Source organism: Lupinus angustifolius, chromosome LG18 (genome assembly GCF_001865875.1).
Source record: "Lupinus angustifolius cultivar Tanjil chromosome LG18, LupAngTanjil_v1.0, whole genome shotgun sequence".
Lineage (NCBI taxonomy): Eukaryota > Viridiplantae > Streptophyta > Magnoliopsida > Fabales > Fabaceae > Lupinus > Lupinus angustifolius.
The window spans coordinates 1853691-1918660 of NC_032026.1; the positions used below are offsets into that span (position 1 = coordinate 1853691).

The following is a 64970-nucleotide window of genomic DNA, read 5'->3' on the forward strand; positions in this document are numbered from 1 at the left end:
AAAATGATTCCAAGTACCCAGTCACTATAAAACCAATATTCTCTCAATCTCTCTGGTTATTTTCCAACAAAATATGAAGTGGAAATAAGTACAATCATCTTCTTCCTGGCAAAACCATGAAAACATTGAGACAACTCTGCAGGTAAACTACCAGATTTTGACAGAAGATTTTAAATATCAAATAGGGATGAACAAGAGAATGTTAAAAAGGAGACACACCCATTAAATAGTTGCCAATTCTTCCAAAATGTAACAACCTGTATTCAAAGGTTCTCAAATGATGCAGTTGTAATTTGTAAATGTCTTGTCTGTTCTAACTCTCCATTCCGCTTCCAGAAAGCCCTTCTCCACCAAACTTCAAACCCTCTTTGAATATTTGGGCAATCTTCCCCAGAATTCAAGAAGCGGTTAAACCAAGCAAGCAAAATTTCTTGCTGGCAGGAGAGTGGCAAAGTGAGTATCGTGTTACTAAGACCCTCCTCGATTAGGTGCCTGTCAAGTCCGTTGGATGCCCTCCTCATCCAACCGAAGTCATCATAAAAGGGAACCAGCCATGTTTTCAGAAGTAAGCACCTAACATCTTTGGAAGCCAACAGTTGCCCTTTCCCGATCCCAACAAACAACCTAGCCGTAACTCTGCTAACCTCAAACCTGTGAACTGAAGGCACTTTAGAATGCACTTCAGATAAATCTGATTGGGATGCCCATGTTTTCAAGAAATCCTCAGCAATTTGTCTATCAACTAAAATATCCAAAATCCAGTGCAAATTATCTGCTTGGCGTGCAATTTGCTTCACATTCTGAAGGTCAGAAGTCGCAGCTGTCAAGAAGTGACAACGAAGTAATTGCAGACAATCGTCACATGCTGAGTATAATGACTCCTTCCTCACATCATTCTGGGATGAGTTTTCACGAAGCATCTTCAAAACTAACCCTTTCATCTCACGCCTGGCCTTCTCATCTTTACCTTCAAGGACCACACGGATAAGTTTTAGAAGAACTTCCTCATTATCATTCCCTTCCTCATCTCCATTGGTAACTTCAGTAGAAACCCTCTTCAAAACCTCACCAGCTCCAACGGCCTCAAGACGAAGCTCAGATAGAAGTGAGGCCACTTTCTCTTCTTCGTCCTCTGACCATGGTGCCGCTTCCAAGTACTCCAAACAAGACAAAACCCCAGCATCAAACCCAATAGCCGACGAAACCTGTTCGAAGAACAAAACAATAAGGAGAAAACTAGTTAAGGAACTAAGAAATGTAACTTTTTACTAGGATATGGTATATATTCAATAAGTTAAAAAGTAATACTTAGTTTCCCAAAAAAATAAATCAGAAATGGCTTTTACTGCTACACTGCCTACACATGCCATGAAGGAATAACCTGAACTATAGAATTTCAATCCTATATAGAATTTTTTGCATAAACCTGAAATATCAGAATAATAAATCACATCATTAATTAATAAATGACCATAATTACTAGTTCATAGATAATCCCAATTAGCTATAATAACTGATTAGTAGTACATAATTAGCTGCATCATTTTATATAAAAATATTTATCCAATCCTACAATAGTGTTAACACTCTATCTGTGTTCATCCATGTTTTAAATTGCACTCAGCAACCACAATTTCAGCCGAATCCGCCGCATTTTCAAATAGAAAAGAAACATAATCGCAATTTAAAACAGTGTTATTCACTAATCTATCAAATAATACAAAGCAAACATGTGATGAAACCCTAAACAAAACAAAAAACAATTAAGAAACCATTGTTACCTTCAAGATACCCAAAACTCTAGAAACATCTTCCTTCATGAGCCTCTTCTTAAGATCCTTACAATACATCAACCTCAACGTATCAATGTAAACCTCTACATCATCACACTCCGCGATTTCCACATCATACGGCAACGGTTGCTGCTTCATCCACCGCTCACAAAGCTTCACGGCGAAGAATCTACTATGCGCCACCAGAATCTGGCGGTGCACGTTCATGCAAACGCTGAATCCATCTTTGGAACTCAACGTTAGCTTTATATCGCTCGAAACGGCGTCGTTGAACTGGTTACCGGGGCTACGAGACCCTAACATTTCTGATATTCGCTGCATCATTAGGGTTTTCCGATCGGGTCTTTGAACCGAACCGGGAATTACGTTATTCGGTTCGATCTGGGTTCGGTGATGGATTTCCGGTTCAGTAGCCATTATTTCAGAGAGTGTTGGGCTGGACCGGGGTGGTGGAGACATTGGGTTCAAGAGACCCGCGGTTAATGCAGAATTGAATTTGGTGAAGCTTGAAGGAAACGGGTCATGTGAACCGGAACCCGAACCGGAGTAACCGTTTATGGTTGCGGTTGGGGAAGAGTGTGGGAAGTCCATTATTGGGGAATAATAGGTGTTAGGGGAGAACCGGGTTTTGTAGATTGATGGTGAACCGGGGAGTGAACCGGGTTCAAGTACCGGTTCTTGGTTTTTTGTGGTGGAGGAGGAGATAGTGGTTTCGCGATGGTTGCGATGTTTGGGTTTAGAGGGTTGGTTTTGAAGTTTGAGGGAAGTAGTGGTTGTAGTAGTTGTTGTTGCCATTGGAATGATAAATGTTGAGGGTGTTCTTGTCTTTTCAAGTGTATGGTTTTGGTATGAGAGCTCTCAGGGAAACAATAAATGGCGTTGGAAACGAGATGTGAGGTTGGAAGAGTATTAAATGGGTGAAAATGAAATCACTAAAATATCTACTCTTTCATCACATTATATCTTCTCTCCTGTAATATCTGTTATAAGTTATGGTTGGTCAGAAAAAATATTTAATAATTGGATTTTGAAAGTGGATTTACTTACTCCAAGAGTGTTAGTCATTAAATTTAGGAAAATCGAATAATTTAAATTAGTTAATATATCTAAATCATTAGATTTTTCTAGAATAAGTAACTAAAATGTAAACCATGTTTTTAAAACTTAATTTTGGACTAAATTGATCCTCTCCCTAAAACTTTTAAGTTAATTATATTTTTTATGAGGTGAGATACATTATGTGAGAGAGAAGATATAATATATGTGGTTGCTTATTTGGCGTAGCTTTCCTTTGGATGCCAAGAGGGAATGTGAGTGATTACTTGCTGGCTCATCATTTGCATTGTTTGGATAAAGTCACATGCGCAACACACAAGACAGATTAATAAAAAGTGATTTTTTAATAGATATGAAGAAAGTAGGAATTGATAATGGAGAGTGGGAGAACAGATGATGTGGATTTGGATCCTTTTATACAAGTAAACCCATTCAATGGTTCTATCTGTTCACTCTACGAGTACACAACTCATTCTTTTAATCTGTGTTGTTAGAACTGGATCGGACGGTCTGATCGGTCTGATCACTGACTGGACTTGAAAACAGTTCTGGTTTGCCGTCTTAACCGAATGAGAGTTGGACCACTTTGAACTGGAGAAAATTCTGTCCGACCATGTTAAACCCGGTTAAACCGGATTAACCCGGGAAGTAAACCGGACGACTCATTTAAAAATAAAAAAATGGGATAATGTTCTAATATTTTATTTTACTACGGTCCAAAAAAAAGATAGAGAAGTATTATTTCAATATAATTATACATAATTATTAATTATATAAAGTTTACATTTATATATAACTATATATTTATAAATAAAAATTATTAATTATGTACGAAATCACCCGATCAGACCGGATGGTTTTACCATTTAAACCGATTGAACCTAATATGGGACCTCTGCCAGTTTGACGTCCGGCTCGATGGTGTTTTTAATGTTGTTTGCTCTCATAAATCAAGTATTTGGCATTTAGCTTAATTTAATATTTGAGATTTAATGAAATTTTATAGTATTAGATTAATGTATAATTGACTATAGTAGAGATGTGCAATTAGAAGACAATTCAAATAGCATAAAAGTAATCTTCTTAACGAAATAAGAACATTTTTACTCTGTTTTTTATTGTGTTATTCTTATTTTCTAATTTTTGTTCTTAATTCTTGGATGTTTTTGGCCAAGAGAAAGTGATGAGAGATGTAGATGTTGTAGGAAAAAATAGATATTGTCAGACCCAAATAAGATTAAGAATAATGTGTGTCAATGTAAAAGTACACGTTATTCTTATTTCATTTAGAGTTGTAATAAATTATAAAAGAATGTGTGAGACCCAAATAAAAATGAAAATTTTATTTGCAGTTGGAAATGCTATAACCATTACTCCAAGAATAATGTAGTTTTCTATTAGAGGTGTCATTACTATTGTCATCCAAAGTCCACACATTTTCTAAATGCTAGACATTTTCGTCTCAATACAACTTTGACCATACTGGTTCTAATAGCAAAATAGTGTTTGGGGGATATATAAACTTAAGTTTGGGTTTCTTTCCTCAAATCTGCACCTTTAATAGCAATAGTAACAAATGTGAATGATGTAGGACTCTGGAAAAAAAATTAGATAAAAAGATGTATGAATCGATAGTGTAATATACTATATCATTCACCACTCTTAAATAAAAATAATATAAATGAATGGTATATGATACATAGACTAAATATAAATCTTTATATTGTCGATGCATAAATATAACGATTTAAACTATCATAGATATATACAGCAGATAAACCCAAATCAAACTTCTATATGTTCTCTTTCATAATGTCATTGTCTTGCTAACACTTTTAACAGTTGATGTTGTTCTCCTTAGGCTGTTACATTACTCTCATATCACATTTCAAGCACAAAATACTTTGCTTAATCGTTGTTGAATGATGGGTTCATATTCTATACGTCCATATATGGAAAATGTCCTTGTCCTATTCTTATCTCATTGGGGAAGCAATTAGATAAATCACCATCCAACTTTTCTGCAAGAAAGTTGTCTTCGTTTGTGGACCCCCAAAAAGAGAGGACGTGCTATTTTTCTTTTGTTTAAATAGTCAAACGATGAGTAATTGAACATGGCCCATATACTATTGATGGCCCAATAGCTCAATTATCACCGTGTTTGTGATTTATGTAGTACCAAACTGACCCAATTTTTTGTATGAACATGAGGGCTATTCCATTTTCATGTTTTTATGCTTGGGCTATGGTTTTCATAACCAAAAATTAAATTTCAATACCCATCATCATTTTGATAAAAATCTAGTAGAAAGGGTGAACAAGACCTGATCTTACCCGCTTATTCGATATGGTTTGATCATAATCAAATCCAAATAGGATTGGGTGTCATTGGGTCTACGTTCGGATTCAAAAATTAGACCCAATCAAATATTTAGGTTCGGTAAGGACCAAATATGACTCGACCCGACCCGTCCCATGGTCACTCACTCATCATATTGGTATGTGTCTTTATTCAATTATGTATAGAGTAATGACACATGTTTGGTCGAAAGTATCATTTACTCTTTGATTTTTTCATCATTATATACATGATTAATAATGTATATACATATATTATTTTATATATCAAATTATATATTCATAATAATAAGTAACATTGAGAAGACTTTATCTAAAATGGGTATGTATTATATTTAATTGGGTCTAGGGTCAGGTTCGAGTTTAAAGGCTGGCCATGTCGGTATTTATGGTCGGGTTAGCTTCAATTATAGATCTGGATTCAAAAAACCCGACCAACAGTTAGAGCCGAATAAGGGATAAACCTTAATCCGACCATGCTCACCCCTAGTTAGAAGATATGGAAAATAAAATTTGAGGGTAAAAATTCCCATCCTCATTTTGACTCCCCTAAAAAACTATAGGGTTTGTGGAGGGAAAATGAAAACATATTCCTTTGATAAATAATAAGTTGAGTTTCGAACAAATGTTAAGTTAATTTTATTCATTAGGAGTACTACTGATAATGAACAATGAGGTTTTAATTGCACAATTCTCCTAAAGCATATATCTTTGATTTTTTATAAAATGTTACCAGTTATATAAAAAATGCTTAATAAAGCAAAGTAGTAAGTCTTTATACTCAACTTAGTTGGTCAGAGCTTAGGATTATGAAATGGGAGTATGCTTGACTTCAAATCATGAGAGCAACATGCAATAATGTCCATGACATAGATTAATATCATGCAACAACAATTTTACATAATGTATATTTTATCCTTGACCTAAACCTTACACTCTTTCAACCAACAAATATTGAAATAAACCTTATGCTTTGGAATATTAGCACATTATGTCGGGTTGGAGTACTGATCTCACCAGTGAATTTGGGCAAGGATTGATCTAGAACCGCTTGAGTGATTAGCAGTAAAGTTACTCTAACGCTCAAGTTAGTATGAGTAAAGATTTGTAGAGAGAATATGAAGATATAAAAGTATAAGATAGAGTATTAAGTGTAAACTTCATTGTGATGGGTTTCCTCTATTTATATAGAGGGGGTGAATATTGTATTTTTCCTCGTAGATGCAGTAAGCATGGTAAACTGTCATTTCCTTGCCGCATGGTAGAGGATAACCTAGTATTAGACAATGTATTCAACTTTATAGTAGAGGTCTACGTTGTTCAGGTTGTGTAACAGTCTCATTGTAGATATTTGTGTTGTTCAGACAGCGTGACAATCCTATAGCAGAAGTCTGTGATCCCATAAGTGCTGACTAGGCTATGTCTTATTAATGTCCTCCTTTATCTAGTTAGATCGATTGCTCATACATAATTGATGACCGCATAATTCAAATCTTATTTGTCCAATATTTGATCGTAACCTTATAGATTAACCAACTTATTACCTGTCATGGAACAAGGATGGAATAATAATAGGAATAACTTCTAAGGTAGATCTAATATAAACACAGTAATTACTAATTAGTACAAGAACCCATAAGAATGCCCTGTTTTGACCCTATTGTTGTAGAAAATAGTTTGTAGACACAGGTATAACACATTATGTGTAAAGGAAAGTGTCAGCTAGGTAAAACCTAAAGATTTTATGTAATCATGTTGTTGGTGCAGCGGAAGCGATCGTTGCACATCGTTGGCCACAATCAATCAAGTAAAGGACATATGAGTAAATAGAAGAGAAGAAACAAGGAAATTTGTTAACGGGGTTCAGCCAATTGTGCCTACGTCCCCGGGAGCGTTGAGCGGCTACCAAGATATTATTAGAGAATAAGGATTACAAACCCTAGCACACTCATGGGCCCACCTGCCCATGAGGTGTTTCTATTAGGTACTTATATCTGGTGCACATTATAACAAGGGACTTGAGTCCAATATATAACATTGATATTCTACTCTATTAGGTGCTTATATCTGGTGCGAATATAATGAACTAAATGATTTGACAGATGAAGAATACAATAAAGAGCTGAGACCGTTTTGAAAAATGAAAGAGCTGAATGAATTAAATAATTCATTGATCTAGGTCTTTTTCTTCTACACAAATCTTGTATAACAATTCATTGATTTCCTTTTAAAATCTGGGTCCTTTTTCCATGAAGGAAATCAATAAACTTAAGGAATTGCTGCCGATGATGAAGAAAAATAATTCATTGATCCCCTTTTTCCTTTTATTTCGGTTCAATTGAAAGAGATCTAGGAACTAAATCTTCATCTCAAGCAAATCTTGTGTAATAGTCACTTTCCTTCTGAAATCTGAGACCGTTTTAAAAATTGAAAGAGCTTAATGAAGTAAATAATTCATTGATCCCTTTTTCCTTTTATTTTCTTTCAATCGCAAATGAAAGAGATCAATCAACTAAATCTTCATCTCATGCAAATCTTGTATAACAATCACATTCCTTCTGAAATCTGGGTCCTTTTGCAAAATCAAAAGTTGTTAAAGACCTCCTTGACATGAATCTGAAACAGAAACACAATTTTTTCCTCGACTACTTTATACAAATCTGGGTGCTTTTTCTCTTTTTCACTCTTTGCAGTATTGCTCTTTTTTTTTACTACTTTATGTTTTCTTCTTCCTATCTTCATGAACATACTCTTATAGAAATATATACTCTTAAGCTCTTAGCTTACTGATGAAATAGAATATTAAGTGAACCATATTTATAGATGAACAACCATTAATATTTTAACAAACAAACGAAGAGACGTATAACCACTCAACCATTAATATTTCAACAACCAAGAAACACATAATCACTCTATCATTAATATTTCAACTAACGAAGAGACGCATAACTACTCTACCATTAATTTCTCGGACGCTTAAAAAGTCGTAAAACTTCAACATCGTTAATTAAGCAAACGCAGTTACTATGTCATCTTCAACAGCGTTTCCTTACATATGCGATGTTGCATATATTCACATCAACAACACTTTCTATCAAATGCGTTGTTAAACATAAATCATTCAAGTCAGCTCTAACATGACTGATGTTCAACAACACATTGTCAAGAATGCGTTGTTGAAGTTACACAAATTGACACCACCTGCTTTATTATGCCATGTTGATATTCTTCCGTCTCATTTTCAACAACATTCATTGAAAATTACGCAGTTGAATGACAGTTGTTTATTACGATATCTGGCGTAGTGGAATTACAAAATAAATAGCAGCTAAGAGTACTAATTATGGAATTTAAATGCTAAAGTTTCAGACATCAAAAAAAGATGTTTTACCAAAAGTGAAGCAATTGACTGAAATATCCTACAATGCAATTTGCATTCGTAGCACTGCGATCATCCTTTGTCTCGGCAGAAGTTTTTGTTAAGAGTGTAAACATTGACGCAACTTAATATTGTTTATCTTTTAATTCGGAGGTTATGGGTTTAAATCATGAAAACAGATCAAATTCTTTGTTTTAATGTAGACCGGCTTTCTTTTAGTTTTTTTTATTTCGTTCTTTTAGAAGCAAGTCAAGCAACACATTAAATTCTGCTGATTTTAACTTAAGTTTTATATAATAAGTTAAAACCGTTTGATAACTGCACTTTTTTCATTAACAAAACATGTTTTTTCTCACAAAAATTCACAGAAATCAAAAGGAGTGTTACTCTGATAATTAATTGTTGATACCTTGACATCATTAGCAATATTGTGAGAACCAGACCATATTAGGTGGTCCAACCGGTTTGACCAGACTTGAAAGTGGTTTTAGTTTGCTGTCTTAACCGAATGAGAGTTTGACTGTTTTGAATTGGAAAAATTCTGGTCCGATCGTGTTAAAGCAGAATAACCCGGGAAGTAAATCGGACGGTTTACTTAAAATTAAAACAAACAGACAATACTCTAATATTTTGTTTTACTTCGGTCCAAAAAATATTGAGAGATGTTATTTCAATATAATTATACATTAGTAATAATATAAATTTTTTTATATTTATATATAATTATATACTTTTTGATATAAAATATTAATTATATATAAAATCACCCGCCCAACCAGACAATTTAACCTAATATGAGACCTCTTCCGGTTTGACTTCCGGCTCAGATTTCATAATATTGATCATTAGTTCTAAAGTGGATATAGAGGCACATAAGATATATTGTTTGTACAATCCCTTTAAACTTGTAATTTATACTTTAATCCACTTCTTTATATTTTTTATTTCATTCTATTGATTACATTACAAAGAAGAAGAAATTGTACACCATGTGATGTTTAATACCATATGCATACTGTTGATTTCAAAATAAAATTTTCGTAAGGCTTATCTTTATATTTACTATAAGGTAGATTCATTTCAGCAACCGAAGTATTGCTTCTTATTCTTAGGAAGGATAAAATTATTAAATTGTTTTAGGCAACTTTATCATTTTTTACTTCTAAAAAGTAATAATTAAATGCAATCATATGCAACTAACTATCACAGCTTGACACCCTAAATTTATCATAGACGTTTTGTCATAATAAATCTAAATTTATCATCATACTGTTAAACAAAATGCCATTATGATTTGATTTGACATTAAAGAACCGAAAGACACATGTTCAATAGATATAAATTAATCCAATAATCATTATCCACTATTACATTGTGTTTATGATAATTATAAGAAAATGAAATTAATGCAACCATAAATACAATAAGACTCCAAAACCGAGTATTACATTTGCAATTATAATTGCAAACATTGAATCAAACTGTGGACCATATTAGGTAATTTGTCTTTAATATTGTAGTTGTGGTGATCATTACAATGATATGACTAGACCATAGCGTAACCGCATCAAACCATATTTGAGTCGCATTAGACCATATCGAACTCAAAAATATTATTTTAATCACAAAATAATTCACATTGCAATAACTATAATTTGCATCGTAACAACCACAATGATCACAGTCACAATAACCACAACTAAAATTTAAAAAACAAAATCTAATTTAAAACCTTCAAATTATTATAATAGAATTAGTTCTTTATTTAAACATGGGTAGGCAAAGATTGTGACTCTATATGGCTGGAAAGATGTGTTGTAAAGATATCAGTTCTGAAATAAACATATAATTGATTAATTACTTAGTTCAACTCTAGCTCCTGTCTAGAAAATATTCCACTAATATTCACTAGGGTTTCAGTCCAACAAACAAAAGCTGCAGACACAGAAAGATTCTGCTTAATGTAAAGTGATTAAGAAGCAAAGCCATCCCGAACCAGACAACTATACAAGCACTTAAATTAATTTGTTTGAAAGCCACTTGGAAACAGCTTATTTCAATGTTAGATCATTTTCTTGGTTCCTTTTCTAAATGTAGTACATAAGATTAGTACACATATAGATATAGATTATTTTCTGCTTTTTAATTATACTAAGTTAAGATACAGTACAGATCATATCTGCGCTTGATCCAAATGAATACTTGTGCTGTTGTTCAAGCTAAAAAGATTAAAGAGCTAGCTCAACTTTTTAGGTTTTCTTTTTTTATACATAGCTATGCACATGTCTATATATAGTTCAGGTCTCATGCTCTTTTTTATTTATTTGGTGTTCTGTGCGTGTCCCTGTTAAAATAAGAGAATGATTAAATATATTTTCATACAAGTTTTTCTACTATGTATTTGACATGCATATGTAGTGTGTTAAATATGAAAAATTATATATTTACTTACTAAATACACCTACAAATCCTCATCATTACAAGAAAGTGATATATATTACAAAATGATATTTTATTTAGGAATACTAATTTACAAGTATCACATGTTACTTTTTTATCATGATGATTTAATAGGAGGATATATAATTACTTATTAACTATATCTTATACAAATTTCTCTATCACACAAATATAATATTCTCAATAGCATAAAGAGAGGAATATGATTTAATGAGATATATCTCCAAGTTTTTCTTGATTAAAAAATAAACTGTCTTGATGCTCTATTGTTGGTCAATTGCCTTTTAGATTGATTAATGTTTCTGAGATTCATCAATTGGCTCACCAATTTACCTCAAGTGCAAGATTGGTTAAAATCAATGAAGATTATTCAATGTTGTTGATGATTAATCATTTTTGTAATTAAGGCTAATATTGTATTAATTGATCAATATAGCACAAAATTGACTCATCCTAAGGTCAAATATATGATATGCAAATAGGATCAGATTGGATTGTGTGACCACTTACCAACCTTGCAAACAGTTATGTTTTACATGATTAATAAAACAATTTTTTGAGCCGTTTAAAATTCTGTTCAACCGAGTTTACCTAGAATAATATGGGTCAATGAATTAGATAGTATAGTTTATATATATATATATATATGATGTGATATGATTAGATCGATCAATTTAACTAATTAAATTGATTAAACCTTATACAAAATTTCTTATATAACAACTCCGGTAGATGGAGTGGAGCAAGAGAAGATCATGGAACAATGACTAGTAATTTAGTATTACAATATCCCAAGTAAAGAAAATGAGGACAAAGGGAAATTGGAGAATGAAGAAAGTGCAATACATGTATATACCCTTTTCTGTCTTGCATGTCTTTTTCCTTTTTTCTTACATCACCAATCATCAACGTGCTTTCACATGTAAATTACATGTATCACCACTCCACATGTTATTTTCTTGAGAGTGATACATCTACTTACTACACAGTAAATTAAAAAAACTTATTCTGCATCTTAATCATTCATTTTAGGTTAGTCTAATAGTTCAAATCCACTCATTAATTCAAATTATTAGAATTTCTTAAAATAAATAGACAAAATATAAAATAGATTTTTTTAACTTAATTTTGGAGTAAATGAAAAAATGTATATAGAATAATTTTATACAACTATTTACACCGTCATAAGGTATAAGGTATAGAAAATATCTGAGAAGCATATTTGTGATGAGTCATGATCTCTATTTTAAGTTTTATACTTTTTAACCTAATGGCAGGCAACTTCTGTCATTAGACTAAAGTAAAGGTTTTGGAACACATAGAGACAAGCTCTTTAAACTAAAGAATAACTAAATTGACTTTGCTTGTGTTATAGTTGGAAATTTAATATATTATCTCTCAAAATTAAATACATTATTTTCCCAATTTTGAAGTGTTATAATATTTCATAAAAAAGAAGTAATAACACAAGTGGGAAATAGATTAATTATGGTGTATTTAAAATTTATTTGCAAAACTGAGTTATAATGAACTGTGTTTATCAAACTTTATTTTAATAGAAGTGAAATTTTAAAAATAATTACATGAAAACACAAAAAAGAGATTAAGTATAGAGTGCAATACTATTTATAAATTGAGAGGGTAAAGATTTATACACAGTCATTATATTATCTATTATCCATCCGTATTACTTTTTAAAGAAATCATTAATGAGTAAACATTAATGGTGGATATATGAATTTTATACACTGTCATTTTATCATCATCATTAATTTTAAGTATTGTTGGCTTTTCAGAAAAAATATAATCTCAATGAATAGTGAATAATGAAATGCATGTGTATAAATCTTTACATAGTCAGTATATACATTTTACACACATACAAAAAAACCTTTGGTTATTAATTTTGTGTTGAATAACTGTAGTATTTGTTTTGTGATGTCCTTATTAATTTCTTTGTAAATCAAACTGACACTTAGGTTGCATATGAGTCATAATTTTACAAGTTTACATATGAAATAAAATAAGGAATAAGAATAATATTTGAAAATCCTTGTCAAACTAAAATATAGAAACAACTTCATTTTTTTTTTCTAACCATGATTTGGAATTCAAAGACAAGTATTTGAAGATGTCAACTTTGTTTCCAACCACTTAAATTTTAGTAATTAGGTGCTGAAGGAAGTCATATGTTTAAGCTTAAACTGAACTAATAATGATCTGGTATAATCTTATAAAGGTTAGGGGATAAATCCAATTACTCTCGTATATACGAGAGAATGGGGGGTGTCATTTCTTCGTATAATCCAACTGTTATAATAATACAATACAATATGTAAAGAGAAAATATATGCAAACTATATAAAAGGTTCCCGATGTAATTATATATTGATTCTCAGTAATACAAATGAATAGTAAATAATGTATTGTATATGTTTTAACCAATGTTGTGAAACCCGAGCCGGACGTCAAATCGGCAGATGTCCCGTATTAGGTTTAAATGGTTAAAACGTTTAGTTTGAAAATTCCATACATAATTAATATTTTTATCTATAAATACATAGTTATATATAAATGTAAAACTTTAGATAATTAATAATTATGTATAATTATATTAAAGTAATAACATCTTCATCTTTTTTTGGATGGTAGTAAAACAAAATATTAAAGCAGTGTTTCATTTTTTATTTTTAAGTGAACCCGGTTAACTTTCCGGGTTTAACACGGTCAGACCGAAATTTCTCAGGTTCAAAGTGGTTCAACTCTCATTCGACTAAGACTACAATACACAGTCATTTTGAAGTCCGATCAGCGGCCAGACCGGTCGGACCGTCCAGTCCGATCCAGTTCTCACAACACTCGTTTTAACTTTTACACTAATAGTTCAGATATAAAATACATAGAATTGTTAAGCATCCAATTTTTTTTGTATAACCAAGGATCTCATCACCCTATAGGTAATGAATTAATCTTTTTCGATGTATATGATTGTCTCTCCTAATAAGTGTCTTTCAAGGAATTAAATATTTAACTTTTGATCTATCTGGAGATCTAACGAGACATTACACTAACATGTGTTAAGCATCCAATTTAAAACCAATATAAGGCATCAATAATATTCTTTTTTTTTGCTACATAAGCAATAATAATTTAAGCTTAAACATGTTTTTAAAATATATTAGAATTGGGTTTTAGTTTCTATAATTTGTTTTTCTTCCTCTTATAATTCTAAAATTTTCATTTTAATATCTGGTAATGATATGACATGCACCCCAACATAGTAATGCCGATTGTGATATTTGACACATCATAGACAAGTATTAAAACCAAAAGAATAAGACAAAGTAGGAAAACTAAGGAAAAATTAATAAATAAAAATAAAAAATATCTAATATTTCCATATGGTAAATTATATTTAATCCAAAACTTAATTAAAGAGGCAAAAAAGTTTTATTAAAGATAAAATATAATTTACGAGTGAGATGTTGATTTAGTGGAGTAAAACCTCACTAAATCGTTAGATATCAAACTAAGTCAAATGTCAAAAATTCAACTCCTTAGAATAATATTTGTTAAGAAAAACAGTCACACATCTCGAAAAAATCAGCTACTCTGAATTATATCAAAATAAATGTTGAAATATAATCTAGTGATTGAGATACTCCTAACTCCACACATGGACACCAGACAAAGAATGAAACAAAGGACAAAGAATGAGACAAAGAGAAAGGAAAACGGTGGGTGGGGGCTTGGTGACTAGACCATATGTGTATTTATGAGTAGCATACCAATAATTTAGTATAGTAGTAATTGAGGAAATTAATAAAGATATGGGACTGGACCAATAATGTCTTGGCTTCATCAGACACAATATGTCAGAACAGATTATCAAAGGGGAAGGGCCTATGCAAGTGACTGTTGGCTGGTTCCTTGTGTGGTCAGTGGTGGCCTAACACAAGCTTATGCTTATATAGAACTAATATAGAAGTGCCCTTACTCCAATGTAACTACCCTGTCTTTTTGCCCAAATTTCAAGGGAGAGTGAGCTAAGGACATTCTTTATTCCTAAATGTTTATTTGTACTTTTGAAATAACTTTGATATATCAATGAGTCACTAAATAATATTAGATTTTTATGAAATCTTATAAATGTGAACTATATCATATAGACTACATGCATTAAAGTGGGATAGTCTCTGTTGTTCGCCCGAGCTCGGTCAATAAATAGGTTAGTTAAAAAGATGGTTCATCATCAGGTTTAGAATCGTAACTTTTGGCGAGAATGACATATAGGGTTTTTTGGTTTAGCCTGACCATCGCTAGATCTCAAAACCAACCATGTAGCTCGCATTGCCAGCTCTACTATGGACAATAATGTTTAACCGTGAAAATTGTAAATATTTCAATATAGAGTTATCACTATACAAAATGTTATTGAATGTATGACTTAAAAAATCAAAACACTTACTACAGAAAGCTTTGTAGAATAATGCACATTTTTTAATGTTCTTATTCAATAAAATCAATAATGGTTGAATGTGTGAATTATAATATCCCCATATTTTGTTATTTATAGCCAACATTTAATAGCATTTACACAAACAAATGTTGATTAATTTGTGTTGTTAAAACTCAAGTATCTGATTGTGAGGGTAGGAATGTTTATTGGATTATAAATAGATTTATGTAATGATATGTTTGTGAGTCGATTTTTAGAGGATATATAAATATTAATAAAGCAAATTCATCAATATTATATATGCTTCATGAAACTACCGGCTGAATCAGGTGAGGACTTTCCATTTTGTATTATGAGCATTTGAATTTGGAATGGAACATATCAAAAGGTTGCATGGACTCTTTGCAGTTAAATGAACAAATTTTGTATATAATTTTCTAATGCAAAATGAAATTTGATCGATCAATCTTATAGAAGTTTGTTTATCTTACTATGTTATGCCAAGTTGAGGTAAAAAGTCTACATATACACATTTTCTAAACATTTCTACACTCACCATCCGATACTTGAGTTTTAATAACACAAATTAATCAACATTTGTTTGTGTAAATGCTATTAAATGTTGGGTAGAGCTACGGGCTATAAATAATAAAATATGGGGTAATTCCATAACACTCTACGTACCAGTGTGGTTGATTTTATGAGTCACACGTTCAACGATTATTGATAATAATGTGTAGATTTTCATAATGCCAAAAATATGCACTTAATGTGAAAATCTACTCATCATTATGAATCACATTAGGTGAATATATTTGACATTATTTATGACTATTCTCCTAGTATGTTTTTTGTATTACCAATGGTATTTTTTTACTTTTTTGGTAAGGAATACGTGAGTGACTCTCCTAACGAGTGTCGCTCTCATGAATCAAACACTTGACCTTTTGATCATCCTGAGAATTTAACGAGACCTTAAACTACTAGACCAACATCTTGTTGTTCCATACTAAAATGTTTTAGCCACTGTTATTTCAGCTCTAAAAATCCAATCATGGCTTGACTAACAAAATAGATTGTAAAATTTCTCTTATAGTATGAATGCATATCTGTAATTCGGGTTGGCTACCATCACTCAAATCTATTCACATTCTTTGTATATTAATCATATTTTAAATTTCTATTTGATTAAAAACCTGTTTGTTAAGATTTTAAATGGACTATAAAATAGTCAATAGGTTTATTTAACTAAAAATAAGCTTGCAGTCCGGTTTGGTTGGAAGATATTTTCAGAAAAAACACCTTAAAGTAATTTATGTTTTATAATCTTGTGACTTATGAGTTCTTCTACATCATTTTACTACTTTTCAACCACTTAAAATAAAACTTTCCATGCGGCACGCAAGAACTATTCATGTGTGTGTGTTTTTTTTGTGAAGATTCATTGTGAGTTTTAATTGAGTTGTTATATAACATTAATAAAAGTATTAAACTTTTTATCAAAAAAAGAAAGTAAAAGAAGTACTCCACTTGTTTACAACAAAAGAAATAAGAACTCATTGTTACTTATTGAATAATTTTAATTATTTATAAAAATATAAAATACTTATAATATTCTTACACAAAATATTACTAACCAGATACTCAAGCATTTATATAATTTCAACAACTAAACACATTTATTATTTCCTCTCCCCAAAAATAAGTTAAAAGGTGTCCAAAAATGTGATAAATTAAAGTTAGGATGATAAACAATTAAAATTTGTAATAATTTTAAATGGCAAATGAGACTTGATGACAAGTGCCCAATACATATTTATATGCATTAATTATAATGTTAAAAGAATAAGTGATTTTATTAGACGGAATATTAATTTGATGTTTCTTTTTTATTTATTGGTCTAGGTATAGGTAATAAGCCACGTAAGCCAATGTTTTATTAGTCAGGAATAGGTAACTTTCATATTAGGAATTTTCTCCATAAACAATACCAAAATTTGGATCATCATATAATCAAACTTATATCACTTAACCAACTTTCCATTGATTTACTTTATTTTATTTTACTTTTCAAAGTTTTAATATCTTTTAAAATAGAAAGTCTTTTTTTAATATTTTCCAAATGAAAATACAATTTTTATTTAAAAGTAAATACATCATTTTCAATTTATTAAATATATAAACAATTTTATATTATTGTATTATATACAAAATCCTATTGTTTAATGTGTGTTCCATCCCGATTATCTAGGCGTCTTAACTAGCTAGGATAGTCGCATATACGACCGGTCAAAGAGCATCTCATAGCCGACCATGATGATTCACTCGACCAGCCATGCATTCCGTATTAGTCGAGCTACCTTGTTCACTAACCGATCAAGAATCGGGCATGGCTAGAGAATGAGCTTAACCGCAAACCTTATATTTGCTTGGACACAATGGGCAATTTCTGGGGACACTATCCTGACATCTCACCTATCACGCCACTTGCAAATCCCACCTACCCTTCTGTCACACGACAAGAACAAAGCGCAATACGACTTTCAGGCCTACTACAAGCTACAAGTCAACTATGTACAGAGTACAACCTTGTCAAAGCCGTTTGACATGGGAAAAGCAACCCCTGATAGGTCAGGATGGTCGGTCATGCCAATAGTACTCTCTAGAGCCACATCATCCACTATAAATAGGGACCTCCCCCGTGAGGAAGTAACACACATTGATGATCATTATCATTCATATATACTTGCTATCTCTATCTACTTATCTCATTTATTGCTCTCGAACATTACCTCTACAATCTTACTGACTTAATCTTTGAAAAACATTTTCAGATATCTCTACTGGCTGGTCCAAATCAATTTCATCCAGATTCCTAAAGAACTTCAACCTAAATACTAGAGAAGCACTACCCAAACTTCCGGTTCGACCAAACTTGTTCATTAAAAGAACAATGTGTTTTAAAGAAAATGATGAATTGGTATTAGTAAAACACTTACTTCAAATACCTCATATTTCTATAATAATTTATTGATTGTAATTTATATAGAAATAAAGTGCAACTAATAGAAAAATTATATGTTTTCAACTTTCTAATGTATTACCGATTCGAACATTGTTATCTCTCATAGAAGATGCATGTGGTTGTGTAATTTTATATATTTTTTCTCAAATCTCATATCCCTAGTTTTTTTTAGTCGTAAAATATTTTATTAATGCTTTCAAAATTTGCTTTTCTTTGCTAAATCCTAACGATAATCATTACAACATGTCTTAAAATTGGTAATACGACAGCGCAGCAGTTAAAGGTGATATAAAGAACCATGTCCACGCTTTCTTAGTTGGTACTTAATCAATTTCATAATTAAATTGGTCCCATTTCCAATTTTACAGCCATTAATAGATAATAGGGTTATTAAATTTTCAGTTGATGTAAGTATAAAGTTTTTACACCTTCACCATATGTTTCATATTTATGAGTTATTTGTATAAAAATTTATATACAATTAATATATTATTTATCATATTCATTTGTATTACTTTAATATTTTAAAGTAAATAAATGATAATTAAATATAAATAATAAATAACATACTAACAAATAAAAAGCTTATGAATAAAAAATATATGTACTATCAATGTAAAGATTTATACACAGTACATCATTTATAATTCATTTGCATTAATTATTTTTGAAAAGATAATAATAATTGAAAATAAACTATGAATAACAAATTGATAATATATAAAAAATTACACTTGAATGCATGCATATTTTCTTCTTCTCAAAACTCATACCCCTTAACTATACACATCTAATAACAAAAAAAAACTATATACATATTTTTCTTTATATATTTATAAGAGAATAAAGTATCTAATAATATAAGGAAATAAATTATTTCATTCATTTACTAAATACATGTCAAAACTAATCAAAATAATGCACTTGTCATAGTTTTACTTACCAAATGAGATAAATCACATACCTTATATTCTCTATTTATAATCTACACATTAAAATGTACATTTACAATCTATACATTAAAGGTTTAAATTTGATCCTCCAATATAAAGCCAAAACCCATTGTAGCTATTTCCACATCTCAATCTGAACCTCTCCTTCTATATAAAGCACTTGATTCTTCCTTACCCTTCTCCTCAAATTTCCATTCCCAAACAAACACATTATAATTCATAGTTCACAACACCAATGGGATTCCCAGTTGGGTACTCAGAATTTTTCTTCCCAAAACTTATTCTCCAAATCCTCTCTCTCTTTTCTTTCATCAGAAAACTAATTTCCACTTTCTTCCAATACATTGGTCTTCAACATTTCATTGAACCGGACACTTCCGGTTCTTATAACCCGAACCGGGTTCCTGAATTTAACTCGGTTCATGCTCTCTTTATCCGTGAAATCCTTCCTGTTGTTCGGTTCGGTGAATTAGTGGGCCCACCTGACAGCTGTGCTGTGTGTCTTAGCGAGTTCGAGGAAGACGATGAGATCAGACGGCTATCCAACTGTACACATGTTTTTCACCGAGGTTGTTTGGACCGTTGGATGGGGTATGATCAGAAAACGTGTCCTTTATGCCGTACACCATTCATGCCACATGATACTACCAAGGGTATCGTCTGGTAAGAAACTAATCGGATGTGTGACTGTTTATTCCAACAAGTTCGCTCCTAAGATCATTTATGCAGCATGATTTGCAATCTCATGGTTTTGCTTCCACTGGTGTTTTGTAATTGTATATTGAGTTTAATTTAGTATTCGGTTATGTTTTTTTATGTATAAAGTATATAACATATATACATAGATATTATGAAAAGAAATGGAAAGCTGAGATTTTAGTTGTATACCGATTTTATTTAGATGATTTTTGTAGATTTGGGATGTCTATCATTGTTCTTGTTGGTTTTTTATACTTGTGGTGTGTTATACTCTCTATTACAGAAGAGATCCATTAGTTTTTTTGTTTTAAAAGAAATATACTTCATACAGTTAAATATCAGTGATTGATTATTTAATGTGCTTCGGGTGTCTTAGAAAGAAAATAAAGTACTAAATCCTAGTACAGGATTCACATCCATGAGACCATGATCGGGAGTATCAAACCGAGTTTCATTATTTATGGAGTATAGGAGGAGTGAAGAGACATAACTGAAATATTATATGTCACTTTCATTTAAATTATTTTATTCATGTTCTCGTATCTAATTTGAGACTTCATATTTAAATATATTAAAAAAAAAAAGAAATTTATAAGAGTAATTTATTTTAGATCCTTAATATTGAATTCCTACCAATTTTTGCCCCTCATTCATAACATTTGAATTATAGTTTTCTTTGATTATACTCCTTACTTGGACATTATACGCTTGTGGGCCAATAGTTCATGAATTCAGTTTTATTCAGCGATCTATGATTCACTCTTGATATTGGTGTTGAAGCATTTACTGACACCAGATTCATTAGTGCTTAGTGTAAGCAATGAAAATGTGTAGTGGATTGTTTCACCACATTTGCAAGCAATTGTTTACTCATTCGTGGTATTAGTGGCAGGTTCAAAGAGATGAGATAACAAGTTACAACATAGATGAACTCAATTGCATTGGTTTTTGCATTCTGCTCTTTTTTATTTAAATTTTGGCTGTTAAAAGTTTGAAAAGTGAAGGAGTGATTGGTTTAATCTCTGTACATAGAAAGCAAACAATTATGAGTAAGAAACATTTCCAATGTGACAACCATTACAACAAAGTTTTACAATTTACTTTGGCAGCAATAAAAACTTTATCTCTCAAAATAACATTTTGTGATTAACATATTGTTTAATTTTCTACTACAACATATTCCTTTTAAATTACTTAACTTAAAGAGTAGTTTTTTTTCGGTGATGTAAAACCATACTGTGTCGACCGGTTCGACCGGAAAACCGGCAAATCGGACTTCTAACCGCTACAGTATGGATGTTGAATCGGCCAAATATCAAAACCGGTAAACCGGCCGGAATTTGACTAAACCGATCGGTTTGTACACATATTTTTTCTAAAAAAACTTAAAAACTTAAAAACTTAAAAATCATTACATCGTAACCCCTCTTTCCAACCATTCTTCAACACTTTAAGACATATTCTTCCAAGACATACGTAGATTACACTTTTTGGTTCCTAACATTGATGTGTAATCCCAGTGACATTTGTGTAATATTGGAATCAACTGTCTGAAGGTAGGATTTGGTGCAAAAAATGGAACCTCGATATGAGACAACTTTGACTCCTTGATATTAAATGTTAAAACTCCAAATTTAGTTGTTTTGTAAGGTGAGATATGAACTTATGTCATTTATTTATATTTTGCATATGTTAAGTGATACTTTTGGATTGATATATGTTTTGCAATTTAGACTTTGAATTTGTTAAAGACTTAAATTGTTTGTTTATGTGAACTTTGAGTAGATTATAAATATGGATTATAAATTTGAGTATCTACTTATTTGAATTTTTTTTTGTTATATGTTTATATATATAAATATAAGCTGATATGTCCGGTTTAACTGTTAGCGATTTAATTACTGAACCATTGGTTGAACCACTATACCACTATATCAGTACCATAATCAATTTATATTGTGATTGTCATATTAATGTTAAGCTGATTATTGTGAATTATACAAGATGTCATTGATGTAAAAATCAATGATGGGAAATTAATCTCCTTCCAAGATGGGTAATTATCTCCAACAAGTATCACTCGCTTAAATCAAATATTTGATTTTTTGATTTATTTAAGAATCCAATAAAACTTAAACAACTAGATAAACACCTTAGTAGTTGATGAATGAGATTACGGTCCAAAATTGTAATATTGCTTTCACAACCTCAACTTACAAAATGCAGTTTAAAATAGAGGACCAGGAAAACAAAATTCATCCCACACTTCTCTATATAATTGAGACTGGTATAGTGGCTGGATAATGACATCACAATTAGAAGAGTAATGAAAATGAGTCATAAAAAGACAACAAGGGATTCGTTTTTTGAACGGTTACTTGCAGAGGTAACGTAGGAGAATGGTAATGGTAGGCAGATTTTAGTTGCATATAATAAAATCAGAAAAGGCGTGCACTTATGTTGGTGCAAGTGCAAAGATAATTCTTATTACCATGGTTATCATCACCAACAAAATAAAAGAAAAGGGGAGAGCTTTCTCATTCCGGAGTATATCTTTTGTCACAAGATATATATTATTTATGTATTATTTTATTCTTATTTATTAAAAAATAAATTTAATTTATATTTAATATATATTTTACTTTTTTAATAAATAAAAAACAAATAGTTAATGAAGTAGTACAAACTTTGGAACAAAAATAGATGACTTCCTCCTTACTTATTTGTGGTGACATATGATATATATTCTTTTAAAATTTTATTAGAATTCCTCTTACACCATAAAAATAATATATATTACTTATAAATTAATTATTAATAAACAAAATATTATTTATGACTATATTATGCCTAACAGTATCATTGTAGGCTCATGATACATAATCAATAGACCACTATAAAAAAGAAGAGACATCTTTATTAGATATGGAAAAAGAAAATGATTAGTATTTTGATATATTAGAAGTAGCAATTATTAATCCAAACTAATCTAGAAGTGGTATTAATGCTACTAATTAACCAAGCCAATGATATTTGGAAGGCCATAAAGCATAGAATGCCACATATGGCCTCATTTGGTTATATAGGAGAAAATAAGAAGAAAGAAATATGTGAGAAAAATACTAAAAAGGGAGAATAAAATATATTTTTGTGTTGTTTGGTTTGAGATAAAAAGAAAAGAAAGAGAAGAAAAAGATCTATATGAAGCCTCTTGAATAGAAATATGTTATCACAAATAATGTTGCAAATCTTATCCCACAAGAATCAAACATATTATGTCAATTAGAAAATAAAATATTAATTATTTTTTTTATTTTTGTTTCATTGTTATTGGTATAGGACAAAATTTGGAACGTGATTTAGAATAATAAATCTTACTTTTATTTTCTCTCTAAAGTTAAACATAGACAAACTCACTTAACTTTTCTCTCTCTTTCCATCCTCCCCTTTAAACCAAATGAAGGAAAAAGTTCATTTCTCTTCGATCTCTCTTCCCTCATTCTCTTTCTCCCATCTTTCTATCCTACAAAAAATGGAGCATATAAAGTGGTAGTATTATCCAAAAGTAATGATAGAAATAGAGACTTCAAGGCCACCCATAAAGATAACAAGTGTAGAAGTGTGGTAATTGTAAAGTAAATAATAGTTTAGTACATGGTTAGTGCTTGGCATGTAAGGTTGAAAATAGGTGTAGGGTGTATTTGTATAAAATTTTCTCAATTAAATAAAGTGTGTATTTTCTAGCATGATACATTGCTTGCCCAAATTAGTAGACCTCTTTAGTAAATACTCAACCTTCAAAGTACAAAATTTTGAAGGGGTCAATAATAATAGATTGTTAGTCCCAATTTTTTCTTTTTAAAAAATAAATTGTAAGTATCTAATATTAAGGATTTATTTCTGATTTGAGTTCTTTAGGAGTACAAATTAAAAGTGTATTTCTTGTCTTACGAATTTTTTATTTATTTTATTTATCTTCAAAATTCAACTCAATGAATTATGAATTATTGCTTGAGATGCAACTAATGGTTATGAGGCACCCCTTAATTAGTGAGTGATTGGAGCATTGTCCACATGTTGTGTTATGTTTTGTGGCATGAATGATAGAGGCAATACATACAAAAGCATCTTCAATTCATGCCTCTATTCTGATCTCACTATAATCACATGAATATTTCAGGAACGTTGCAGACATGATAATATCTTTAACCTCTATTGTCATTTATTTGTTTTGTTGTTTTTGGAAACTTTGATAACATCATGTGCCACTTAGATTTTAGTGTCAAGTGAACAAATAATAGACGCAACAAGACTTTGTCTACTTTGTCACTGCAACTAAGTGTCACATATTTTACTTATTTCAATGTTATTACTTTTTAATATGATATTTCCATTTTTAGGTTGTATTGGTGAGAACAAGAGATCAAAATAATATAATATTTCTACTTTTATATAATTGTATTATTTAGTATTCATATTTTACTATTGATATTCAAATATAATAGTACAAATAAATGGTATATGATGTATTAGTTGTGTATAATTTTGTGTATTAATATTACATAGATATTACACTCTAAACAAAAAAAATATTCACTTAAATGGAATGTCTTTTAGTGTATTTTTAAGTTTGTAAATAAGAACAATTATGATGGATGGTTCAATAGGTAAAAGTACAACTATTAGACGAAATTCCTCTATTCTTTTACCCTTTTTATGAGTTAAAAACTTAAAATCTTAAGAGTTTCCGGGGTTAAGTAAAATGAAAATGATTAAAATTTATTTAAATAATATTTTGGATGTTTTTAGGATAATTGCTTATAGAAATTTTCCTTATCCACTTTTGACATAAATCTTTTGTTTACTTAAATCCATAGTACACTTTATACAAGATATCTATTTTCAGGCTCCTTAACTCAATCCTAACAATATCCACACGCACAAGTTCATGTATCAAACTGAAAGTTCACAATATCATCTCATCCATTTGGACTTCGTATATCTATATTCTAAAATAGTTTAATATCTATATATTGTTATTATAAAAAAATTATATATTCTCAGTATATCATTTATTATTTATTTGTATTACTTATTATAAAAGTCTATAATAATTAAATATGAATAATGGATAAACCAGTGATAATATAAAAAACTCTTAGCTCATATATTTTTCTCATTTCAAAATGCTTATTTATACCTTGGAGTGACTCTAAAGATACATGGACACTATTCTTTAGTGTTGATCGGGTATGGTCGGATTTAAGAAATCAGTTAAGTAGCTTGCTTCTGGAAATTGGTTGGAGCAAAGCTTGGACTCGTGGGGGAAGGTATGTGAAAAGGTTCTTCGACGATCAAGTTAGTATGAGACTCAATGTGAATGATTGAGAGTAAATATGAGAATAGAGAGTAAATATGAGAATAGAGAGTAATGAATGTAAGTAATAAATGAGAGAATGAGATATTAATGTTACTTCATGCATAGGAACCTCCTATTTATAATGTTTGGGATGGGTGACATGGTGCCAAAATATTGGTTGGTTGTGATGTAGCAGGTATAGTAGGGGTATGGTAGGCGTATATTAGGTTGGTTCTAGTCACCCCATAGGCCTTCTCTTGTCGATCACTCAGAGGGGCAAGTAAAATTTGCAGGCGGTGTGGGAGGGTTTGGCATGAGCGCATTAATGACGAGTTAAAGGTGCATTAATGACGAGTCGGAGGTGCATTAATGACGCTTACAATAGGGTTGCTTATTCCTCAAGTAGTTCATGCCCAAATTTGGATTTGTCGTGGGAGGGGAAATTTTGGGTGAGTATCCACCCAGTTTAACCAGGATGGAATAGTTGCCTCCAGTCTAGTAGTATGGTCGAAAGCCGAGCGTGCTGGTAGACTCAGAATGTTCAGAAAGATCTGAAGGGGTTAATTGGTGACCTTTCTAGGTAGGCCCGTTCGGACTCGTTGATCGAAGCTTATAATTCAGGACCAACCATGTGAGTAGCTCCTAAGTGTAAGGGTAGGCCATGATGCCAATCTGTCTTTAGCTGACACGTGGAGGGTAAAAAACGCTTCAAAGGGGGGCTTAGATACTCAAACGACGCATTGATTCAATTCGAATACCTGGCCGCATTGTGCTTCGATTTTTGGGCCATCGTTGGATTGTCTTCGAGTGTTTCTGAATGGGCGAGATGGGTTCTCTGATTGGGCCTCGGAGGAGACCCGAGTCCAATTCTTCCCCTATAAATAGGGGGTACCCCCTCATTTTGTTTCACTTTGCTTATTGAAAGAAAATTTCTCTTGTCGAGCTATTCTCATCTTTGTTTCCAATCGATTATTATCCTTTTGCCTTATAGAGTCTTCCAACTTCCAAGTACTCGGTAATTATTTCTTCTTTTCATTTCTTGTTTTGCTTTCCGGTCTTACTATGTTTGTCGAGTTAGAATCTAGTTCTAATGAGGTGGAGATCCTACATGGGCCTCCACCTATTTTTACTGCGTCAACCTCCTGTCACTGTCAGTGATATAAGTCTGCCTCTGCCCGGTATAATGGTAGGTCTGCCTTTAGGTGATCGATCCAACTTTCACTTCCAGCTTTACTGAGTGATATGAGAAGGGAAAAGGCTGGGAGTGATGTTGTGGAGATAGACTGTGCAACTTTCTATGAGAAGTGACGTTTGGTCTTGGATAACATGTCAAGTTCCAATTCTGACACTTCTTTTAGTGACAGGTTGACCACGAGGAGGGATTTGTTGACCGTGTTAATCAATTTATCACCCAGAGAGAATGGTGGGTCCCAACTCTAGATGTTGGTGGTTGACCGTGAATTCTTGGGCACTCCTAGCTTCTTCCTCACGTCCGAGCGTCCTATTGTAAATGTCCTCTCTCGCCCGACGAATGACATATGTTGGTATGATCCAAAAGACTAGAGTGGGTATGTCAAAAGATACTCATTGAGAACCAAAATCGGTCGAGTTTTTACATGTGTGAGTATATCGGTCAGTTGATTGGGGGTGAGGATCCCCTTTGAAGGGTGGTATGTCGAGATGCTATAACACCTCCATGTGACCCCTTCTCAATTGCATCCAAATGTGTGGGGCTCATCTATGCATTCAAGGTTTTTTGTGAGGTCATGGAAGGACCTTGCACCATCGGGTTATTATTCTAGATGTTCTGGGTGGCACATAATACCATCAAAGACGAAATAAAGAAGGCCGCCGAGGATGGACGTGCCTCTAGTCGAAGAATGGTTATGCCCTCTTCCATCCTTTTGAATGGTCTGTGAAAAATTGAAAGCCCAACTTTTTCAGGTGGAAGTTTGAGGGTTACACCATACCTAGGCGTTTAGTCCAACGAGTAACCTCTTTTCCCGTTCTCTTGGAATGGGACCATCCACCAGAAGCACGCCGAGTCCTTTAGTTTCTCCTACAAACAGCTTGATGACTGAGAAAGGAGGTGACATATTTAATGCTGGCCTAGACTGAGGACGAGAAGGCCATCGAGTACTATGCACTTGTCCGAGGTGATCAAGCGTTTGAAGAACAGGTTGGTAGGTATCCGTCTGTACATGTTCTCATATTTTCTATGATTATTGTAATCGATATCTATCTGAGTCTCCTTTCTATTTTTCAGCAGCGGTTATGGGCGACCATGTTGGTCGGAGTTGACTCTTGAAACGAGATGCTCAAAAGAGGAGGGATGCTAAGGCCAACAAGAGGGTGAGACACAACTCACCATTCCAATCTGAAGGTCTATCAGGGGTGGTCACCACTCCTTAGTGGGAAGGTGGGCATCCTACTGACTCGGGGGAGACTCACATCTCCCGCCCTAAATCCGCCCTCCTCGTTCCTCCTAAGTCGACCCCAAGTAGATTGGTCGACCTACACATTGAGGAACCTACCCCTATTGTTGTTGTTGTTGAAGTGGCTGCTGCTCGCTAAGAGAAACCTAAAAAGGGAAAGTCGACTTTTGCCAAGGTGAGATATAGCCACAATATCCCGTAGGCGGTTGAGGAGTCTTTGATCAACCTGACGATCTAGGAAACAATGGACAACATGCCTTTTTCTGAACTCTTAAAGAGGAGTCGGGAGGCCGAGGTCTTGGTTGCTTTGATGGATAAGTATCTCGAGAGTGAAGGAGTGTCTACCACCCGGGTTGGTGAAGAGGCCCTGACTAATCTTCAAGAGCGGCATTTAGGCGAGCTTCAGGAACTTAAAAAGAAGCATGTTGAAGCCTCAAATAGGTTGGAGGGGCAAAATATGGCTGCGGGTGAGCAACTCTCTGCCATGTCACTCTAACTCAAGGATGCCTAAGAGGTTGCCTTGTCAGCCTAGGAGAACCTGGAAGATGCCTAAAGGGATTTGACATCCCTTGTTGACCGCCTCAGAAGAACTGAAGAGGAGAAACTTCAATTTGGGGACAAGTTGAAGTTATTGGAACGTGAGGAGGTGTCGATCCGAGCTAAAGTCATCTGGTTAACTAGGGAGCTTGCAGAACTGAAGGCGAATTTTCTAAGGGTGGAGGATGAGGCCAACGCAACGGCTAATACGGGTTGGGATAATGCATTTTCCCAAGTAAGCTTAGTCTTCCCGGATCTAGATTGGTCATAGACGTGAATAGAGGTTGAGTCACTCCTGAGGGTGGGCCGATTGCTGATGAAGATGGTGGACTAGTCAAGCTTCCTATTTTGGGTAGGGGAAGCCTGATTTGTTTTTGTTTAATGTAATCAGCAGACTTTGTATTTCCTTTTTCTGTTCTAATGAAGTTATGATTTATCCATTTTCTCGCCTATTGTTTAGCATTCCTGTTTATTTCATAAGCATTGATTGATTAGGAAATTTTCGACTAATAACCTATAGGTTCCAATGACCGAATTAAAGCACCCAGATCGACACCATGAAACCGAGTCAGCTCTAAGTGAACAAATTTTTAATAATGTTGAATTAATCATCACTCAGATTAATGTAATGTAGTCGGATTAGTGAAGTAGACCACTCTTTAATAATTCTAAAGTATTCATCACCCAAATTAAAGCAATGTAGCCGGGTTAGTGAAGTAGAACAATCTTTAATAGTTCAGAGGCAATCATGACCTGGGTTAATGCAAAGTGATTGGGTTAGTTCTAAGTGAAGTAGAACAACTTATAATATTTTTGAAGTAATCATCACCCAGATTAATGCAATGTAGTCGAGTTATAGTTGTGATCACCTTGACTGTGATGAGCGATTGGGGATCAAGGCAGACTTTATCTGATGTCAAAAGGGGGTGAACCCACACCCTCGATGTGGTTGATTGGTTAAGGACTAAGGGGACATGGTCTGTGCCTTGAATTTTTAGAGATAGACCATCGTCAAAGGAGGACAGACCCATGCCTTCGAGGAGGCTAAATGATTGGAGACCAAGGGGGACATGGTCCGCGCCTTGGGTTTTAGAGATAGACCACCGTCAAATGGGGACTTACCAACTCATTGAGTTCAGGAAAGCTTTATGTGTGTTTGACAAGGATTTGAATGGTTCTATTTATACCATACAAATTCACCATGTTAATACAAATCTTTGTTAGAAGGTGACTCTTAAAGAACAAAAGGAAGTGGGTGGTATGTTTACATTTGAAATTTTGATTAGAAAATAACCAATGAAGAAGAGAAGGAAGCATATTTGTTCTGTGAATAACTTTGCTGAAGAGGGAATAGTTTGAATCAAACGTGGTTTCTTGATGGTACAATAAATTGGAATGACAATATGCAATCTTGACCATTCACAAAAAGCACAAAAGCATTTGTACCATTGGATAAGGTTGTGATCTTTGTCAAAGCATTTACACCTCTCACACAATGTCACGTGTTCACATATTACCCATTAAAAAAGTACAATTTGTATGCTTTTTTTAATTTGGCAAATCTAATAGATCAAATGAATGGACCTCTTGAGCTATCATCCAACTTTGAGAATAAGGTTGATTTTAAGAACAAGATTCCTCTCTAGTACTGGACTCTCTAGTACTGGAAATGTGAGAGGGGGCATTTTTTTTAAATTATTAATTTATAAAAAAGTAAAAATATGAACCATTGAATTTATGTTATTGTCATGTATCATAATCATACATATGCACTGCCCTCTCCATTAATGGAGAGGAGCCAAACTCTAATTTTAAAGGGATCGGTAATGATAAGGTGTTTATTATGATATTTTTTATAAGATTTATTAGAAAATGAGTAGTATAGGATATGTTGGTTGATTATTTAGATTAAATTAAATAATTTATATTTCCATAATGTTCTTATATTGTAAGATGATGACACTTGTATGGTCATCATCATCTTAGGATTTCTTCATTCTCTTTAAATAGTGTCTTTCTTCTTCCATAAAGAAAATCAATAAAATATGAAGATTGTACTCTTTTATTATCTTCTTGGTTTATATCTTTCTTAGGAGTACGATAATTCTATAGTGTTCTTCGTAGATAGTACAACCTTATTACTTTTTTTTTCTATTCATTTATCAAAAGGGCGAGGAGATATACCCATAAGAGTAGGGATGGCAAAATGGGCTTGGCTTGACGGGTCAGCCTGTTCAGATAGGTGTTTTTAGTAGGCCGGACTAGAATTTTAGCCTAAAAGCCCGTATTCAACCCGTTTTGGAAGCCCGTTTTTAAGATGGGCCATAGATGGTCGGGTCGGGTCGGGCTGGCCTGGTGGACCAACATTAAGATTAAAGTTCATTTGTCTATCATGTTGCTCATTGCAATTAAGATTAAACTTTTACAATTTTAACTTATGTTTGGATGCTTAAGCATATAATTCTTATTTCTCTTTGTAAAATGAATATTTAATATATCATTATGTACTTATCTATCATCTTCACTCTTATCCAATTATTGTACTTGTTATCAGATAAAGGTGAAGTTTCACTGACAATTAGGGGTGTTTTAATCAAATTTAAACATGTAATTAATTGAAATGGAAAATTGGAAACTTAAACAAAATTACTGATTTTAATTCCTTTTGGAAAATTAATTAAATTCGACTGAGTTTCAATTTATATTTTTAATGTAGTCGAATTCAAATTAAATTGAGTAATATATATACTTTATTGTGATCGATTTATAATATAATAGTTTTGATTCTTATACACTTTTTAAAACTTAGGAGTTATAAGCTCCATTGTGAACTAAGTCTAAAAGTTTAAGACTATGATGAATTATAGTTTAGAATTTACAAGTTTTATACTAATGCAATATGTTATTATGAGATTGTTTGCGTTGTTTATGATTTTTTATTTTAAAAGACATTTATGAATTGTTTGAATTATTTATTTTTGTCTACAAACTTTAATGTGTGTTTTGAAAAAGAAAAACAAAATGGTCAGCCCGATGGCCTGACAACCTTGCCAAATATGGGTTGGACTGACATTTTGAGTCATTTTAACAATAAGGGTCGGACTGGACCAGCCCATATTCTGACGGGTCAAAGGTGGGTCAGGCCGAGAAGGGCTGATCCGTATTGCCTCCCCTACGTAGTAGTACCAAAAAAGTTCTCTTTATTTTTTTATATTTTTACATTGGATCGTTGATTTTTTAACACAAAAATGGAATCCATGCTCAATCCTATGAAATTATATAGCGCATGATATTACTTTTGAATTAGGTGAAGGCAGGTGAAGCATAGTTGGGGAGGAAGAATCCTCTCTATTAATGGAGTGATAAGTACTATAAAAAATAAAAGAAAAATAATATGATAAGACATTTTACTATTTTATTTTTTGTAGTACTTATCTTTTCATTAATAAAAATGATCCTTACGGGTAGTTATGGGACATTACTAAATCTTGTATCAGTTTTTTTGTACTTCTGTATAGGACGAGTTAATTATTGAGATAATAGTTTAAATCAAAGTTAAAACTTTGCATAGTTAATTGAGATAGTTAGATCCTGGCATAACCCGGGGATTTAGGTTGTTGTAGTAAAATGGTATTAGAATAATTGTAATTTATTGATTTATGAGAGATTTGAAGAAGTTGCAAGCATGATTTGTATCCTTTTTTTCTAATTGAGTCATGCGAGACAAACAAACTTCTATCTGATTACAAGAATGAATGGTACTTTGTATTCTGTTTTATACATTTGTATATATGTTGTAATAAATTAAAAATTGAAAAATTGTATGTACTGAAATATTGTATGAGTTATATACATTGTCAGTATATTATTTACCGTTTATATTTACTCATTATTAACTCTTTAAAAAATTAATGTAAATGAATAATAAATAATAATATAACTATATAAAAATCTTTACTCTAACATTTCATAGATATTATAATCTTAAAAAATATACTTATCCACTTTAACATGTATATTTTATAATCCTTCTCCTTGAAGTGTGATACATAGAAAGTAGATAACAAGTAAATTAGTTAAAGTTGATACCTGCAAAAAGAAATATTACAAAGGAAATTTTAAAAAATACCCACATGTTAATATTTCCCATCAAAAGATAGTTATTAAACTATATCCACTATTCTGAATTCTGATATTCAAATTTGATAGCAATGAGATTTGAACATTTGATTATTTTTAATACTTTTTTAGTTTGAACTCTGTAATTGGTCATTATTTCAGATTAAATCGTCTTGTCCTAAAGGTTGTGTTTGATTATTTTGACCTTTGCTAAAGTATAGTGCATGTGTTCATTTTAAATAATGAACTTGCAATACCATAACAAGTTTTTGCTAAACCTAAATTAAGTGTCTAAGTGCTTGAATGGTTGAGATTAATTTATTCAACAGCTAATAAAAAAGTTATTGATAGTTGAAAGAAGTATGTAGGACTAAAATATAATTATGGTACTTCTCACTACTGCTTTTGGATGAAAATAAAAATATTTTTTAAACTTTACTTCCAGCCGTTCAAATTATTTGACAATTTAATTATTCAGATTATTTTTTGTAAACATAATAATTATAAACCTTTTTCAAGGTAGAAATAAAAATAGTTTTGAAGTTTTCTTTTAGCCATTCAAATTATATGACAAATTAAATATTAGGATTATTTTATTATTTGAAATAAAAAATTTAGCTAATAAATTTATTTATATGTAAGAATAAAACTTAGTTGTTGTATATGAATAAAGATGTGAAATCAAATTTCACTTTTACAGTTTTTCATCAAGTGTAAATCTTTCCCTTTTTAATTATCGGTATAAGTTTTACATATCGCCTTTTAATGGATTGCATTCTATTGTGTAATTTCTTGTGTTACTAACATATGATATACTAAAAATTATTAAAGATTTAATAACTTCATATTTTTAGACCATTCACTTTTAGAAAATTAAATATTTACTAAAAATTATTGACAATGACTTCTGTTAAGATTAAAACTTAGGTCTTTCCAAGAATTTGGATTAACTTCTTAGTTTTTTTGTTATTTTGTAGAGCTTGTGCCCCTATGTTTACCACAAAAAAAAATACGAGAAAAAGAAAAGACTTTCAAAAGTTGAAGGTTTATTTAAGAGTTAATATTTTTTTTCAAATCTTAAAAGAAAAAAAAGCTAGTCATAATTGTAGAATACATTTGATAAAGATTGAAAAAGATTTAGCTATACATGAAGATATATCAATAAAACAATTAACAATTAACAATCTTTCTTAATAATTAATAATTATGTCAATCAACAAGTTTCCAATAATTCAATGGTTTCCTAATGAGAAAGAATCGTTCTTCTTGAATTAATGCAAGGAAAGTAAAATTGTGGAGATATTGTATAGAGAAGGATTGCGAGAATATTTCAATTATCCCAATGGAAATATCAAATATTGGTGGACTTGATATTATGAACGTAGCTTCTCAAAACGGTCTCATGGAAGCAAAATATGTATATAATATGATCGTATTATATTCTGAAGATATAGAATTGAGATAACAAGGACTTGAACATCTTCATTTTGTGAGAGTGTCTAAATGTGTTAAAGGTGTCGAAAGAGGTAGAAAATTTAACAAAAACTTCTGAAAAAATAACATGATGCTGCTACACAATATGAAAACTTTAGCAACAATAAGAGCACATGCAAAGGTTGGAGAGCAAAAAAAAAAACGGCAATGAACGTTGCTAAATAATGACCATGATGACAACATTAACATGTTGTTCGAGTTGGAAAATCAATCATACACTTTAACAAAAGGAAAAGAGGAAAAACAAAATTAGGAAGAAGAAGGAAGAAGGAAGAAGCAACACTTATAGATAAAGAAGAAGAAAGTTACAAAACAGAGTTGTGCAAATGTCTCTGGTTGGACTTTTATTTTAGGAGGCCCATTTCCTTTATTTTCTTCTTTTAGTAAATTTGTTGGGTTTCAGTTAGTTTAGTTGGTTACTCTAACCAACTTATCTTGCTATATATAGACCTCTCTTCTTCCCTTTGTAAAATATCAAGAAAGTTCAATTAACAAAGATTTCAGAAGATTATTCATTTCTTTTGTATGGGATACCATGTTCTTTAACATGGTATCAAAGCTTGCATAAACCCCTGATATCCCACCTTTTCGCTGGCAAATTTTCATTCTGATCAATCCGTCTTCTCCCTCATAATTCATCCCCCAGTTCATCTTCATTTCAGAGTCCTTCCCAAATCTTCATCGCTTTTTCTCTACTTCTGTTAAGATGGAGAATAGAGCCATAACCAACTAAATCCAATACAAGATCCATTTTCCCTTTACTATATGCCTCCCGATGAGAGCCCTGGTGCAATACTTGTATCCAAACCTCTTAATGGTGACAATTACCATTCTTGGTCTCATGCTATGTAGATGCCCCTCGAAACAAAGAATAAACTTCAATTTATCGATGTATCCCTCCTCAAACCATCGGTTGAAGATCCAAGTTTCAGTACATGGGACAGAGTAAACACATTGGTGGTTTCATGGTTAACCCAATCAATAGATGCTTCGATTGTCCAAAGCATTATCTGGATGGAAACGACTACGAAGATATGACAAGATTTGCGTGAGAGGTATTACCAAGGAGATGCTTACCGAATCTCACAATTGCTTCGTGAAATTTACACCTATAAACAAGGTAACCTTAGCATAACAGCTTATCACAATCACATAAAAGGTTTGGGCAGGAATTGGATAGTTTTAGGCCAATTCCTGGATGTTCTTGCACACATAGATGCAGATGTAACTTGATTCCTACTATAAAAGGGTACAAGGAAAATGACTATGTCATTTGCTTCCTTAATGGTCTAAATGATAATATGAAGGAGTGAGGTCACAGATGATGTTAATGGATCCACTCCCTACAATTAATAAAGCTTTCTACCTGTTAGTTCAACAAGAAAGACATGTTAATTCTCAATTTGTTGAACCAAGGGCCCTGATGAACACAGTAGGCAGTGAATCTGATATCAACAATTAGAAAGAAACACAAGAAACAGTAGAGGAAGAAGTAGAGGAAGAGGATACCAAGGAGGAAGGAATTCAGGTAGATCTTCAATTAGTAGAGGCTCCAAAGTCTGCACCTTCTGCCAAAAACTACACACACTGTTGATCAATGTTTCAAAAGTCATGGATTCCCACTTGGAAATTTCAAGAATTATACTGTCAACAACATTGAAGCAAGTGATGTTGAGTCTTATGACTCTGGCTATCAAGATGAAGTGAAGGAGCATTCCATAGGCAATAAGAATAGTGAGGGGACATCAGGATTTAGCATTACTCCCCAACAGCAACAAACTATGTTGTCAATCCTACAGCCTAACACCACACATAGCACTAATCAATTCACTACACACACTGCAAATAACAGTACCAATGAGAAAGGTATGAAGCATATGTTGAATTCTTGTACTAAAATCTTTGATTGGTTCCTTGACACAGGGGCCACTGACCATATATGCCATACACTCTCACAATTTCAAACTTTCAAGAAAATCAATACCATTTTTGTTACATTGCCAAATGGTAGTCAAGTTTCTACAAACATCTCGGGGAGTGTCATTTTCTCTTCTCAATTATACTTGATAGATGTATTATATATACCATGTTTTACCTATAATCTGATTTCGATTTCCAAGTTGATTGAGAACATCCCCTGCCAACTAACTTTCTCCAAAACCATTTGTCATATTCAGGATCTCTCATCATTGAAGATGATTGGTGTAGCTGAATTGAGAAGTGGATTATATGCAATGAAGGATTGTGTGAAGACTTTGCCCATCATTCATAAGAAAAACTGCAGTAATGTTGCTAACAGTTTCAATACCTATGACACAAATATTTGGCATATTAGACTAGGTCATATATCTCATAACAAGATGTTGACAATGCAAAAAGATTTTCCTTACATTAGATGCATTAAAACTACTAATCCTTGTCATATTCGTCACATGGCAAAACAGAAAAATTTACCTTATGATAGTAGAATTTCTAAATCTGCCTGCATTTTATATTTGCTTCACATGGACATATGGGGGCCTTTTGCCCACTCAAGTACAATTGGTCACAGATATTTCTTAACAATTGTTGATGATAAATCTAGGTTTACATGGCTTTACTTCTTAAAACTTAAATCTGAAGTGCCTGACCTTATTAGAAATTTTATCTCCCTTATACAAACTCAATTTGGGACAACAGCTAAATGCATCAGAAGTGATAATGGAAAGGAATTTTCCTTACATGACTTCTATGCTAAGAAAGGGATTGAGTACCAAACCAGCTGTGTTGAGACATCCCAACAAAATGGGGTGGTTGAAAGAAAACATCAGCACATTCTTAGTGTTGCTAGATCTCTGATTTTTCAATCAAAAGTTCCTCTCAATTTTTGGAACTATGTTGTGGCTCATGCTATTTACTTGATTAATAGGCAGCCAAGTAGTTACTTATCCAATGATACTCCTTTTAATGTGCTATATGGAAAATTGCCTAATATTTCTGACTTAAAGATTTTTGGATGCCTATGTTATGCCACTACCATTACCTCCCACAGAAAGAAGCTTGATCCTAGATCAAGAAAGGGAGTTTACGTAGGATTGAAAGCAGGGGTAAAAGGGTATGTAATTTTGGACACTAGAACTCATGAAATTTTTGTTTCTAGAAATGTTTCATTTTATGAGCATGTTTTTCCCTTTGCAGAGATTGCCGATAATGATCTAGATACCAATATGACCATACCTATCAACCATAACACTGGTTCAAGATGGCTAGAGGACCTAATGAAGGATGCATTATACAAGATGCACCTGAACATAACCACCCTACTGTGATTGATGAACACAGAATGAACAATGATAATAGTGATGCTCAACCTATCATCTCAACCACTGAACACAATATTCATCAAAGTGACAATCACAACACTAGAAAATCCCTTAGGAACAGACACCAACCTCACTATCTGCAAGACTATCATTGCAGTTTAAATACTTCCACTTATCATTCATCCCCATCAAAGTCTTCAAAGGTACAATACCCTTTATCAAAGAGCATATCTTATGATCAATTGTCTTTAGCACACAAGCATTTCTCTCTTAGTATATCTTCTCATGAAGAACCTAATTCTTATAATGATGTTATTAAGCATGCTTGTTGGAGAACTGCTATACAACATGAACTAAAGGCTCTCAATAAAAACAATACTTGGACATTGACCACTTTACCTGACATCAAGAAAGCCGTAGGATGCAAATGAGTTTTTAAAATCAAATATAGATCTGATGGCTCTATTGAGAGGCACAAGGCAAGACTTGTTGTCAAAGGTTTTACTCAAACCGAATGGATAGACTATACGGAAACTTTTAATCATGTGGTCAAAATGACAATCATTAGAGTCATACTTGCTTTGGCTTCAGCCAACAAATGGCATTTGCATCAATTAGATGTCAACACAACCTTTCTCTATGGTGACCTAAAGGAGAAAGTATATATGAAAATCCCTCAAGGGCTATGTGTTGACAATCCTGATCTGGTCTGCAAGCTTGAAAAGTCTCTTTATGGACTTAAGCAAGCTAGTAGACAGTGGCATGCGAAATTAACAGGTTTCCTTCTTCAATCTGGTTACCAAAAATCCTTTGCTGATCATTCATTGTTCATTAAATCTACTGATCTTAACTTTACATCTATTCTAGTATATGTTGATGACCTTGTATTGGCAGGAAGCAACATCACAAAAATTAACAAAATCAAGAAGCTTCTTGATATTGAATTTAGTATAAAAGACCTCGGTCAATTAAAAAAATTTCTAGGTATGGAAGTGGCTAGATCAAACAAAGGAATTTCCTTATATCAAAGGAAATACACCCTTGATCTCCTAGAAGGCACTGGAATGTTGGGATCAAAACCACGCTCTACTCCAATGGAGTATGCTAAAAGATTGATCAATTCTGAAGATGGAGAACTCTTAAGTGACCCTACTATCTATAGAAGACTCATGGGTAAGCTTCTTTACTTAACACATACTAGACCTGATCTAAGCTTCACAGTTGGGCATTTTAGCCAGTTTATTGCTAAACCTACTAATCTTCACTTTGAGGGAGCCAAAAGGATACTAAGGTATCTTAAGGGTTCAATCAGTGCTGGAATTTTCTTCCCTGCAGAATCTGATTTCAAGATAAAGGGATATACTGATTCAGATTGGGCAGGATGTCTTGACTCTAAAAAATCTGTATCTGGATATTGTTTTTATCTTGGAAATGCTCTCATTTCCTGGAAAATCAAAAAGCAACAAGTTATGGCCAGGTCCTCTGTTGAAGCAGAGTATAGAGCCATAGCCTTAGCTGCTTGTGAAGCACAGTGGTTAGCATATCTCTTGAAGGACTTGAAGATAACACATCTAGAGGCCATAGCTCTATTCTGTGACAACTAGTCTGTCATCCATATAGCTGTAAATCCCATCTTTCATGAAAGAACTAAGCATATCGAAGTAGATTGTCACTCAATAAGAGAGAAGACTCAATCCCAACTCTGTCACAAACTGCAGATATATTCACCAAATTTTTATCTCCCAGCATCTTCACGAAATTGCATTCCAAGCTAGGAATGTTAGACATCCACATTCCAGCTTGTGGGGGAGTGTTAGAGTTGGAAAATCAATCATACACTTTAACAAAAGGAAAAGAGGAAAAACAAAATCAGGAAGAAGAAGGAAGAAAGAATAAGCAACACTTATACATAAAGAAGAAAGTTACAAAACAGAGTTGTGCAAATGTCTTTTGTTGGGCTTTTATTTTAGGAGGCCCATTTCCTTTATTTTCTTCTTTTAGTAAATCTGTTGAGTTTCAGCTAGTGTAGTTAGTTACTCTAACCAACTTATCTTGCTATATATAGACTTGTCTTCTTCCCTTTGTAAAATAACAAGAAAGTTTAATTAACAAAGATTTCATAAGATTATTCACTTCTTTTGTATAGGATACAACGTTTTTTAACACATGTTTGAATATTATAGATAGGATCATGAGTTAGAATCCTTCTATCATTTGTTCAACGTTGATTAGTTAGTTCTAATAGATAGTTTGTTTATATTAGAGGTAGGATGAAAGAACTAATTCATTAAAAAGTTTATATTTTCTTGTTTGTCATCTTCAAGATTTTAATCTCCTTTTATTTTGTATTCAAGATTTATCAATGTTTGTTACTCACAAAATATTATTTTTGGTAGACATATACTCAAACATTTTATTTTAGGGTTTAGTCATTACCATATAATATTTAATTATATAATATAACTGAATTTACTTGATGCATATATAGACAATTTTGATATAGTCATCAATAAAAAAAGACAAACATGATATATATGATAAGTTCAAACATTCATTAACTACAAGTTTTAGAATAAAAGTAATTAATAACCTATAAAATAATTGATAACTACTGCCATGTGCAAAAAAAAATGGCATCATAAAATTGTCTAATATCATAATAAATATAATGTTTTAAATTCATATTTTTTTTTGAGACTAAAGGATAAACTTACTCAACATATTAATCATTGAAAATATAATGATTTAGATCCACTAATTAATTCTATCATATAAATTATTAGATTTTTATAGAATTATTGACTAAGAAATAAAATATGTTTTCTTTAACTTAATTGTGAAGTAAGTAAATCCCCTCTTACCAAAAAAAGGGTTTAATATATATCCAAACTTGTAAGTAATGATTATCATTAACATTTAATAAATGAATGTTTACGTAATGAATCTTTTAGAAAATCTTTAATTGATAAATAGTTTAATAGTTGTTCTAATGCGTTAATTAAAAAGTTAAGATCCTATATAAATACTTGATTTTCTAAAGCTTCCTCCTCTTCTAAATTCCATATGCATCAAAGCAAAGGGGAAAGCCATCAACATAGAAGTATATACAAGTTCAGATATTTTATTACCCATTTGGAACCTTTGGATATCTAAAGGTAAGTGGAATTAGATGAGATAAAGTGGAAGAAAATGAGATGGAATCAGTGCTCCATAAAATGTTAGGAATGGCAGCAGGGCAAAACGAGCTTATATAGTTTTTTCTCGTACCCATACTCATAATATTTGTGGGTATCCATGAGACGAGTTTTTTTTGCCATCCCGAACTCCATTGTTTGGTTCCATCTAATGTCTCTCCCAAATTGGGAGGAAACAGAGAGGGTGTCAGATGGAATAAGGATCAAATTAAACAATCCAAACAATGAAACATAATTCCATTCCACTTCATTCCATCAAACCAAACATAGCGTAAGTATTTAGACATATACATATCATTTGTTTCATGAAAGGGTAACCGAAATTATGTTAAGGTTGTAATCCAGCATTCTTCATCACAGTCATATAATACCATTACACAGACACCGAAGCCCTATTCATTTCTATTACCTGAAGTGTACCTCAGGTGGTGCCAAACCGCTTTCGAAACAACTGGTGTCTCTTCGCTGGATCTTTCGGCTTGCTCTTGATTTGTCCTTGGCCTTTGTGACGACCAGTGCTGCAAGGGGAAGAACGAAACCATGACGACGGATCTAAGTTAGTAATTAGTTAACATATCAAGATTTTTAAGTACTCAAAAAGGCAATTTAACAACTTGAGATATAGACTAGTTCATAGCACACTTTATTTAATCAAGCAAATAATGAGTAGGATAACACACACACCTGTATTCCATGTAAACCATCCCTTTTGCACCAGACATTGCACTCATGGATCCTTGAGAACGACGAGCACTGTTAAGGGCTATTTCATCTGTATCTTCATCTAGTTGTTCTAATCCAACTGCATCATCACCGGCACTCAATACCTGATAAATCACACTGTCAGTTATTTCCCAACAAGCAATTCAATTCCAAGTAAAAAAAAGGGAATGAAGATGGAAACCTTTCCAAGAAGTGCCAATTGATCCTCAAGATGATGATAGCTCAAACTAGGTCCTTCATCGGATGGAGGCAGGCTTGTAATTACCTGTCAAGTATCATCAAAAGCTAAGAATACAGTGATTGAAATATTCACAGGACAGTTTTGGTTACCCAAATACATTATAAATGATCAAGCTTGGCCCAGTGAATACTGTTACAAAAAATTCACTAAACTAATAATTTCAACAAACTCGAACAATTATGCATGTTAAGTGGCATGCTTCTGGAGTAGTACTAAAACTAAACAAACAAACAACCTGGCTTTAGGCATATCAAACATCACATACACCACAAGAAAGCTCTGCTTCATCCCAAATTACTTCAGCACTTCACAGCTTGCTTCCTAGTGTATTTAGAACATAACATTTTGCTAGAAAAAAGAAACTTCTTGAAGATGTTTTGCTAGAAAGCATCGATTATCAAAAGAAAGCTCCACTCATTCCAAACTCTTAAAGTCAATTCTAAATAAACATCAAATCACTCACCCAATCTAACACATCAACAACTTCAAAATTTAATAAAGTGTACAAATTCAAGTGTGTTTTGAGGAAAAATGATCAGAAGTGCAACATAGAGTGAATACAAGATTAAAAGAAAGTACCTTAAAGCTATAACCCTGATCAATTAGAAACTGCTGCCTTTTAGTTGAGTAATACATTTCCTGCAAACATATGAAGCAGAAAATGTACATTACACCATATAAATACCTCGTATGATAAGGTCAAGTTTTATTTTGCAATGAAGGCATGATCCATTGATTCAACAATATAAGACTGAGGCTCTAAAGTAAATGTATACCTGTGTATCAGTTGACACAAGGGAATAAAAAAATGCATTATACTCCTCTTTACCCCCTGCCATCCTGTCCTGAAGCTTACCCTGCCATTTAATTCATTAATTTGAATATATCAGCATACCCATTGGCACAATACATTATTGACAAGCAAGTGGCCACATCAATATACAAGCACCAGAAAACATCCCACTTTCACAACCATCAAGTGTAGAATTCAATCTGTAGGGAGGTATGACCATATGACTGACAACAATGATAAGTAGTTCTTCCTAAGAAGTAATAAACTTAAGAAAATAAAAAATAGTACTCTATAAAATCTAAGAAATAATGATGCACATGAAAAAAGTTCAGAAACTGACCTTTGCCCTAAGAATACGACCAAGACGTTGGGCTTCTTGACGCCTTGAACCAGCGTGTGAAGAAATTTGAATTATCACATTTGCTTCAGGAATATCAATGGAGTTATCACCCACCTGAGAGTATTAGAAAGTATGCTAGGATCAGATCATCAACTATCACATTATTCACTAAGATGTTAACAGGGAATAGACAATAACATAAATAGTATCAACAGGAATACTAAAGCGGACAGCTATGAAACACTACATATTGTATTTTACAAACACTGGCTAACCCAAGTACCCAACAAAGTTCATTAAGAAATATCCATTCAAACTTTTATATTCACAGATATCAAGATGTCGCACCAGTATCTTCTTTGACATATCCATGCACAGTGAAGCAAATAAACGTTAAAATAAACTCAGAAAACAGGAACAGATACCTTGGAAAGAAAAACAGTGTTTACATCTTTGCTAGTTTTGAATGCTTGTAGAATTTTTGTCCTCTCAACATGGCTGCACAAAATGCAAGTATCAGAAATTCAGAATACAAGGTGCAAAACAGCAGAACCCAAACACAGTTCCAAAATAGTCAGTATATGTCAACAGCACCTTGTAGCACCATATATCATTGGTTTGCGGAGTTTCATGGCATACTCCGTGAGAGCAAAAAGATTATCAGCAAAGACTATAATTTTATCGCCACGTGCCCTTTCATGGTAATTTATGAGAAACTCACATGCTCTGAACTTATTTGGATTCATCACATAAAGTGCCTGCACATGTGAAGATTATCAATTAAGAGTGAACTCAAGCAGGTAAACTAGGAAAAGCTGAAAAATTAAGAGCCAACATAAAAAAACTTCACAATCCTTTAATAATCAAAACAACCTTAACAAGAAAATCCAATATATCATGGGAGAGAATAAATGTTTGGTAAAACCAAGATGAAATAATCTGTATGACTTTTACTGTAAAGATCAACAGTGTGATAGTCTCCCAAGAGACCTCACCTGTCTCTTCTTGGAGTTCTCTTTCTTCAAATACTCAGCAAAAAACTCTTTTGTCATAGGACACCATACTTCAGCACACTGTACATTTGCAATAAATCCACCTTTTACTAGATCTATCCAATTTGCCTCATACAGCTTGGGACCAATTAGGAAGTTCAGATCTGTAATCCTTTCGTCCTCTCTGACAAGTGTGGCTGCAAATATTAACAGTCAAGACCTCACTCCCAAAGGAAAAAAGGCTAAGGTCATAGTCAGGGTGATATTAAACCAACACAAAATGGCTTACCTGTGAGCCCAAGTTTGCAGTGAGATTTAGTGATACTAATGACCTTACGAAACATATGGGCCGGAACAACATGCACCTGTTTATTGTGCCATGATATTATGCATAAGGAATAACCTTAAAATTTCACTCAAGAAGGACAACCAAAAATTTGCACAATTACCTCATCCATGAGGAGCAATCCCCATTCTCTGTTTCTTATTTCTTCAATGATCTTTTCAGATTCTTCAGACCGTTTACCACCAAAAGCAACCATATTATAGGTTGTCACAACAACTCCAGCATTACCACGGAATCTCTCTTTGCTATCAGATGTAAAACGGCAAATTTGTTCCTCTCGGATAGTTGACCATAGTTTAAACTGAAAAGCCCACTGATCCACGGAGACAGCATTTGTCGCCAAACAAAGGCAGCTCTTTTTTATCCGGCAAGCTGCAGAAACACCAACAAGGGACTTTCCAGCACCACAGGGGAGAACTATTATACCAGATCTTGCTCTACCTGAGGGTAGACAGTAAAATTACACGTATAAGTAATTTATTTTTCACTGCGCATTTTACAGGTGCATACATTAATATTGCTGTAGTCATTAATAAAGGATTAAAGCCTAACTACACCTGAGATAAGTTATGATTATGCAAACACCCTTAACACGGTCTTAAATATTAGTGGCAATGAGCCAAGCTGGCTAGCGAGATACCCAAAAATTCAGTTCCCTAACAGCTCATTAAGATAGGCTCGTGAACTGATCTTTATATACACACAGCATATCATGTCAGAGGAATAACTCTTCAGGATTAGATATGACTTAAGGGTGAAGATTAGAACATAAGCATTTTTTTTTTAATTGGTCACGTGACCTTCAAGGCTTTTTAAGTTAGTTCTAGTCTTGACAGCTAAAATTTACTCCTCTCACCCTCTCACGATAAGATAGTTTTTATAGTCACCTTTTATGAGCTAGTTTTGCTTATTGAGCTGATCTTGAGAAAGAATTTTTTTGTCAAGCTGATCTCAGGTAATTTCCAGCCTATTGGTACTTAAACATAAATTTCCAAAGTTACAAGTCAAACGAAATGAAAGGATTTTTTTTGTTTTTTGTACAATAGTGAAATGGAAGTGTTTGAACATATGATATCTTGTAAATTACCCAAAAACATCACCACTAGGCCATTCTAGCAGCTTCTAAAAAATAATTGCAAAAGACCATTGATTCAAAGCTTGCCTACTTCTAAAACATTTTCTAAAGTCTCAATGTTTTCTTTTACTATAACAACAATTTAGCTTCACAGTAAGACAGAAAATTGTACTCTTGAGCATATGCAAGAGTGGAATAGTGTCTTTTTAGATGACAGGCCAAACAATCGAGAAGTGATTTCAATCAATTTAAAATAACAATTGATGGGTGCTCTAAATTGAACATGGTAAGAGGTAGGAGTGAACTGTAAGGGACAAAAGTTCTTGCAGAAGTTATCAACCACCTTACCATTTCCAAACATTTTACTAAGACTCTTCTCTTGATATGGACGTGGTTGTGCTTGAGGCTTTAGTTCCATGTCGAGGTCTGGATTCACCTGCAGCAATAAAATATCAATACTGCATGAGTGGCAAATAAACAAATTCAACACCATAACCATAAATTTGCAAGATGTAACATCACTAAACATGTGATTATAATCCTCAAAGCTTTTTACTCACTGTATCATTTCTAAAGTCATATTCCTCCAGCATGGGATAATTTAGTGCATTTGGCAAGCAACGTTGCTTCACATTTTCAACCTGCATATAAACCATCCAAAAATTTAAATAGAATACTCCAGCATAAAGCAATTTCAATTACTATGTTAAAGTTTCTTGTAATAATCTAGTCTACTCCTCAAAACAAATCACAATAAATTTGTCATGGACAATATTTAACTTTCTTATATGCTTCTTGCAGTGAAACTCATGGGACATTTTGGCAACTGATTAATTAAATATTAGTTCATTCTGTGATAGAACCCACACACCTGTGGAGTTACATAAAAGTTGCCCCCAAAAAAAGGAAATATATATCAGTTTGGCAAGAACTGGTAGTAAAAAAAGTAAAGGATATAGATTAGAAGTCACATAAAATATTTACACTTATCCATGTGGCAATTAAAAGACCACAAAGAACATCACACTGCAGCATAGAGAAATAATAGCATAGCACTAAAATATGCAGATGATATTATCATCTATTTATACCGTACATATCCAGCTTTAGTATTCTTAAAATTGAATCAATTGACTTATCCTCTTATTTTTAAGACATGAACGCATCCAGCAACGATAAGGTTGCTTGCCTTGTAACCTGGAGATCGTGATTTCAAATCCTAGAACAGCCTCTTCTCTTGCGAGGACAAGGTTGTGGACATCTACCCTCCCTAAACCCCACTAGGTAGGAGCCTTGTGCACTGGGCTCTCCTTTTTAATGACATTCAGCATAGTTTTTTCATGATAAATGATAGATCACTGATTCAACTTGTGGTCTATGACTTAGTTATAATGATGCAAAATCAAAAAGCAAAATCAAGGGCATCGTGGCAAAAACACTGCAATCTTTGCCAAAACCTCACGCCTACATTACCTGAGAAGGATCGATTTCAAATGAATGAGCTTCTTTCTCTTCTGCAGCAGCTGCAACTTCTGCTCCATTTATCAATTCATCATGAGTACCTGATATTTCACCTGCTGCTTTACTGATAGTAAACCCATCTCCGTTTGCACCCTAAACAAAGAGTGATATCGTTAGAATCATTTGTATACAGGAAAGGAGTAGCAATGAAATGCACACTGCAAGGCAAAGTTCTGTATTTATGGTGAAGTTAGAAAAGGCCACTCACAGACAAAACTAAAAAAATAGTGGTCGATAAGCTACAGGAAAAGGACTTATGATTTAACAAGGCAGCAAATGACCAATTCAATACAATTTTGTAGGATTTTTCGAACAACGTCTGATGTATGCACTGGCACTATCAAAATGGAAGAAAGTGGGGAGCAATAAAAGAGGTTGATCCAGCCATGCCCCACAAATATCCACTCACAAGCAAATACTAGGATTGTAGTTACATGTAGGTCAAATAAATTATCGAAGAAATTATAAGGATCATGCATTGTGAAGGGAACATAAATAATTATGCACCCATAACAAATGTAATACATCTAAGAATACTTATCTGACATAAAAAAAGACATTAAACAAAAACAGCCTGTCACCCAGAACATGTTAAACAGGAATGTGATCACAAACCTCTGAAGTAATCCTTGCTTGAGCTATAGTACCATCCCGAAGCAATGTCTTCAATACCTGCCAATTTTGTTATAAGGAAGCACATGAGATCTTACCAAATAATCTGCAGCGAATGGTAAGGACAGTAGAATACACAGGGATAGCGAGAACATCATTTATATACCTCAGGAAATGGAGATTCAATAAAGTAGCGATTCTTCTTAAGCACAAGCTTCACTTTGCCATAATTTGCAGTAGAATCATGTATGAACTTAATCATGTCTTTGGGAAGCTTGGTCTTGGACAACTTGTTCAAAACAGCTACAATCGTTTCTGTTTCTAGACCAACAGAAACCGCGGCATAGAGTGAATGTGGAGTAAGATTGTATTCATGCATCGACTCCGGCCTATCCATCACCATCGTCATCATCACACATAAGTACCAATCTAATAACTTGACATGCCATTGCAATGGATATATTAGAAGTTAGTGGACAATACACTGACCTCACCTAAGGTTTAACTTAATTACACTCGATATCCCTCTTGTTCCAAAAGCTACACTCACCCGAACTAAATTATATAAAACAAGAGGAGTACCAAGTCAGATTAAGAGATGTCTCAAGGGAGATCAATGTAACTTCCCCTAGAGTTAAAAAAGACAGTAATTACCTGCAAACTGGCTCGGCGATGGCAATAAGAAAATCGTAGGCTTGTTTATATAAAGGAGAGAATGTCTCCAGGAAAATGCGGCCATTGCCACAAGCCCACAACGGGCGATTGGGGTGATCAGGTTTCAGTTCTAATTTGCTAAAATCTTTGGTTTTAGTATCTGTTACACAACAATAAACTCAACTCAATATCATATAATCTAATAATCCCAAAAAAACAACAATCTAATATTAACTAAAATAGAAAATTAATGGTAAATTGATTAATAACATTACCTTCATCATCGTACCCATCATCATCATCGTCCTCCACAAATCCCTTCCGAGAATCATCCTGCTACAAAAAACTCAATGATCCAAAAAAAGAAACGCAAAAATGAACTAAGAAAGAGAGATTTGAAAAGTGAACTAACGAATTTGGTGTTGGATTTGAGCTTTTTGAAGGGTCGGTTTTTGTCACCTGCAAAAATCAAATTGAAATTGAAATGTTCAAAATTGCATATATTTAATTTGATTTCATAAACATGTTAGAAATTTAGAATAATATATAGGTAAAGTACCGTGTCCCATTACGAATTAGGTTAGGGTATGAAATTTGTTTTTAATTTTTTCAAGTTTTGATGTCTCTGATCAATGAAATGTAGCTTATCGATTGAATGAGAGCGAATCTTCTTATTTATACGGATTCAAGATTGAACCGGTTTGGGTTTTAAACCGGTTAAGACAAACCGACATGGTTTTAAATTAAAGAAAAAACTCACGTCAGTATTGTTGTGCATGTGTTATTATTCCCTTTCCAGTTTCAAGATCTTATTTAGAAGAGAAAATGATGTAGATACTGATAGTATATAAGTTTTATACATTATCATTTTATTATTTATTATTGATATTTAATCATTGTTGACTTTTCAAAAAAGGTAATCCAAATAAATAATAGATAATAGGATATATGCATAAATTTTTACACTATAGGTACATAAATTTTAAGCTCTATTTAGAAATGAGTGAAGAATATGTGCTAATTACAGAAAGGATTGGAAGATGAAATAACTTACTTGTAAATAGAAATAATCAATAAAATCTTAATAATATATTAAAAATTTAATTTTAGTTAAAATTTTATAATAAATGGTACCACAAAAACATATAAATATACTTATCTCTTAATATAATATATTATATATATATATAAGAAGGTTAATATTGTTCTTAGATGGGGCTTATGTTCTTCTCATTTTGTTGGTTTGACTTTCCATCTATGTGATAACATAAAGGCCTTTGTTTGTTTGGCTTTTTGCTATCTATTTTGGGAAATCATATTGGTTTGGTAAGCTAATAGTTGTGATTGTGATCTTGTAGGTGTAATGAAATTTGTAATTGTGCAAGTAGATTATTAAATTATTATCAATAAAATTAGTTTTATAACCGATTAAAATATGGAAAAAAAATACTAATAAATATATACAAACTTTATTTAGTTGTTTATTAATTAGAATAATTAAGTACATAGATAATTTAAATTTAAAATTCTCAACCCTTCACTTTAAAATTTTATTTAAAATTACATATTTAATAATTTATTTATTTGGAGATAAGGTGAGACAACAAAAATTATAAATACTTTTTATAATAAGTTTACAAATGTTTAAATCTAAATTCAAAGACAATTGTTAATTAAAAATAAAATCAAAAGATAAATATAAAATCTTTGATTCAAATTTGGATTATATCAAATCTTGTAACAATTAAAGTTTGTTGAAATTTAGATTGATAGCATATGTTCATTTTATAAAGGTACATTAATCAATTACAAATTCAAACAATCATGATAGATTTACGAGTAAATTACACTAGCATTCTTTGAGTTTCAGTGATATTATATAAATTAATTTTTGTTTTTTAAATATACACAAATCACCCCGAATTATATATACATTATATTGCCTACATATATACGAGAGATAAGTGTAATTTCTTAAACAAAAATGGTAATGTGTGTAATTAAGTTAAACAAATTATGGTGTATTATGAAGACAAATCCAAATAATATAAAAGTCAATGTCTATTCATTATTATGTTTAGTTACAATATAGTATAAGAGTGGTTTAAACTTCACATTAGAATTATTGATGCTTCGTAATGAACAAAAAATAAAGAATGGCATTGATCTTACACTATTTAAACATGTCTTCACAATATACTATATTTTGTTTAACTTAATTACATTCATCATCATTTTTTATTTAATAAATTAAATTTATCTCTCCTATAGATCTAATGAGTGTAAGGTATATATAAGTATGCGTGTTTTATGTAAGTTTAAGAAATGGAGTAGTGATTTATGTAATTTCATTAAAACTAAGCGTTGTCAATATAATTTATGATTTATTAATATTTGTATTCTTAATCAAATATAAAAACTTCTAATAACATACTATTAAAGGTAGAAACATATTAGGTCGTCTATACCAACGAGTGTTGGTTCAAGTGGTACATGTTTGATTCCCCTTAAGTAGGTCTCGCGTTCGAGTCTTGTGGATGGAAAAAATGTCCACTAGGAGAGTTAGCGCCACGTACCCGTGGATGTTCCCAGCTCGGACAAAATTGCCTCAAATGCGAGAATAATTGTGGAAAACCAAAAAAATATTAGGTCGTCTATAGGAAGTATATTACCTTGCCTATAACATATTAGGACATGTCATGCTTTTTTTGTGAATATGCAAGACTTAAAATTTTTAAAAAACTTATTTAGCTTAACAAGTCCAGTTTTAAGCTATATAAAATGTTTTTTAAGCCTAACATGTTGGTCAATTTGGTTATATTATATAACAATTCATATTATTCTATTTTAAGCCTCTATTGTCAAACCTAAAACAACCTATCATTCCAAATCCAACCCATCCCTCCATTAGTAGTGCAGGTTGAATAGCATTCTCAAATCCACTGTTCTTGCATTCTAAATTGGAGAAGACTCATTCATGCCATTGCCATCATCTTAAAAAATGAATACGAAGAGTGACCCGATTTCAGATAATAGTCAGGTATCTCATTTTGACTTACCTAATATGAAACAATCTTCTACTATTGGGGAACTCAATGTTAGCCCTCATACTGGAATGGAATTTGATTCTCTACAACAAGTTGAAGAATTGTAAATCACATTTGCTAAATCAAAAGGGTTTAGGATTCATACTCATTCTAGAAAGATAATTATTTAATTTTTTGGACGGAAGATAATTAACTGACAAATATGGACGGAAGGATTAACATGGTTCAACATTGAATTTTTTGGGGACTAAATTAATATCTTTCGCCTTGAGTTGATGAATGATAATGATATTGGGATTTGATATTTGTAATTATTGATTAGTTGCTTAGAATTTTGAAGAATTTTTTTGAAGTATTTGAAGAAAAAATTAAATCATTATTGATCTTGTAATCTTATTATATAAATATGGTTGTATGTAAGTTGGAAACAGATTGCATTAGATCCGACTTTGCCTTAAATAATTCAATCATATATACCAATAGGAGTTTGGTCTATTAGTTTCTTTTAAAAAAATTAAAACCTAAATCTGACATGTTTAAAAGTCTAGTATGAATTGTTAGTCCGTTTAAATGTTTGCTATAATATATGGTCATGAAATATGCCACAATGTTTATATTTAAATAGGCTAATAGACCTACTTTTAACTATGTCATCTCTAATAATTGAATTATATTTTTTGTATACCTTTTTATATTAAAATTATATATATATATATATATAAGTTACACCAATTACACTAAATCTCATCCATTTATTCTTTTTTAAATCCAATGGTCCATATTATAACTTAAAAACCATCAATACTTCTATCATTACCCTTTCATTTACCCACTTTTATTTTTTATCTTCTAATTCTATTTGCTCTACCACTCTCACCATCGCGAAAAATTGCTAAATCCAACATATCATTCCCAAAAAATTTCTATTCCTCCATTGTCAAACCTAAAACAACTTATCATTCAAAATCCAACTCATCCCTCCATTAGTAGTGCAGGTTGAATAACATTCCCAAATCCATTGTTCTTGCATTCTAAATTGGAGAAGACTCATTCATGCCATTGTCATCATTGTAAAAAATTAATATGGAGAGTGACCCCATTTCAGATAATAGTCAAGTAACTCATTCTGACTTACATAATATGATACAATCTTCTACTATTGGGGAACTCAATGTTAGCCCTCATATTGGAATGGAATTTGATTCTCTACAACAAGTTGAAAAATTTTATATCAAATTTGCTAAATCAAAAGGGTTTGGGATTCGTACTCGTTCTAGAAAAGATAATTATTGCATTTTTGTGTGTGTTTGAGAAGGTGAATATAAGGTGAAGAATGAAAAAATGGAGATGATATGGTGATAGTTAAGAAAACGTGTTCAACTATACATATGGGATGTAAAGTTTCACCCTCTGTGTCAAAGGATAAGAAACAAGGCATATGGACGATAAAATATTTTGATGATAACCATAATAATGTTATGGCTAGTCCCAGGAGTGTGTCTTACTTGAAGTGACATAGAAAAATGAATGTTGCTGCAAAAAATATTGTTGAAAAGTTTAGTAAAGAAGGTTTGACTACAAGAAAGGTTGTTGCAATGTTTAATGGTGGTGATTTAGATTTTTCCAATAGAGATTGTTGGAATCATATGAGAAATTTTCGAATGAAAAATCTGGATGTTAGAGATGCACAAGTTGTTTACAATTATTGCAGGCAATAACATGCCCAAGATTCTGATTTTTTCTATCAAATACAATTTGATGATGATGATAGAATGGTAAACTTTTTCTGGGTGAATGTTGTTAGGTATCAGTGACGGAATACACCTAGAAGGGGGTTGAATAAGTGTGGCGGAACTCAATTTCCACTTTTCTAGTTTTTACACACTTGCTGAAAAATGCCCAGTTAATCAATTGACAACTGATCTTAATCGATTAACCAGTAACAAAAACAGAATGATCAAAACAGCAACTTGCACGATTATTAACAAACACACAAACATATATACAATAGATACTTTTGTGCAAGATTAACAAGAACGTAGCAAGGAACAAGTATGCAAAATATTAGTTCCAGATTCGCATTAAAACAACTTGAAACATAAAAGAGAAAAGGATAGAAAAGATTGCGCAGAGATTTTATCCTGGTTCGTTTTGCTGTTCACTGCAAAATTACATCCAGTCCTCCCCTCTGATTTGGGAGATTTTCCTTCTTCACTATGAAACACAATGTACGTTACATACACGCTTCCAAATACAAAACTTGAACGCTCCCTTCTTGGAACCTAGAGAACTACGTTACCCTTGGTTTGACCTTTCCCAAAACCGCCTCCCAAGAAAACCTTTCTTATACGATTCGGCCCCAGCCAATGTATCGCTCTTTATCCCAAGACCTCCAAGTCTTTGTGTGAAGAACACCTTACCTAACCGCAGCTAGGATTTTCCCAATCCTTTTACAACAATGCTTTGAGTTATGAATGAGTACTTAATACTCGGATATTACAATGAAAACCAAAGCCTAAAACCTAAGCAAGAACTTCACAAGACGTCCTAGTCTAATATTAATGTTCATGCATGAGGTTTCTGAAAATATGCAATCTTTAAATAACTATCTTTTTCTTTTCAAGAAACAAAAGAATAATGCAAGAAAGCTTTTGAAAGAAACATGCAAGATGGATGTGAAAGCTAAAGCCTTAATATGATCTAATCTTTCTCCTAATTCAACACTTTCTAATAGATTCTAACAATGATGATCTATATCTATTCCCTGTGTTTTTCTCTCTTTTTCTTCATAGTCGTTTATGCAATTAAGCCATTATTTATACAAAACAGAATTTAGCTCTCAAAAATGGTTTTTCAGTTATGCTGTTAAAACAGCAGAAAAACACTTACGTTAATCGATTAACTAGTGTAAAAATTCACTTGTTAATGTATGGTAAACTCCCTATATGATACACGCTCATGCAATACATGATTTCCAAAATATAATACATTTAATGCATAAAATCAATGTATTCAAATGCATGGACCTACTTATCATATATTTCTAGATGATGTCTCATTTTAATGGATTGATTACTTTATTATGTCTTGTGAGACTCACACCTAAGTTTACCTAACCTAGACTCAATATCTATGGCAAGCATCTTAGACTTCTAAAAAGATAATAAAAAATAATAGCATAGACACCACATGAGCCCTCGGCATGTTGATTGTTGAGCAATCTTCAAGCTTTAGCTAATTCTTTGTCTTCATCAAAACATAGACAAACGTTGCTAATGCAATCCTTGACGCTTTGCACTCTCAGATGCTAGATCAACATTAGCTTATCAAAAATTTGGGGATGTTATTACGTTTGATACCACTTACAAAACTAACAAATACAACATGTCATTTGCCCCATTTACTGGATTGAACCACCATCTCCAATCAATTTTATTTGGTTGTGCATTATTGTAGGATGAGTTTAAGATGTCATTTATATGGTTATTTGAAACGTGGCTTAAAGTAATGAATGGAGAGAAGCCAGTGTCTATAATAACTGATCAAGATATAGCCACTGGAGGTGCTGTGGCTAAGGTATTTCCATAAGCTAGTCATCGTCTATGCTTGTGGCACATAATGAATAAGTTCCCTACAAAACATGCACACGTATATCAGAAGAAGTCAACTTTCAAGTGTTATCTGAAGAGGTGTATTCGAGACTCTCCAATGATTAAGGATTTTGAAGATGATTGACAACACATAATGGATAAATACGAATTGGAAAACAATGATTGGCTTATAAAGTTGTTTGAAATTAGGGAGTCATGGATCCCAATTTATAATAGAAGTACTTTCTTTGCGGTGATGAATACTACACAAAGAAGTGAGAGTAACGACTCTTTTTTTGACTCCTTTGTTGATGTAACCACAACATTACAAGAATTCATGGTGAAATATGATAAAGCACTTGATAACTGATATGAGGCAGAAAGAAAATAAGACTTTGAGTCTAAGCACAAATCACACATTTTGAATATTGGTTCAAAAATTGAGGAGCATGCTACATCAGTCTATACTAGAAATGCATTTGGGAAGTTTCATAATGAGCACGCAAGTGTTAGCTAATTCACAAAGGAGAGAATTGAGAAAGATGGCTCACAATGTAAGTATTAAGCAAGTAATTGTTTTAATGCTCGAGATTCATTCATTATCGATGTAAACTTAGATTCAAAGAATGCTACATGTAGCGGTCAACTTTATGAATTTATGGGAATACTATGTAGGCACATTTTGGTGATTTTTCAAGCAAAAAATATTATTCAAATCCCTAGTAAGTATATTTTGCAGTGTTGGACAAAAGAAGCAACATTCATTTTTCTATGACACTTCAAGTAAGACACATTCCTCAGACTAGCCCTAACATGATTATGATTATTATCAAAATATTTTCTCGCCCATGTGCCTCGTTTCTTATCCTTTGACACAGAGAGTGAAGCTTTGCATCCCATACGTATAGTTGAACACTTTTTCTTAACTATCACCATATCATCTTCATTTTTTCATTCTTCACCTTACATTCACCTTCTCGAACACACACAAAAATGCAATAATTATTTTGTCTAGAATGAGTACGAATCCCAAACCCTTTTGTTTTAGCAAATGTAATATAAAATTCTTCAACTTGTTGTAGAGAATCAAATTCCATTCCAATATGAGGGTTAACATTGAGTTCCCCAATAGTAGAAGATTGTATCATATTAGGTAAGTCAGAATGAGTTACCTAACTAGTATCTGAAATGGGGTCACTCTCCATATTCATTTTTTACGATGATGACAATGACATGAATGAGTCTGCTCCAATTTATAATGCAAGAACATTGGATTTGGAAATGCTATTCAACTTGCACTACTAATGGAGGGATAGGTTGGATTTGGAATGATAGGTTGTTTTAGGTTTGACAATGGAGGAATAGAATTTTTTTTGGGAATGATAGGTTGGATTTAACAAATTTTCATGGTGGTGAGAGTGGCAGAGGGATGAGATTTAGTATAATTGGTGTAACTCAAATGAGGTGTAAACGGATCTCCTTCTTTGATATATATATATATATATATATATATATATATAATTCCATCACACATTGTTGCCAAAAACACAAAAGGTATACAAAAAATATAATTTAATTATTAGAGATAGATTGGCTAGTTAAAATTAGGTCTATTAGTCTATTTAAATATAGATATTGTGGCGTATTTCATGACCATATACTATAGTAGACATTTAAACGGACTAACAAGTCATATCAGACTTTTCAACCTGTTAGATCTAAGCTTTGAATTTTTTTAAACGAACTAATAGACCAAACTCATATTAATATATATGATTGAACTGTTTAAGGCAAAGTCAGATCTAACCTAGTCTGCTTTCAACTTACATACAACCATATTTATATAATAAGATTACAAGATCAATAGTGATTTAATTTTTTCTTCAAATACTTCAAAAAAATTTCTTCAAAATTCTAAGCATCTAATCAATAATTACAAATATCAAATCCCAATATCATCAACTCAGCTGAAAGATAGTTTGCTTAAATTAGGTTAGAACTGTTGATCCACCAAGGGAGGATATGAAACAAATGGGATAGATATGTTGGCGTTGATTATGTTGGATAGATATGTTGGCGCTGATCTTACTCCGTAGTAGTTTTAAATTTAGTCCCAAAAAAATTTCAATGTTAAACCACGTTAGTCCTTCCGTCCATATTTATCAGTTAACATTAATGGTTTGCCCTATACGTATCGTCAACATCAACTCACTACACTAGTTAACGACACACGTAAGTTAAACATTAATGTTAAGTGACATATATGAACGAAACGACTAACATGATTCCATGTTAAAATTGTTATGAAGTAAATTCGGAATTTAAAATTATTATAAACTAAGTTGGTAAGACCAAAAAATACAAGAGACCGAAATGAATAATTATTCTAAATTAAATGATTACAATAAAGTATATACTCCTCATGCGTCCTATTTATCCATTTTTCGTAAAAATATTTTTTAAAAATTAAAAAAAATATGACACACATTATAGTTTTAATAGGCGAAAAAGATAAGCTTTCTCATAGGAATATTTATTGTTTAGATGAAAATGTACGGGATAAATGAAGAGTTAAAACGTCTTCAATGGAAAATATCAACTACATTTTTATTTAAGTCACACATAATATTTTATAATTTAATACATATTCCTATAAATTAAGAATAAAATTTATTTTTTCTTACAATATCAAATATCATTGTATTTTTATTTGTGTCTTATAACTTATTCCATAATCTACCACATAGTTTATTTCATTAACTACATTCTTTTTTTTTTTTGGGTCCCATAACTTATTCCACAATCTACCATATAATTTATTCCATTAACTACATTCTATTTTTATTTGGGTCCTATAACTTATTCCTTTTGGGTCCATATTTTCTGTCAATAATCATAGCATAAGAATATTGTAATGAAAAAAGTATTTCTTAATAATTAAGAATCTCATAATAAGGAACAATATTTTTATTTTAACTAATGTCTGCCGACCTACATTCTTATTTTATAATATTAAGTATTAAATTTGTATTTTTTATTTTAGAGAATTAGAATGTTTTTTATTTGATGTACCTCATGTTATAATTTTTGTATTTATTATAATATCTAACTTAAAGTGTGATGTATTGATCATAGTTATATAGGATTATATAATTTTACTTTATAAATAAAAATATTAAGGGCAAAATAGAAAAATATAATCACAATGATAATTATTACAAATTTTGGCTTTATATATAACTAGTGTGTACAGGCACTTCGTGCCTGCCGACGAATATTGTGTGATACTACATATTCAATTTTTATATATTATATTTTGTGTGTATTTGTGATAATGTTTAATTTAAGGTGAGATACGTGGTTAATTAATGTATGGTGGTAGTTGCTTAGAATTATATAGTTTTTTGTAAAAATTAAATAATGTTAAGGGTAATATAGGAAATAAAAATTACATCATAAGAAAAGTTATTTCAAGTTTTGGCTTTATATATAGTATAGATATAGATATAGGTAAAAATAAGAATAAAATGAAGACATGGTAGATGAATTTTCAAAATTTTGGAGAAATGTCATCAACGTACACGTCATCATCTTCCAAATATAAACGAAAGCAACCACTCACACATTTTCAATTTTGATTCTCACGCGCCCACCACCTTCACCATCATCGCAATTCTCAAATTTCAATCTTCCCATCACCGATCATCCAATACGGTGTCGTTTTATCTCTTATTTTCCTTCTCGTTCTATTTGTATGTTCATGCTTGATGATCGTTTTGAATTTAATTCAATTTGTTCAAATGTTTAACCTACTTTCCGCTTCTCTATTAATCGCTCTTTTATTTCTTCAATTTCAAATCATGGCTTATTCTGATCGTTTTGCTCGTGTTATCGCTTTTCAGTTTAATTTCTTAATCTTTTTTTTCTCCCTAAATTGATGAATTACTCTTGATGAATTAAAATTAAGAAAAGGGGGTGGAATGATTTTTTCACAAGATCGTAAATTTGTATTAACTTTATGAATTTATCAATTTTTTTTACAAGTGATAAAATTATTATTTATATGGTTATTTAATTGTGTGTAGCTAAATGAAGCAAAGAGTGGCAATTGTTATTTGTTTCTGGAGATAAAGGAAGATATGGGTGTTTGCTGTTTTTGTTGTTCATTCAAGGAAAATGAATTGGTTGCTCAACCTTCATACTACTATGTCAGTATTCCTTTTTCATATTTTAGTTTCTACCTGCTTGGTTTACATTATTGAAATGATTAATCTTCATTGTTTACTTTTCAATAAACCAAAAAAGTGGGGAATGAATTATTGTTTAGCTCAAGTGCCGTGCTATAAATTGCGGTTATGTTGTGTTTAACGCAATTGTGCGGAAATGTGGTCACAATTGTAGTTGCGATGCTGCTGAGACTTCCGAAACCGTAATATTGCGGTTGCATAATGCACAATACACAGTTTGTTAACTAGTACCTATTGGTAGAATGGAAGATTTTAAAATATTATTAATTAAGTTTGTCCTTACTCCTTCGTGAGGAAGGAAACCAATCTTTATAGAAGGAGTTGAGTTTGTGATCCGATTAGTCCTTTCATGATCATTGAATTCCATCAGTTTTGTGACTTGTGTTCTTTTACAACCCTTTTTTGTATAACCAAGGGTATCCCATCACCTTGTGGGTAAGGAACTAACCCTTTCAGGGTGTGTGACTGCCCTTCCTAACAAGTCTTGTTCCAAGAAATCGAATCTTTGACTTTTGGCCTAGTATGATACCTGGGATCCACTTGGACCATACATCATTAGGCCAACACCTCGTTGGTTTTTAGAACCTATGTGATATCACTTTGATGACCAGTTTATTAACAGAAATTTACATGGAAGGATGTATTTATAAATGGTGGACCAACCTGATTACGCATACATTCTTAGTCTTAGAAGATCAATTCTAGACATTTACTCTTGAGAAAGTAACAAATTCTGAATAGTTTTAGAGGACCAGATATGGAAGTTGACCTTTTTTATCTTTGGTTCCTTGAGATTTTTGAAGTCTGCTTCTGTGTCACGAGTTTATAGTTGCTTTCAGTTTTTTGTTCTTCGATGGCTGTGCAATCAATCTGTTTTAACATTGCTTTATTTGCTGCTTCCTCTCTGGCAGTACCCAAGAGAACCAGAGGAGCATGTTCCACTATCATCTAACCCGGATATTGCCTCTTCTTTCTCTGGTCCACTCTTAGTTGATACTAATCTTGTGACTTCAAGTCCTGATACTTATAGAGCACCTCCTGCTCCTATCCCTTTCAATGTTACTTTAGGCGCCACCCAAACTCCACTTGTGGCTGAAGTAATTCATGGTGACAATCATGAGACATCGGCCAAGTTGGAAGAGGTGAAGGAATCAGAGTCCAAAGTTCAGACTGATTTAGAGCCTAACTCAACGAAGGATCCTGAAATTGGACTTGCAAAGTTGGGAGAACGTATTAGTTTAGCAGAGGAGGATGATTGCCCAATTTGTCTAGAAGGTGATGTTATTACAGCTTCTTTATTGATTTCTATAGCTGGCAATATTAATTAAGTTTTATCCTTGCAGAGTATGATGCAGAGAATCCAAAACTTACTACAGATTGTGACCATCATTTTCACCTTGCATGCATTCTGGAATGGACCGAAAGAAGTGAAACTTGCCCTATTTGTGATAAGGTTTCTCCTAATCAGTCCTAATCACCCATTTATATTTAGAGTTTAGTAAAGACACCCTTTTGAATATGAAACTTAGAGAAACTCTGTTTTTCTTATAATGCAGGTTATGGTTCTCAATATTGAATAGTAGACATCAACTTAGGAGTTCAAAAGTGCTTGAGAAGCAAAGTTAAAAAGTCACGAGTTTACTGATCTATTTTATGGCTTATTTTGATTGTTTTGTTTTGAGTTTTGTGAGGATATATTTCATTTTTTTAATGCTTAGTCCCTTATAGTTGGTTATAGGAAATTAAAGCAGTGCATACTCTTTACATAGTTTTTAATTCGAAGGTTAAACTGGTATGAGGAATTCAAGATACACGAGATGCCTTGCATAGATTATCTTAGGAGACATGTTAATGGCAAAATGAGCATTCAATAGGATTTTTCATTCTTACTATTGGATACTTGTTACAATATTGGTCATACAAATACCATATGCTCTGAATTTTTATTGTATTATAAATTAGAACACTATTTTTTAGGTTCTTGAACTATTTGAGAATTTTCAGATAGTTCCTTAAACTGAAAATTGTAATTGGGTTTCTATGGTTGGTTATGCTTGGAGACCATTTTATCATTTTCATCTTAAGACATCACAAAAATCTTGTTTTTTCCTCTTCCTGAGATTCAACCCATATTGGAATGTAACCTTTAGTTTTCCCTATTATATCATCCTATCATTTCCATAATCCTAAAATTCATGAACATTATCTTAATTTCTATTTATTGAAGAATTAGCTTTGATAACCATGAGATGACTCTACAAAAGACAACCCTTATATTGATTAGAAGCAAAACCTCTCCATAATGCCTATCCTAATTATTACCCTCCATAATCATGTACAAATCTTGTAGTAATTCATGTAGTAATGGAATCTTTGAGTTCATGAGGTCTTTAAACCATCTTGCTATTTTTTTCTGGTGATCCATGATAATTTTCTTCACTAAAAGATGATGATTACTTTATTATGTGTCCATCAAAGCATAGTCCTTTATTCCTTGGTGTAGTGCAAGATGTCGCTTAAATTGTGAATATTGTTGATAAGATTGTGATTTACCTTGTGGGATTGCTCGATCTTATGTTTTTGAAGGATCTAGCGAGTCACGAGTATGCTACAATCACAATATTACTGACACTCGTGAAATCACTAAGGAAAACTATGGAATCGTCAACAATCTATAAAAGGAAGGAGGATTGGAGAGGAAGATGCAATGATGTTGTGATTCTTGTGGTTCATTAGACGAGATTTGGAACATAGAAAGAGGAAGGATGATTGGAGAGGAAGAAGCAATGGTGTCGCTACTCTCGTGGCTCATTAGACTAGACCTTAAAACATAAAAAGAGGAAGGGTGATTGGAAAAGGTAGAAGCAATGGTATTGTAGAAGGAAGACTTCCAAAAAATGAAAAGAACAGTAGAAAAAGAGGAGAAAACCTAAACTCTAGAAACACTAGTTGAATTCTAATCTAATGTGTGTTTAGTGAACAAAGCTTTTCATTCTAATGAGTTTTTGTTTCTTTTAAAGATAATATGCTCACTGAGAACAACTTAACTAATGTCTACTAATTATTATTAATTAAAGCAAGTGTTTTATTTTTTAAAGTGACATACATGATTTTTCCTAATTAGGCTTATTTAATAACTTAGTTTTAATCTTTAGTCTTTAATTTTAATTTAGTCCATAATTTTAGTGAAATTAATTTAATTCATTTAAATAAAATAGATATGGATTGAGGCAAACAATAAATACATTTTTATGTTTGTGTACATTTATATTTTTTTAATGTTTGATAGGATCTTACGATATGTGTTATGATTATATGTTTTATGTATTTATATTTCTCTTTTGATCTTATGTAAAATTTTGATCTTGTTAACTATGATTGTGAGTGCCCCTCTTACTACACAACATATCCTCCTTGGGATGGTTGTTCTATTTTTCCTCTTGAGATGGATTTTCAAAATTGAGTTGGACTAATAAGGGTACTTTTAAGATCTTGTCAACTCAATTCTTAACACCTTTACAAAAGCATAAATATTGCAACAAAAAACATCTTACAAACATTAGTATTATGAAATTTTATCCTATCTTTTACCTCATTTTCTCCTTAATGTTAGGATATGCTTCCATTCATGATTTAAAACTATCATCTTCACATAAAAAATTTCTCATGTGCTTTAAAAATAATTTATAATACAATTTTGGTAGTTTTGAAAGTTTAATAAACTGAAATGCAATTGTAAAAATTCCAGTGTATCATCATCATAATAAATCTCAGTTTATAAATTAAAATTCATGAAATACAAATAGGAAAAAAGATACAACATCTTACATTATTAAAACAAATAGGAAAAATCATATTAGATATACTTGTACTAAAAAATTAATCAGAATTGTATTTAAAAAAATATGTGCATTGCTTATTGCATATGTTTGTTTTTGTTTTATCTTCGTTTGCATGCATGGATTTTTTCTTTTTCTTTATTGTGGTCTTGAACATTTATATCTATTGTTAATATTTTTAACTTTTTTGTGTTAGTGTTTAGTCGGTTACTATAGCGTTTAATATTGTCATTCTTTGTCTGCTTGTACTTTTTTATATTGCCAGTTTTGGCACAGAACATTAAGTATCATTTATTCTATGTAGATGTTTGATTATGTTGTTCTTGGCACGAGACATGCAAGCAATCTGGCATGGTAATGCACACCTTGGCATGGTCACGATATGAATTTTTTTTTTATCGGCAATTGTTAGTATGTTAGTTGTTTTTAATATGTTAGTATTTTGTTGTGGGTGAGACTCCACCCTCAACCTCCTACACCCTACCATCACCATCAAACCACCCTTATAACTCCCATTTTTGTTGATGGTGGGACTCGAACCCACAACCTTCTGCACTCCATTCCTTACGACCGCCCTCTTCACCATCAGACCACCTTATGACATAGTTTGACATATAGCACGTACACATTGGTCGGCCATCCAGACCACAACCTAGCGTGGACACATTAGTCGGCCATCCAGACCACAACCTAGCATGGACACATTAGTCGGCCATCAGGGCACATATGCGCTTCAACCTTAGGTACAAGAGGCCACATGGGCGCATCAAGCAGGCCACCTAGACGCATATCAACACACCATTAAAGATAGTTTACAGTTTAAGCTATCTAGTATATGATTGGTTAAATGAGAATGCCATCATTAAAAGTTAGTTAATCAAATAGTTAGTTATCTCATTTTGTGTATAAAAGAATCACTATATTATTAATTTCATAATTAATCAATAATAATCAACATCTTTCTCTTTTATAATTCCCAAATCATTTCCTTTTCTCAATTATTCTATCTTATTATTTTTTAGCAAATATTGCTCATATTTCATCGTATTCTTCTCATTTTAACATAACTCATGCTCAAGTTACAATAATCCATCCCATCTCCTATGTAAATTGGTGGTAGGTCTCTGTTTGCAAAATGGCATAGAGTGGTGGGATTTTTTTATGACAAAGTTGAACATATTTGGAACCATGCTCACAATGATGACAAAGTTGAGGTAGTTATGATAAATTTAATGATCAGGATGGATGTGTATAACGTTGAAACCATATAGGAAGAATATGAAATATAAGGGATTGGAGGTGGCGAATTTAGGACCGAGCATAGAATGTTTAAATTGTATTAAATGTTCATCCAAAATATATCAAAATATGATAAATGAGTGATATGAGTGCAATTATATTTAACCAAAACTGTAAAAAAATATAAACAATAAGGGAATAAATACAAAAAGAAAATTCAAAAGGTGTATGTGTACACTCTAAAATATAAGAGTGGCTCTGCCACTAGGGATCGAATGTAAGAGATCGAGTATTTCCATGTGGTTCACTAATGGACATGGAAGACGAAGAAGAAAAATTAGCAGTGTTAGTCTCAGTACCAAGATCAAACTACATTGTCTGACCACTATGAATCAAGTATGCTATTGGGCAAACAAGATCTGATCCACACAACTGTCAATTATGATCAGAGAGCAACTTACCTAGGGAAAAGGATGACAATAGCAAGACATAATCGAGCTAGCACCTGTAAAGTAGAATAACCTTAATATACTCTTAAGGCCATGTCGCATCGTTTGGATAGTATAAGTTCATATTATCCACAAGGTAGAGGTAGACTGATCGAGGCCGTACTCGATACAAATAATATAACAATTAAAAACTGCAGTACTAGGAAGTGACTCCTAGGTTGTTTCACAAGGATTATCTTTCAAGCAAAGCTTCAAACACCTTACACTCACACACACAAGGGTTTTTTTCTGTTGTTGGATAGTATGAACATAAATCAAATTCAAAAACAGTAGTTAAGCAATGTAATAAAATGGCTAAATCCCATTGGTTCGTTTGTTCACAACTCAATCCTCGGTTTCAAAAGATTATTTTCAGATTCCAACCATTAACTTCCGAGTTTGTTGAGAATCAATTAACTAAGCGAAAATCAATTCAAAGTTCCAGAACCTAAACCTCTAACTAGGCGAAATCAGTATAAGTATGAAACGATTAACAAATTTACACGAACTAATCATTCATGCACTAGAGAGAGTAAATCAACTAAGCGAAGATAAACTCATAAATCACTTTCTAACAGAAAGGAAATCAACAATAAAG

At 32.3% G+C, this 64970-nt stretch overlaps 5 protein-coding genes across 10 annotated transcripts in view; 3 read left to right on the forward strand and 2 right to left on the reverse strand.

Annotated features, from left to right (window-relative positions):
• The window catches only part of LOC109333145 (BTB/POZ domain-containing protein At1g63850-like), a 2703-nt gene extending 11 nt beyond the window's left edge, over window positions 1-2692 (reverse strand). The window contains exons 1-3 of one of the 3 annotated variants that reach the window (XR_002105982.1): window positions 1782-2692; window positions 136-1205; window positions 1-101 (exon numbers count right to left, since the gene is read on the reverse strand). The exon at window positions 1-101 is cut by the window's left edge and continues 11 nt beyond it. Coding sequence is in view for 1 of the 3 variants with exons in the window: in XM_019568456.1 (XP_019424001.1) it covers window positions 264-1205; window positions 1782-2588 (1749 nt within the window). In the remaining 2 variants the exon portion in view is untranslated. Of the gene's footprint in view, window positions 1206-1781 lie in introns of all 3 variants that reach the window. The other 2 variants (XR_002105983.1, XM_019568456.1) reach the window with 2 other exon arrangements.
• Window positions 19722-27597, forward strand: LOC109332462 (E3 ubiquitin-protein ligase RHA1B-like). Its single transcript, XM_019567444.1, has 2 exons — window positions 19722-20149; window positions 27489-27597. Exons 1-2 carry the CDS (start codon window positions 19722-19724, stop codon window positions 27595-27597), a joined length of 537 nt encoding a protein of 178 aa, XP_019422989.1.
• Window positions 37986-39035, forward strand: LOC109332463 (uncharacterized mitochondrial protein AtMg00810-like). Its single transcript, XM_019567445.1, has one exon. The coding sequence runs from the start codon at window positions 37986-37988 to the stop codon at window positions 39033-39035; it is 1050 nt and encodes a 349-aa protein (XP_019422990.1).
• Window positions 40834-48599, reverse strand: LOC109333261 (DNA repair helicase XPB1-like). Of its 2 annotated transcripts, none has more exons than XM_019568652.1 (20): window positions 48482-48599; window positions 48335-48381; window positions 48198-48255; window positions 47923-48082; window positions 47435-47657; window positions 47272-47328; window positions 46609-46749; window positions 45696-45776; window positions 45484-45571; window positions 44164-44501; window positions 44004-44079; window positions 43718-43911; window positions 43317-43480; window positions 43148-43220; window positions 42723-42836; window positions 42366-42446; window positions 42169-42228; window positions 41530-41613; window positions 41310-41452; window positions 40834-41143 (listed from the first exon to the last, which is right to left on the reverse strand). In XM_019568652.1, exons 1-20 carry the CDS (start codon window positions 48489-48491, stop codon window positions 41047-41049), a joined length of 2289 nt encoding a protein of 762 aa, XP_019424197.1. In that variant the 5' UTR covers window positions 48492-48599; the 3' UTR covers window positions 40834-41046. The 2 variants fall into 2 exon arrangements, with proteins under 2 accessions (XP_019424197.1, XP_019424196.1); XM_019568651.1 differs by having other exon boundaries at window positions 48198-48258.
• Window positions 58141-60746, forward strand: LOC109333236 (probable E3 ubiquitin-protein ligase RHB1A). 3 transcript variants are annotated; one of them, XM_019568604.1, is made up of 5 exons: window positions 58141-58273; window positions 58645-58767; window positions 59718-60081; window positions 60150-60259; window positions 60363-60746. In XM_019568604.1, exons 2-5 carry the CDS (start codon window positions 58699-58701, stop codon window positions 60384-60386), a joined length of 567 nt encoding a protein of 188 aa, XP_019424149.1. In that variant the 5' UTR covers window positions 58141-58273; window positions 58645-58698; the 3' UTR covers window positions 60387-60746. The 3 variants fall into 3 exon arrangements, with proteins under 3 accessions (XP_019424149.1, XP_019424147.1, XP_019424148.1); XM_019568602.1 differs by having other exon boundaries at window positions 58163-58240; XM_019568603.1 differs by having other exon boundaries at window positions 58206-58311.

What these genes read in the sequence shown, in the direction of transcription:
- LOC109332462 (XM_019567444.1), top strand. Translation starts at nt 19,722, where the DNA reads ATGGGATTCCCAGTTGGGTACTCAGAATTTTTCTTCCCAAAACTTATT. An exon ending in ACTACCAAGGGTATCGTCTG is followed by an intron (nt 20,150 to 27,488) that starts GTAAGAAACTAA and finishes CAACTTTTTCAG; the next exon opens with GTGGAAGTTTGAGGGTTACA.
- LOC109332463 (XM_019567445.1), top strand. Translation starts at nt 37,986, where the DNA reads ATGACAATCATTAGAGTCATACTTGCTTTGGCTTCAGCCAACAAATGG.
- LOC109333261 (XM_019568651.1), bottom strand. An exon ending in TCAAATCCAACACCAAATTC is followed by an intron (nt 48,259 to 48,334) that starts GTTAGTTCACTT and finishes AGTTTTTTGTAG; the next exon opens with CAGGATGATTCTCGGAAGGG. An exon ending in GATTGCTCCTCATGGATGAG is followed by an intron (nt 44,080 to 44,163) that starts GTAATTGTGCAA and finishes CACAATAAACAG; the next exon opens with GTGCATGTTGTTCCGGCCCA.
- LOC109333236 (XM_019568604.1), top strand. Translation starts at nt 58,699, where the DNA reads ATGGGTGTTTGCTGTTTTTGTTGTTCATTCAAGGAAAATGAATTGGTT. An exon ending in TTGCCCAATTTGTCTAGAAG is followed by an intron (nt 60,082 to 60,149) that starts GTGATGTTATTA and finishes TTATCCTTGCAG; the next exon opens with AGTATGATGCAGAGAATCCA. An exon ending in CTTGCCCTATTTGTGATAAG is followed by an intron (nt 60,260 to 60,362) that starts GTTTCTCCTAAT and finishes CTTATAATGCAG; the next exon opens with GTTATGGTTCTCAATATTGA.